Source organism: Apodemus sylvaticus, chromosome 14 (assembly GCF_947179515.1).
Source record: "Apodemus sylvaticus chromosome 14, mApoSyl1.1, whole genome shotgun sequence".
Taxonomy (NCBI): domain Eukaryota; kingdom Metazoa; phylum Chordata; class Mammalia; order Rodentia; family Muridae; genus Apodemus; species Apodemus sylvaticus.
In genome coordinates, this window is record NC_067485.1 from 3081167 (window position 1) to 3153255 (window position 72089).

The window sequence follows — 72089 nt, forward strand, 5'->3', positions numbered from 1 at the left end:
CTGTTAGTCTATGTCTTTTTTTTTTATTTTTATTTTTTTTATTCGATATAATTTATTTACATTTCAAATGATTTCCCCTTTTCTAGCCCCCCGCCCCCACTCCCCGAAAGTCCCGTAAGCCCTCTTCTCTTCCCCTGTCCTCCCTCCCACCCCTTCCCAGTTCCCCGTTCTGGTTTTGCCAAATACTGTTTCACTGAGTCTTTCCAGAACCAGGGACCACTCCTGCTTTCTTCTTGTATCTCATTTGATGTGTGGATTATGTTTTGGGTATTCCAGTTTTCTAGGTTAATAACCACTTATTGGTGAGTGCATACCATGATTCACCTTTTGAGTCTGGGTTACCTCACTTAGTATGATGTTCTCTAGCTCCATCCATTTGCCTAAGAATTTCATGAATTCATTGTTTCTAATGGCTGAATAGTACTCCATTGTGTAGATATACCACATTTTTTGCATCCACTCTTCTGTTGAGGGATACCTGGGTTCTTTCCAGCATCTGGCAATTATAAATAGGGCTGCTATGAACATAGTAGAGCATGTATCCTTATTACATGGTGGGGAATCCTCTGGGTATATGCCCAGGAGTGGTATAGCAGGATCTTCTGGAAGTGAGGTGCCCAGTTTTCGGAGGAACCGCCAGACTGCTTTCCAGAGTGGTTGTACCAATTTGCAACCCCACCAGCAGTGGAGGAGTGTTCCTCTTTCTCCGCACCCTCTCCAACACCTGCTGTCTCCTGAATTTTTAATCTTAGCCATTCTGACTGGTGTAAGATGAAATCTTAGGGTTGTTTTGATTTGCATTTCCCTAATGACTAATGAAGTTGAGCATTTTTTAAGATGCTTCTCCGCCATCCGAAGTTCTTCAGGTGAGAATTCTTTGTTTAACTCTGTACCCCATTTTTTAATAGGGTTGTTCGGTTTTCTGGAGTCTAACTTCTTGAATTCTTTATATATATTGGATATTAGCCCTCTATCTGATGTAGGATTGGTGAAGATCTTTTCCCAATTTGTTGGTTGCCGATCTGTCCTCTTGATGGTGTCCTTTGCCTTACAGAAACTCTGTAACCTTATGAGGTCCCATTTGTCAATTCTTGCTCTTAGAGCATACGCTATTGGTGTTCTGTTCAGAAACTTTCTCCCTGTACCGATGTCCTCAAGGGTCTTCCCCAGTTTCTTTTCTATTAGCTTCAGAGTGTCTGGCTTTATGTGGAGGTCCTTGATCCATTTGGATTTGAGCTTAGTACAAGGAGACAAGGATGGATCAATTCGCATTCTTCTGCATGCTGACCTCCAGTTGAACCAGCACCATTTGTTGAAAAGGCTATCTTTTTTCCATTGGATGTTTTCAGCCTCTTTGTCGAGGATCAAGTGGCCATAGGTGTGTGGGTTCATTTCTGGATCTTCAATCCTGTTCCATTGATCCTCCTGCCTGTCACTGTACCAATACCATGCAGTTTTTAACACTATTGCTCTGTAGTATTGCTTGAGGTCAGGGATACTGATTCCCCCAGATTTTCTTTTGTTGCTGAGAATAGTTTTAGCTATCCTGGGTTTTTTGTTGTTCCAGATGAATTTGATAATTGCTCTTTCTAACTCTGTGAAGAATTGAGTTGGGATTTTGATGGGTATTGCATTGAATCTGTATAGTGCTTTAGGCAGAATGGCCATTTTAACTATATTGATTCTACCGATCCATGAGCATGGGAGGTTTTCCCATTTTTTGAGGTCTTCTTCCATTTCCTTCTTCAGAGTCTTGAAGTTCTTGTCATACAGATCTTTCTCATGTTTGGTAAGAGTCACCCCAAGATACTTTATACTGTTTGTGGCTATTGCGAAGGGGGTCATTTCCCTAATTTCTTTCTCAGCCTGCTTATCCTTTGAGTATAGGAAGGCCACTGATTTGCTTGAGTTGATTTTATAACCTGCCACTTTGCTGAAGTTGTTTATCAGCTGTAGGAGCTCTCTAGTGGAGTTTTTTGGGTCACTTAGGTAGACTATCATGTCGTCTGCAAATAATGATAGTTTGACTTCCTCCTTTCCAATTTGTATCCCTTTGACCTCCTTATGTTGTCGAATTGCCCGAGCTAGTACCTCAAGTACAATATTGAAAAGATAAGGAGAAAGGGGGCAGCCTTGTCTGGTCCCTGATTTCAGTGGGATTGCTTCAAGTTTCTCTCCATTTAGTTTGATGCTGGCTACCGGTTTGCTGTATATTGCTTTTACTATGTTTAGGTATGGGCCTTGAATTCATGTTCTCTCCAAGACTTTAAGCATGAAAGGATGCTGAATTTTGTCAAATGCTTTTTCAGCATCCAATGAAATGACCATGTGGTTTTGTTCTTTGAGTTTGTTTATGTAGTGGATTGTATTGATGGATTTCCGTATATTGAACCAACCCTGCATTCCCGGGATAAAGCCTACTTGATCATGGTGGATGATCGTTTTGATGTGTTCTTGGATTCGGTTGGCAAGAATTTTATTGAGTATTTTTGCATCGATGTTCATAAGGGAAATTGGTCTGAAGTTCTCTTTCTTTGTTGGATCTTTGTGTGGCTTTGGTATCAGTGTAATTGTGGCTTCGTAGAAGGAATTGGGTAGTGTTCCTTCTGTTTCTATTGTGTGGAATAGTTTGAAGAGTATTGGTGTTAACTCTTCTTTGAAGGTCTGGTAGAATTCTGCACTGAAACCATCTGGTCCTGTGCTTTTTTTGGTTGGAAGACTTTCTATGACTCCTTCTATTTCTTTAGGCATTTTGGGACTGTTTAGATGGTCTAGTTGGTCCTGATTTAATTTTGGTATTTGGTATCTGTCAAGGAAATTGTCCATTTCCTCCGGATTCTCCAGTTGTGTTGAGTACAGGCTCTTGTAGTAGGATCTGATGATTTTTTGGATTTCCTCAGTTTCCGTTGTTATGTCTCCCTTTTCATTTCTAAGTTTGTTAATTTGGATACTTTCTCTGTGCCCTTTGGTCAATCTGGCTAAGGGTTTATCTATCTTGTTGATTTTCTCAAAGAACCAGCTCCTGGTTTTGTTGATTTTTTGTATGGTTCTCTTTGTTTCTACTTGATTGATTTCAGCCCTGAGTTTGATGATTTCCTGCCTTCTACTCCTCCTGGGTGAAATAGCTTCTTTTTGTTCTAGGGCTTTCAGGTGTGTCATTAAGTTGGTAATGTATGCTCTCTCCATTTTCTTTTTGGAGGCACTCAGGGCTATGAGTTTTCCTCTTAGCACTGCTTTCATTGTGTCCCATAGATTTGGGTATGTTGTGTTTTCATTTTCATTGTGTTCTAAAAAGTCTTTAATTTCTTTCTTTATTTCTTCTTTGACCAAGGTATCATTGAGTAGAGTATTGTTCAATTTCCACGTGTATGTGGGTTTTCTGTTGTTTCTGTTGCTATTGAAGACCACTTTTATTCCATAGTGATCAGATAGGAGGCATGGGATTAGTTCTATCTTCTTATATTTGTTGAGGTCTGTCTTGTGACCAATTATATGGTCGATTTTGGAGAAGGTACCATGAGGTGCTGAAAAAAAGGTATATTCTTTTGTTTTAGGATAGAATGTTCTATATATATCAGTTAAATCTAATTGGTCCAAAGCTTCAATTAGTTTCATTGTGTCCTTGTTTAGTTTCTGTTTTCCTGATCGGTCCATTGAGGAAAGTGCAGTGTTGAAGTCACCCACAATTATTGTGTTAGGTGCAATGTGTGCTTTGAGTTTTAATAAAGTTTCTTTTATGAAAGAGGGTGCCCTTGCATTTGGAGCATAGATGTTCAGGATTGAGATTTCTTCTTGTTGTATTTTTCCTTTGACCAGCAAGAAGTGTCCCTCAGAGTCTCTTTTGATGACTTTGGGTTGAAAGTCAATTTTATCTGATATTAAAATGGCTACTCCAGCTTGTTTCCTGAGACCATTTGCTTGTAAAATTGTCTTCCAGCCTTTTACTCTAGGTAGTGTTTGTCTTTGACCCTGAGGTGTGTTTCCTGTAAGCAGCAAAATGTAGGGTCCTGTTTACGTATCCAGTCAGTTAGTCTGTGTCTTTTTATTGGGGCATTGAGTCCATTGATGTTAAGAGATATTAAGGAATAGTGATTGTTACTTCCTATCATTTTTGACGTTATTTTTTAAATTTGATTGCTTAACTTCTTTTGAGTTTGATGAAAGGTTACTATCTTGCTTTTTTCAGGGTGAAGTTTCCCTCCTTGTATTGGTGTTGTCCTCCTATTATCCTTTTTAGGGCTGGGTTTGTGGATAGATATTGGGTAAACTTGGTTTTGTCGTGAAATATCTTAGTTTCTCCATCTATGGTGATTGAGAGTTTTGCTGGATATAGTAGTTTTGGTTGGCATTTGTGTTCTCTTAGAGTCTGCATGAGATTTGCCCAGGACCTTCTAGCCTTCATAGTCTCAGGTGAAAAGTCTGCTCTGATTCTGATAAGTCTTCCTTTATATGTTACTTGGCCTTTTTCTCTTACTGCCTTTAATATTCTTTCTTTGTTTAGAACATTTGGTGTTTTGATTATTATGTGACGGGAAGTATTTCTGTTCTGGTCCAGTCTGTTTGGAGTTCTGTAGGCTTCTTGTATATTCATGGGCATCTCTCTCTTTAGGTTAGGGAAGTTTTCTTCCATAATTTTATTGAAGATATTTGCTGGCCCTTTAAGTTGTAAATCTTCACTCTCATCTATGCCTATAATCCTTAGGTTTGGTCTTCTCATTGTGTCCTGGATTTCCTGGATATTTTGGGTTACAAGCTTTTTGCATTTTGCATTTTCTTTAACTGTTGAGTCCATGGTTTCTATGGTATCTTCAGCATCTGAGATTCTTTCTTCTATTTCTTGTATTCTGTTGTTGATATTTGCATCTCTGTCCCCTGATTTCTTCCCAAGGCTTTCTATCTCCAAAGTTGTCTCCTTTTGAGTTTTCTTAGTTGTTTCTACTTCTGTTTTTAGATCCTGGATGGTTTTGCTTAGCTCCTTCACTTGCTTGTTTGTGCTTTCCTGTAATTCTTTAAGAGATTTTTGTGTTTTTTCTTTCATGACCTCAGCCTGTTGACCAAAGTTCTCCTGTATTTCTTTAAGAGATTTTTGTGTTTCGTCTTTCATGACCTCAGCCTGTTGACCAAAGTTCTCCTGTATTTCTTTAAGTGTTTTTTGCATCTTCCTTGTTGGCTTTTGTATTCTCCTGGATTTCTTTCAATGATTTTTGTGTTTCCCTTGCAAGGGCTTCTAACTTTTGATCCATTTTCTCCTGAATGTCCTTCATGTGTTCCTGTACCAGCATCATGACCAGTGATTTTAAATCCAAATCTTGTTTTACTGGTGTGATGGGGTATCCACGACTTGCTGGTAGAGGAGAATTTGGTTCAGATGTTGCCATATTGCCTTGATTTCTGTTAGTGACGTTCCTGCGTTTGCCTTTTGCCATCTAGCTCTCACTGGTGTTACTTGGTCTTGTCAGTGCTGGACTCACCAGTGCAAGCTGCCCCTTCCCCGTTGGCCTCTGGTGCACAGCTTACACCCTGCACTGCCTGTAGACAGGGTGCTGTTGTCCAGGCTGTTCAGATCCCGAAGCAGGCACCTGAAGGCTCCCGCTGGGGCCCGCAGGATTTATTGGAGCACACTGACTTCTCCCAGCTGGCCGCCCGGAAGCCCCCACTAGCCTCTTGAGGGACCTGGAGATGTGGTGCGGCCACCCAGGCTGATCTGAAGGGGAGAGAGTTGACCTGAGGGCTTCTGCCTGAGGCCTTGCCCCAGATTGTGTCTGCGGACCAGATGGAACCCGTGTGCACCCCCCAGGGAGCTCCGAAGGTGTATGCTGCTGTGACCTCCCCTGTGTTCCACTCACTCCGCTGGGCAGCCGATTTCCCCAACCGTGCTGTCGCACACTAGGTTAGCCTTGTCGCCCAGGCCCTGAGTCCAGGCAAAAGCCTTGGAGGCCAAGGTCCTAGCAAAGTTCCCCTAGGGCTATGACTGTTATTTGGGTCCGCCAGGTGACCTGGATGGCGGGCGTGCGCGTCCGCGCTCCCCGAAAGCACCGGGAGAGTCTGTTGTGCTAATAACCTCCTGGGCGGGTTGACACACAGATGGCCCACCAAGCCGCCCAGTTCTTGGGGTCAGTCCTGTGTCTTTTGGGGCCTAGACCCCCGTTTTGTTAGTCTCAGGCTACGCTTGTTAGCCGTCTCTGCCCTCCAGAGCACTCTGGGTCCTGTAGGCAAAATGGCGGTGCGTGCGCTGGCCAGGGCAAAAAAAAACTCCTGGCTGGGTTGGCGCCCCGATGGCCACTCGAACAGCCCAGGGCCTGGGTGCAGGCCAACGCCCGTCAGGCTCAGACCCCTCCGGTGTTGGGCCTAGGATTATGTTTGTGTACCTCACTTTGTCCGATCTCTGGAGCCTGGAATCAAGATGGAGGTGAGTCTCTCCTGACTGGTGGGAAGCCGAGTTCTGAAGTGGCTTCCGTGCAGCGAAAGGCTCCGCAGAACCGCAGCTGCTTGCCGCCCGGGTGGTCAGCGAAGGTCAGTGGTCGTGGGCGCAGGGCCTAACTGGACCCTGTGTCGCCTTGGTTCCACCGCTGATGGCCCTTCAGCTGGACCAGCTACTGCTGCCGCCGCTGCCGCCGCCGCCGCCGCCGCCGCCGCCACTGTAAGGATCAGTCTATGTCTTTTTATAGGGGAGTTGAGTCCATTGACGTTAAGAGATATTAAGGAGTAGTGATTATTACTTCCTGTCATTTTCAATGTTATTTTTATATTTGAGTGGTTATCTTCTTTTGGGTTTGATGAAAGAAGGTAACTATCTTGCTTTTTCCAGGGTGTCGTTTCCCTCCTCGTATTGGAGTTTTCCTCCTATTATTCTTTGTAGAGCTGGGTTTGTAGAAAGATATTGTGTAAGTTTGGTTTTGTAATGGAATATCTTGGTTTCTCCATCTATTGTGATTGAGAGTTTTGCTGAGTATAGTAGTCTTGGCTGACATTTGTGTTCTCTTAGAGTCTGCATGAGATCTGCCCAGGACCTTCTAGCTTTCATGGTCTCTGGCGAGAAGTCTGGTGTGATTCTGATAGGTCTTCCTTTATATGTTACTTGGCCTTTTTTCTTACTGCCTTTAATATTCTTTCTTTGTTTAGTACATTTGGGATTTTGATTTTTATGTGATGAGAGGTATTTCTGCTCAGGTTCAGTCTGTTTGGAGTTCTGTAGGCTTCTTGTATATTCATGGGCATCTCTCTCTTTAAGTTGGAAAAGTTTTCTTCAATAATTTTGTTGAAGATATTTGCTGGCCCTTTCAGCTATAAATCTTCACTCTCATCTATACCTATAATCCTTAGGTTTGGTCTTCTCATTGTGTCCTGGATTTCCTGGATGTTCTGGGATACAAGCTTTTTGCATTTTGCATTTTCTTTGACTGTTGAGTCAATGGTTTCTATGGTATCTTTGGCATCTGAGATTCTTTCTTCCATCTCTTGTATTCTGTTGTTGATATTTACATCTATGGCCCCTGATTTCTTCTCAAGGTTTTGTGTCTCCTTGAGGTACAAGAAGTACAAAGGAGTGGCCCCTAGTTCTGGAAAGACTCAGTGTAGCAGTATAAGACAAAACCAGAACAGGGAAGTGGGAAGGAATGGGTGGTAGAACAGAGGGAGGGAAGGGGGCTTATGTGACTTTCAGGGAGTGGGGGACCAGAAAAAGGGAAATCATTTGAAATGTAAATAAAAAATATATCGAATAAAATTAAAAAAAAGAAACTTGAGTCACTGAAAAGTCACACTGTGATATGAATTCTGTGATGTGGTTACTCTAGTAAGACATAATGCTTACTGTAACTGATTCTCTGCACTGATTTGTATTTAATGAATATAATGATTTGAATTTATTTTTGACTGTGTCAATCATCCTCTTTTAACATAATGATTATATTAAAATATAATGTCCAGCTTTTTTTCTGTTTTGGTCCCTGTGATATTTTCTGGTCAAATACAGTATTTATTTTGAAGATAGAAGTGAGTGTGGTGGTGATGTTCTAGGTGAAGAGTGGGCAGTTCTCCTGTGATAGATGATCTATCCTTGGCTGTGGTTTATTTGTAGGATTCTGTGTATCTATGAGCAGCATTGATCTGAAGCAGTATATGACAAACTTCTGAATTTGACAATATTTTGCTGATGCAATTACATCTAGTTTCAATTCTTGTCCCTTTTGTGTAGTGTGATGCCTCTGTCAACTCCTCCACTGCTATGCCACCATGTCCTGTTCCATCACATCATGATGTCTCTCTGTTGTGGCTCAGGTACTTGGTAGTATCTTCCCTGCAATGGTGTCAGAGATAGTAATTTGACCATGTCTGTTATTATAAGATGGTTGGTTGTTCACGTCACACAGAATCTTCCTTGCCTAAACATGCAAGAGTGCTAACAAAGCCATTTCAGTATACTCTGCTGTAGTAACTGTCCTTTCCTGTTGTTGATTCATTTACTTAACAGTTTAGCTTACCTGCATTATGCTTACATACATATAGTAAAACATATATGGAATATAGTTTTATTCATTGGTTCAATAACTCCTGTCTTAATCAACCTTGGCAGTGTTTTCCATGTCGTGATGCATTTAGAATCATAATGTCTTTCAGCATCGTCTTCCAAGCTTCCATTTAGATGGCCTATGCATCAGGTGTTGAGGGAGCTATAGGAACATTTTTCTGTACAAATTGTCATCTTTCATACTTGTACTAGGTAGGAAGACTTTGTTTTATCTATGCACTTAATCCAGAGACAGCTTTCCTATGGAGCTGAAACACTGTGTCTTTGATATGGTTATTCCCCTGTCAACAACACAGGTTTACATTGAGATTTCACTCACTCAGGTAGTTTTTCTTCTTAAGACCCTAGTAAAGACAGAAGTGAAATCTCCTTTTGTGATTATATATTACAGCATGTCACATAGGAATACCTCCATGGAGCCCTTGGAGAAGCCATTGCATTAATCTATGAAAATGAATTTTATGGTATGTTGGAGAACCCAAGAAGTTGGAGACACAACCACAAGAAATCTACTAGACAGAGGTGCAAACGAGGAGAATAAATAATCTAGTTAGCAAAGCCAGAAAAGCAGAACCATTTACGTCTCTTGACATCAGACACAGAGCTATACGATCTCTTCATGACTTTCTTCATGGAGGGAAGCTGAATTTTTTCAAAGATTTTTCAGCACATACTGAGATGATCATATGGTATCTTTTTGTTTCAGCTTTCTTATATGGTGGGTTACATTGATGGATTTTGTTGTTGTTGTTGTACCATCCCTGTATCCCTGAAATGAACCCTACTTGATCATGGTGGATGATGTTCTTGATGTGTTCTTAGATTCAGTGTGCAAATGCTTTGTTGAGTATATTTTCATCAGTGTTCATAGGGAATATTTGTCTAAAATGCTCTTTCATTTTTGGATTTTTGTATGGTTTATATGAGACTAATTGTAGCCTCATATAATAAATTTGGCAGTGTTCTGTTTCTTTTTTCATGGAATATTGTGGAGTACTGGTATTAGTTTTTCTTTGAAAATCTATTAGAATTCTGTGGTATAACCATTTGGCCATAGGCTTTTTTTGGATGGGAGATTTTTATTTTTTAAATTGTCTTTTTGTTTCTAATTTCCTGATTTCAACCCTGAGTTTGAATATTTCCTGTTGTCTCCTCTTCTGTGATATTTTTGCTTCTTTTAATTCCAGAGCCTTTAAGTATGCTTTTAAGTTGCTGTATCAGGAGAATTTCTTTTGAAAGGTTCATTGTGTTATGGACTTTTCTCTTAGCACTGCTTTTATTGGCAGCACTAGAGGCAATATATGTCCCTGAAGGCTGGAGGGCTGGAGCAGAGGGACCCTCATCCTCTTCACTAAAAGGAACCTGTTTGACTGGAGAAAGATGAATGGGTCAGTACGGGAAAGATGAATAGTAGCATGATTGTGGATTTGTTTGTTATGGGCAGCTACCACTTTCTCTGGGGAAGAATTGTTAAGACTGGCAATCACTGCAAGGAGGATGGGGACAAAGAACAAGGGAGCAATAATCCCAGACTGTACCTCTGCTTTTAGGCAAGGAAGAGAACACACATCCAGAGGTCAAGTTCCCGCATGTTCTCCAGGGATATCCAGGCAACCAATATAGAAAAATTGGTTCAGAGCTTGAGTCTTCAACTTGAGACCACAAGTAACTAGAAGGGATTTCAGAGCCCTAATCTGGTGGTTTTTTTTTTTTTTTTTTTTTTTTTTTTTTTTTTTTTTTTTTGTCGGTAAAGGTGAAAGAACATTTGCAGACGATGAGCACAAGCGAAACAAATGTTCAAATATGACAAATATTATTGAAAAAGTGATGAAAGTCATGTTGTACTAAGCAAGGGACTACCTCAGGAGTAGCTCTAAGGCCTTATGCCTGTATACTGTTCACAGGAAGGAATAGACTTTCAGGAACTGATCCCTAGTATCCCAACCTGGGAAAGCAGCCCCTATGTTAGGTAACAGGACCAACCCAGACCAAAAGTGAAAATGAGTGGCCAAAGACAATGAAGACAGAAAAGATGGTTGTTGCACAATTATCACAGTATGATCATCCAAGGACAAGAGCAAAAATGGTCACTGTATGTTCTCCACACACTTGCCACAGCATGGTCACTCAAAGACAAAGAGAAAGGTAAAGATGGCCACTGCCTCCTCACTGCTCGCTTGCCTCTCATTTGCCTTACACTTGCTGCATGCTCAACCTCCAATTGAACTTAAACCAAAATCACAATTACCAGCATGGACAGACAGAAAAGACAAAGAGGACAGATATGAGATTCACACACTCACCTTTGCAGGATATAAAATACATTCAGGCATCAACTCAACAAAGAAGCAACTGAAGGAGGCACAACAGCAGCACTGGAAGAAGAAAAGCAGATCAGGTTGAACTGCAATCTTTGTCCTTGCAGTAACAAACAAAGACAAACCACCAGAAAAGGAGGTTCACAAGCAGCAACAAAATGAGGAAGATGAAGTAGTCCATCAACCACCTTGGGTGCCAGATATTGCCTGTGCCCTGGATAGCTCTCTGCCCAACCCTATCTGCTCTTGGGGGTTGGGAGTGAGTTGGCAGAGATGAACCACACAGACTCCAGGAGCTGGTGAGTAATATTTTAGTAAGCTCATCTGAGCATTGTTGAACCCACACCCCACATGGGATCCAAGAAAGCATTTCTTCTAAACAGCAGTTACTGATTGACTGGCATTACTTGCACTAGCAATTCTTGCTCTTTCAGGGAGTCCTCAACTAGGTCCTCTTGCAGGAGATGCTTTTGCAACTACATGTCACTGAGTGTTTACATGGGGGCAGCTGTGCTGTTCCTGGTCCATCCTACATTAAGATGTTAATTCTTTAATATTATATTTTGTGCACATAGGGTATTGTAGGTTCTTGGACAAATGAGATTCACATCTTTCCACCCAATCTTCCCAATAGAAAGAAAGTGTGACGATAAACTCATATAAAATTTGGTTTCTCCATATATAAAATATTATGTAATATGAAAAATTGGTTGAAATTATGATGGATTAATTTGTTTCTTAATCACTGCCTTTAAGTATTGGTGCAAATGTAATGACTTTTATAATGATGTTGTAAAGGGAAAGTACTCTACTCATGGAAGTAACCAAATTCCTATACAAAGAAAATGAATTGCTAAATACTGAATTTGGAGCAGATAGAGGAAATGATTACTGTCTGATGCATCCAGAATCAGAGTTTCAGTGAAGAGAATAGAGAGATTCTAGAGGTCCACTTGGTTTTGTTTGCATCACATATGGATGTGAACCTTACTTATAAAATGAGGAATTAAAATTTCTGTTTCTAGATTGAAGTATTTTGGCAAAAGTGCTTAGTCAGTTTGCTTTATGTATGCCCTGCCTACAAGGATTAGAGTGGCTCTAATGCTTATTTTTTTATTCGATATAATTTATTTACATTTCAAATGATTTCCCCTTTTCTAGCCCCCCCCCCACTCCCCGAAAGTCCCGTAAGCCCCCTTCTCTTCCCCTGTACTCCCTCCCACCCCTTCTCAGTTCCCCGTTCTGGTTTTGCCAAATACTGTTTCACTGAGTCTTTCCAGAACCAGGGACCACTCCTGCTTTCTTCTTGTATCTCATTTGATGTGTGGATTATGTTTTGGGTATTCCAGTTTTCTAGGTTAATAACCACTTATTACTGAGTGCATACCATGATTCACCTTTTGAGTCTGGGTTACCTCACTTAGTATGATGTTCTCTAGCTCCATCCATTTGCCTAAGAATTTCATGAATTCATTGTTTCTAATGGCTGAATAGTACTCCATTGTGTAGATATACCACATTTTTTTGTATCCACTCTTCTGTTGAGGGATACCTGGGTTCTTTCCAGCATCTGGCAATTATAAATAGGGCTGCTATGAACATAGTAGAGCATGTATCCTTATTACATGGTGGGGAATCCTCTGGGTATATGCCCAGGAGTGGTATAGCAGGATCTTCTGGAAGTGAGGTGCCCAGTTTTCAGAGGAACCGCCAGACTGCTTTCCAGAGTGGTTGTACCAATTTGCAACCCCACCAGCAGTGGAGGAGTGTTCCTCTTTCTCCGCACCCTCTCCAACACCTGCTGTCTCCTGAATTTTTAATCTTAGCCATTCTGACTGGTGTAAGATGAAATCTTAGGGTTGTTTTGATTTGCATTTCCCTAATGACTAATGAAGTTGAGCATTTTTTAAGATGCTTCTCCGCCATCCGAAGTTCTTCAGGTGAGAATTCTTTGTTTAACTCTGTACCCCATTTTTTAATAGGGTTGTTCGGTTTTCTGGAGTCTAACTTCTTGAGTTCTTTATATATATTGGATATTAGCCCTCTATCTGATGTAGGATTGGTGAAGATCTTTTCCCAATATGTTGGTTGCCGATCTGTCCTCTTGATGGTGTCCTTTGCCTTACAGAAACTCTGTAACCTTATGAGGTCCCATTTGTCAATTCTTGCTCTTAGAGCATACGCTATTGGTGTTCTGTTCAGAAACTTTCTCCCTGTACCGATGTCCTCAAGGGTCTTCCCCAGTTTCTTTTCTATTAGCTTCAGAGTGTCTGGCTTTATGTGGAGGTCCTTGATCCATTTGGATTTGAGCTTAGTACAAGGAGACAAGGATGGATCAATTCGCATTCTTCTGCATGCTGACCTCCAGTTGAACCAGCACCATTTGTTGAAAAGGCTATCTTTTTTCCATTGGATGTTTTCAGCCTCTTTGTCGAGGATCAAGTGGCCATAGGTGTGTGGGTTCATTTCTGGATCTTCAATCCTGTTCCATTGATCCTCCTGCCTGTCACTGTACCAATACCATGCAGTTTTTAACACTATTGCTCTGTAGTATTGCTTGAGGTCAGGGATACTGATTCCCCCAGATTTTCTTTTGTTGCTGAGAATAGTTTTAGCTATCCTGGGTTTTTTGTTGTTCCAGATGAATTTGATAATTGCTCTTTCTAACTCTGTGAAGAATTGAGTTGGGATTTTGATGGGTATTGCATTGAATCTGTATAGTGCTTTAGGCAGAATGGCCATTTTAACTATATTGATTCTACCGATCCATGAGCATGGGAGGTTTTCCCATTTTTTGAGGTCTTCTTCCATTTCCTTCTTCAGAGTCTTGAAGTTCTTGTCATACAGATCTTTCTCATGTTTGGTAAGAGTCACCCCAAGATACTTTATACTGTTTGTGGCTATTGCGAAGGGGGTCATTTCCCTAATTTCTTTCTCAGCCTGCTTATCCTTTGAGTATAGGAAGGCCACTGATTTGCTTGAGTTGATTTTATAACCTGCCACTTTGCTGAAGTTGTTTATCAGCTGTAGGAGCTCTCTAGTGGAGTTTTTTGGGTCACTTAGGTAGACTATCATGTCGTCTGCAAATAATGATAGTTTGACTTCCTCCTTTCCAATTTGTATCCCTTTGACCTCCTTATGTTGTCGAATTGCCCCTCTAATGCTTATTGTTGTGTGTGTGTAGTGGTGTCTGTGGGAGTGTATAATGGGAACCAGAAAAGGAAATAAAACCGGTTGTAGCTTGAGTTATAAGTTATTGTTAGTTGAGAGGCAGGCATGTTGGGGATGGAGCAAAGGTCTTATGGTAGGCAACCTAGTGTTCTTAAGCTCTGAACATTGTTTCCAACCTTTAAAATGGCTTTAACTATGATCTTGGCCTTAACCTATAAATTTTACCCTTGCACGGTCTATGTTTTATCCTCTGAGATCTCTTTATGGCTGGAACAGCAAACTCATAATATATGGTTACAATGTTTAGAACTTGGCCTGAGGCAGAGGCAGTGCTCCAGACACCCTCTCACACTCATAGACAGTTGACTTCCAGGTGCTCTGACAAAATCAGTCTCACAGGGTCCCAGGCACACAGTAGGGACAGGATCCAGTCAGAGACAGCAAGGCAGTTAACTTGTGTAGCGAGAGGCAAGCACAGGAACATATGCAAGAGAAACTAATGCCATGTGGCACCATCAGAAGGCAGTTTTCCCACTACAGAAAGCCCTGGATATCCTAACATACCTGAAAAGCAAGACTCCAACCTAAAATCCCATCTTATGAAGATAATAGAGGACCTTAAGGAGGACATCAATACCCCTCTTAAAGAAATGCAGGATAACATAGGTAACAGATAGAAGACCTTAAAGAGAAAATACATAAATCCCTTACAGAGCATAAGCGATTGGTGTTCTATTCGGGAACTTTTCACCTGTGCCCATGTCCTCAAGAGTCTTCCCCAGTTTCTTTTCTATTAGTTTCAGTGTGTCTGGTTTTATGTGGAGGTCCTTGATCCACTTGGAGTTGAGCTTGGTACAAGGAGATAAAAGTGGATCAATTCATATTCTTCTGAAAGCTGACATCCAGTTGAGCCAGCACCATTTGTTGAAAAGGCTATCTTTTTTCCACTGGATGTTTTCAGCTCCTTTGTCAAAGACCAAGTGACCATAGGTGTGTGGGTTCATTTCTGGGTCTTCAATCCTATTCCATCGGTCCACTTGTCTGTCAGTGTACCAATACCATGCAGTTTTTAACACTATTGCTCTGTAGTTTTCCTTGAGGTCTGGCATACTGATTCCCCCAGAAGTTCTTTTACTGTTGAGAACAGTTTTAGATCCATTCTAATAACTGCACTGTGATGATGATTTTGACTCTGGCCAATACCTTTAAGGTAATAGTCAGTGTTAAGGGCCAAGAAAAGGGCCATTCATATTCTTTGATTACTGTCATATAAGCTCCAGTTTCAATGAGCCCAGAAAATCTTTTTCCATTAATCCAGATATTTAATAGAGGCTTTTCCAATGCAATTTGAGTAACCAAATAAATATCTGAGGATACAACTCCTCCACAGCCTTGAGTGGGATTAACATGTTTATGTTCTGAAGGTAATAAAGGCAAGAGTAATAAATGTGCAACCCGTGGGCCAGCATTAATAGTTTTTATGTCTTTAGTATCAGTGGCAATATTTTTAATTTCCCCTTTATTGTCTTGCAATCCCTTCATGGTGGAGCTGCTTCTACCTAAGATAAGCCCCAAACCTCCTTCTTTTAAAGGGCCAAACACTCCAGTAGACAAAGCCTGAGATCCCATTTCTAGAGTTCGTACTGTGCAGGAGGAAGTCCAATCCTCTGTGCCTCTGCTTCCTGGGATTGTTCTTTTGAGGCCATGAGTGGATTCTTGTTCAGAGTGGCCCCTTCTGTTCTGCTTCCTTGCTAACAGCTATACCCTTGCAATGATCATATAATTCTTTAAGTAATGCCTGATTCTCCTTTTCTAATTGGATCTGCATAAGGAGCTGCTGGTTTTGTTGACAGAGTTCTTTATGAAATTCTCCTGCTCCCATCATCTGCCCATGGGGGCTATAAGGTGGTAGCTGATTAAAAGAAGGCCAATCTTCATTATGATATCTGAAAGCCTCTTCTTCTAACTCCTCTGCATATCCTTGGTCTAAATTACTTTCTTCTGAAGTTTCAGAGTCTTTAAAACTTCAGCAACTGTCGAGGATCAAGTGGCCATAGGTGTGTGGGTTCATTTCTGGATCTTCAATCCTGTTCCATTGATCCTCCTGCCTGTCACTGTACCAATACCATGCAGTTTTTAACACTATTGCTCTGTAGTATTGCTTGAGGTCAGGGATACTGATTCCCCCAGATTTTCTTTTGTTGCTGAGAATAGTTTTAGCTATCCTGGGTTTTTTGTTGTTCCAGATGAATTTGATAATTGCTCTTTCTAACTCTGTGAAGAATTGAGTTGGGATTTTGATGGGCATTGCATTGAATCTGTATAGTGCTTTAGGAAGAATGGCCATTTTAACTATATTGATTCTACCGATCCATGAGCATGGGAGGTTTTCCCATTTTTTGAGGTCTTCTTCCATTTCCTTCTTCAGAGTCTTGAAGTTCTTGTCATACAGATCTTTCTCATGTTTGGTAAGAGTCACCCCAAGATACTTTATACTGTTTGTGGCTATTGTGGAGGGGGTCATAAAGCTTCAGAGTGTCTGGCTTTATGTTGAGGTCCTTGATCCATTTGGATTTGAGCTTAGTACATTGGGGTGACTCTTACCAAACATGTGAAAGATCTGTATGACAAGAACTTCAAGACTCTGAAGAAGGAAATGGAAGAAGACCTCAAAAAATGGGAAAACCTCCCATGCTCATGGATCGGTAGAATCAATATAGTTAAAATGGCCATTCTGCCTAAAGCACTATACAGATTCAATGCAATACCCATCAAAATCCCAACTCAATTCTTCACAGAGTTAGAAAGAGCAATTATCAAATTCATCTGGAACAACAAAAATCCCAGGATAGCTAAAACTATTCTCAGCAACAAAAGAAAATCTGGGGGAATCAGTATCCCTGACCTCAAGCAATACTACAGAGCAATAGTGTTAAAAACTGCATGGTATTGGTACAGTGACAGACAGGAGGATCAATGGAACAGGATTGAAGATCCAGAAATGAACCCACACACCTATGGCCACTTGATCCTCGACAAAGAGGCTGAAAACATCCAATGGAAAAAAGATAGCCTTTTCAACAAATGGTGCTGGTTCAACTGGAGGTCAGCATGCAGAAGAATGCGAATTGATCCATCCTTGTCTCCTTGTACTAAAATTGACTTTCAACCTAAAGTCATCAAAAGAGACATGGAAGGTCACTACTTGCTGGTCAAAGGAAAAATCCAACAAGAAGCGTGAGAACTTCTTACTTATATTTCCCACGGTTCTTAACCGCTGGGAGTTTGCTCTTAGTTGATTACTATGCAAATCCTCTTTCCTTTTGTTCCACTGCGAACTTTTTCCAGCTCTGCCTTAATTTGCAGGGCAGAGCTAACTAGCCACAGTTTCCTTTGCCTGTGCTTCAGGCCAGAGACCCCGTGGCCTCTTTAATCTTTGCTTTACAACTTATGACTCGTCCCAAAAAACCGGGAACTTGATTTCCTCCCAATATACCGGGAATTTTAATTTAATTTACCCCCAACTACCGGGTACTCACCTGCATGCTGAAAACCCCCAACCAATAAAGGTTCTGAAGACTCCGGACAGGCGGGCCACCAATAATATCGTGTCCACCCTCGACAGCAAGGAGCACGCAACACCAAGGTGTTTCTTCCTTTAATGGTTTATTCAGGATAGCTTGAATTAAGCTTATTTCTTCTTTTGGTGGCCCCGGGCTCTCTGCCAGCCTGACCTTATAAAGCCTAGATAGCCTCATCTACCCAGGGAGATAACCAGCCGTTTTCTCATAGGTGAACTCAGTGAGTTCTTCATTAGCATATAAGTGAGATAAGGAATACAACACACTGCGCATGTACTCAAGTGATTTACCACCAGGGAGCTGCATGTGGCCAGCGCCATCTTGTAACAGAGAAGAACAAAGGGTGGCTCACTACAGGGCTGTACTTTGAGTATCAGATGCTCAAGCCATGCCTAGTTTGGTACTCTTTTCCTGTGGATCAAGATGTAGAACTCTGATCTTTCTCCAGCACCATATCTGCCTGCATGTAACCTTGAAGACAATAGACTAAAATGGACTCTGAAATTGGAAGCAAGTCCCAGGAAATGTTTTCCTGTATAAGAATGGCCATCATCATGTTGTTTCTGTATAGCTATAGAAACCCTAGCTAAGATACCATGTAATAGGACATAAAACCTTATTAAAGGATGATATTTTGACAGTATTTGCTGGGGTCTAATTTCTTTCCATGTGGTCCACTTTCAATGCTGACAAAAAGGAAACTACTTTCAATATGGTTATGGTAAGGAAATACCAACATGGTGATAGTAAGGCTAATTCCTAAATAGAAAAATTGAACGAGTACCATATTTGAAGATATGGGTTAAAGGATGATTGTTTAAGAAATCCAGAATTTCTCTAAAGAAACATATATCTTTCCAGAATTCTACTAGGTGATTCTGGTACAGCAATCTTTTTATCCTTAAGACTACTGAGATGAACATATCCACAGTAAAAGTGGGAACTTTCAGGTGAACTATGTGCTACCCAGTAAAAAGATTGACATTTTATAATTCTTGCCAATAGGTTCTTGTTGTGGACGTACTCATTGATGTTTGTATTTTCAGGCTGATTCTGCTCTCCTGGGATGGACTGGGGACAAGGAGGGAGTCATATTCAGGTGACTTCTTTTGAACCAACCCCCAAATGAATTAAGGAACCAATCACAGGGCAAGTAGATGGGACTTCCAAGTTGAACGGAGGAAGAGAGGAGGCAGGAGAGAGTGAGGTCCTTTTAGGTTGGGGATAGTGTGAGGACAAGATGTAGTCTTCTGGTTTCAATGACTGATCCATAAGTATTTGTCACCAGAGGATTTAGATTTTTTTCTTTTTTAATAGATATATTCTTTATTTACATTTCAAATGATTTTCTCTTTCCTGCCCCCTCCTTGAAAGTCCTGTAAGCCATTTCCCTTTCCCCTGTTCCCCAATCAACCCCTCCTGCATCCTCCAGGACAGCTGGTATTCCCCTATGCTGCTGCATTGAACCTTTCCAGGACCAGGTTGCCTGTCCTCCCTTTGATGTCCAACAAGGACATCCTTTGCTGCCTATGTGTCTAGAGCCATGGGTAACACCATGTGTACTATCTGGTTGATGTTTTTGTTCCTGTTACCTCTGTGGGTACTGGGTGTCTAATATCATTGTTTCTCCTATGGCACTGCAAACCCCTTCGGCTCCTTAGGCCCTTTCTCTAGCTTCCCCATTGGGGACCCTGTGCTCAGTTCAATGGCTGACTGAGTGTCCTCCTTTATATTTATCATGCACTAGCTGAGTCTCCCAGGTGACAACTATATCCAGCTCCAGTCAGCAAGTTCTTGTAGGCATCAATAATAGTGTCTGGGTTTTGTAACTATATGGGATGGATCACTAGGTAGGATAGTATCTGGATGGTCTTTCCCTCAGTCTCTGGTCCACATTTTGTCTCTGGGCAAATACCGAGAGGATTCCCCAGCATGTAATAAGGACACATGCTCCAGTATGTTCATAGCAACTCTATTTATAATACCCACAAGCTGGAAAGAACCCAGATGTTCCTCAACGGAGGAATGGATACAGAAAATGTGGTATATTGACACAATGGAATACTACTCAGCTATTTAAAACAACGAATTTATGAAATTCTTATGCAAATGGGTGTAACTGGAAAATAACATACTAAGTGAGGTAATCAAATCACAAAAGAATACACATGGTATGCACTCATTGATATGTGGATATCAGCCCAGAAGCTTGGAATACCCAAAACACAATTCACATATCAAAGGATGCTCAAGGAGAATGAAAAACAAAGTATGGATACTCTGGTCCTTAGAAGTGGGAACAAAATACCCACAGAAGGAGATATAGAGAATATACATTTGCTAAGGCTTACAAGATTAGGATTTTAGTTGCTTTGCCCAGTGATTAAATTACTACTATTTCTGAGCTAAGTTTGTGTTGTGTTTTCCTTCATGTGGAGGCTTGTCTGGCTTCAAGAGGAAAAAGCAAGGCAGCAAAAATTGGTTTGCTAAGGTGCACCAACAAGGCTCTGGGGGATTTGAAGCACTGGATTTGTGTCTTCATAGTGTTCTTCTAGTGGGAACCTAGGGTGGAAAGATTGTGGAGTTCTGAGTCAGAGTCTCCATGAGATAAAAGCAGGTTGGACATGGCCTGCCAGTGCTTGACTGAGGCAGAGTTGCAGGCACAAATGCAGGAATGAGATGGGTCTATATTTTTTAATATTTCCCACAACAGCTTCTCCATTTAATTTATAAAGAAAAGCTAGAGAGTTTCAGGGGACACTGAGAGCAAGGAAATTTACCTTGCCTCTTAGGTTTTAGACTTAAATGTTGTTGTCTTCTTTGAGGCTCAGTTTCTCCTAAATATTTCTATGAAAGTCATGTCTGTTACACTTCAGGGACAGGAAAAGTCATTCCCAGGTTTGTGTTCTCTTAGAATCTCATCCAAGTTGTAAATTAAACAGGTTATGTGGTACTCTTTTATGAAGAAAACCATTTTCCTTGAACCACTCACCAATCAAAATGTTATATATGAAGTGATTGACAGCCAGCCCTTCAGGACAAGTAGGATAAGATCTAGTTAGAGCTTATAGGTCTGCAGCCTGAATGCTAATCACATCACTGCATAACAAATCAGAAGGCCAAGGTCATGATTGACTTGCACCAGAGACTTGTCATTTAAAGCCTGCATAAAGTGTTGTTGGCCCATATCCTGGGAATCCAGTAACCTTCAGAAAACTGTGCAGTGGACTGAGGCAGCAACAGTCACCACAGGTGACATCCTGCATCCACCAGAGCAGAAAAGTAAGTGTCCATGGGAGAGAGCCTTGAGAGACTCCATGGATGCTCAGTCAGAATAATTGTTAACCACAGTAGCCCTGCTGTGTGAAGGTAGAGAAGGGTGGTGGACCTAGAGAGGAAACCTAACATCTCCTGGGTTCAGGTTTGTATAGGTTTCCATTATGTGAAAATCTGGTTCTGTCTGGAGATACTGACATCTGGCACCATGTAGAGTAGGAACATATTCATCCCATCCTGATCCTAGAGAGATAATTTTCTTGCATATTACCACTGGATAAAAGTTGCTTTTCACAGTTGGCATGAGCAGGTGGTGTGCCTCTAGACAAGAATTATAGAGGGAATGGCTTATGAGACCCAGCATATCTTGATCTGAAATGCCAGAAGTGGCTTTCTCTAGTACCTCCCCTTCACGGGTAGCCCTGTCTCACAATGGCTTTTCTGTGTAACTCCTTCCTCACTGAGTAATGTGCATTCTTTCAATGACCTAAGGGTGGGGCATATGGGCTAAGAGCAGTAGAACTTTCCCAATTGTATGAGGAGGTGTCAAGAGCTAATGTTCAAATAAGCATAGCTATTTATGTATGTTAGGCAGGAATATGATGACATGAGGCCCCAATTTATGAAGAAACCTTCTGCTATATAAGAGAAGGTTTGCTTTATTCCAATCCTAGTCACAATTCCATAGTTTCATGACTTTTGAACTTCATTACCTTGATAAATTTCTAGTCAATATGCAGTTTGCATTCCTAAGATTGTTGCCTTGTGCTGCATCTCTCTCTCTCTCTCTCTCTCTCTCTCTCTCTTCTCTCTCTCTCTCTCTCTCTCTCTCTCTCTCCTTCCTTTCTATTCATTCTTTATGTAACACCTCCCTATTTATCATCTATCATCTATTTATTTATATATTTATCTCTCATGTCTTTATCTAGTTGGAAGTTTCTCCTTTCTTTACTTATTCCAGGTGCTGTGCTTTTTTATGCACAAACTAAATGTCATTCATTGAGCCTTTAATCCAAATATATATTTAGCCATTTCCAAAATTTCTGGAAATATATTTGCAAGAGTGGTTCAAATAATCTTATCTACTATGGATTTTTTTCCTCAAGATGAAGTAAGAAGGCATTTTAGAAGTGTTGGTGTAATCATGCTTTCATTTCTCTTCCTTCTCTACATTCTTGAGATATGATTCCTGCTGTCTTCCTGGTCATCCTGTGCTTGGGAATGGCCTCATCATCACCTGAACCTGATCCTGTTTTGGATGGTGAATGGCAGATGTGGAAAATCAAATATGGAAAAACATATAGTCTGATTGGTAATTTTGGAACTGTCCAAAGGGAACCAAGTGAGCTGAGATGGCAGGTGGGTATGGGATTAAAAGAGTCTATAGAAACTGCCATTTTCTGAAGAATTACATAAACTCAGGTGAGCATAGGGTGGTCATGTTCTCTGTTCCTAGATATGTGGAAAATATTTTGTTTCAGTGTCTTGAGATCTCTCACCCTCTCTCTGGTTTGTCTTCACTTATTACAGCAACTACTTGGTCAGGTTCTTCAGTGGTTAAACAAAGTCATCCATTATTTCTATTTCCAGGAGGAAGAAGGAAAGAAGAGAGCAGTATGGAAAGAAAATATGAAGAAGATCAAACTGCACAATGGGGAGAATGGCCTGAGGAAGCATGGCTTCACCATGGAAATGAATGCCTTTGGTGACATGGTAACTGTGACATATGCAGCATCACAATGTGTTTTTATTTTCAATTCATTGATCTTTTGCATTTTGGTGATTTATGTATTTTTTCCTTAAAGACAAGTGAAGAATTCAGGAAAATGATGATTGACATCCAAATCCCAGCTGTCAAGAAAGGAAAAAGTGTCCAGAAGCGTCAGGCAGCTAATCTGCCCAAATTTATAAACTGGAAAAAGAGAGGCTATGTTACCCCTGTGCAGAGACAGGTATTACTATGTCACATGCCCATCTTCCTCAGCTATTGAGGAAATTGGGAAGGGGCATGTCTATATGGATTGAGTGAGTTCACTTTTATGAATATTTTATTTTTCTTGTTCTTTTATACAAGGCATATTAATAGTTTCCACCCACCATCACCTTAGTATTGCACCTCATAATGTCGTTAGACTTCATGCCATCTTTCATTAAAATTTATTACCTGCCCTTATGTGCACATATGTTGATGAACACTCTTTATCCTAGGCAAACCACCAGCAATCAAGTCTCCAAGGAAGACTAACCTTCTCTTAACAGGCATCTATCAGCTCCCAGTGGTTCATTTTATGACACAGTATTCAGCTTTCTGCTTTGAAGTTGCTATTTGTTTGTGAATGATTTTCTCTTATTCTCTGCGTAGGGAATATGTAACTCTTGTTGGGCTATTTCTGTGACTGGTGTCATAGAAGGACAAATTTTCCAGAAAACAGGCCAACTGATCACTCTGAGTGTACAGAACCTAGTGGACTGCTCTAGACCTCAAGGCAATGAAGGCTGTTATGTAGGCTCTACATACAGTGCATTGAAGTATGTGAAGGAAAATGGAGGTCTAGAGTCTGAGGCAACCTATCCATATGAAGGAAAGGTAAGTGGATTTTTGTCATGTCAGGGCTGTTATTGCAGTACTGTCTTTTCAGGTTTGCCTATTGGTATGATTTTTATTTGGCTGATGCTACTTCTACAAACATGGGGATCTTGTAAAACCTTTATATGAAATATACATTTCTTTACTATGAAAATTTCTTATTGAAATTGAGATTAAAACGTGTGTTATTGATAACATGATATTCAGTCTGCAATCTCTTGGTAGCGTTTTATTTCCTGGAATAATTTATAAAAGCCCAAATGTGGGGAGACTCAACTACAAAGACCAGAGTGTGGTTCTGACTCCTGTTCCACAGGGCCCAGAGAGAAGTAACCCTGTATTTTAATCATTTACATTTTCAAGGAAGGATCATGCAGGTACAATCCAGAAAATTCTACTGCTAGTATCACAGATTTTGAGCTTCTCCCAGCGAGTGAAGATGCCCTAATATATGCTGTGGCAACTATTGGGCCCATTTCTGTTGCAGTCGATGAATGGCATGAATATTTCCTGTTCTATAAAAGAGGTAAGCATATGCCCCTTTAGATATTACTTGAAAAAATTGTGATGTTCCATGGCATTTCTGTTCAACAGATCACTTTTCAAAATATAAAGCATGAAGTATTCATGAGGGTTTGCATATTTTATAGTTATCGATTCAATAATCTTGTCATTTGTGCTTGATATGAACCCCCTTGCATGTGAGCAATGCATAGTTCATAAAATTTACTGTTTAGCTTAATTTCACATTTTTCTATATGTAGTATGTCTTTAAGAACATAGACTTTGTGAAACAGCATCTCTAGAATAACTTAATGAGGGTCTTGAATTAAGTAACTTATGGTCAGGATTGCTTGCTTGCAAATGGGTTCTATCAGTGGAAGCACAAAATGTGAATGCATGTTCATGATGACTTGGATTTCTATGGATTCTAATGAGGACCTATATCAGGATTCCTGTCACTGTCCCATTCTATGGTTACTGGAGCTTCTGTCTCTTCAGTGGAATCAGAAAGCAGATCAATAATTGTTGGTGACCATTGTCCTTATCAGGCTCCTGGGCCTCTCACTGCTTTATGCATTTTATATTTCAGGTATATATTATGAGCCAAACTGCAAAAACACTACTCTCAATCATGCTATGTTACTGGTTGGCTATGGATTTTTAGGACAAGAATCAGATGGCAGGAAGTACTGGCTGGTCAAGAACAGGTATAAGCTGTCAAAGATATTTATATATGGAGATTGAAAAAGTTATTTTTTGGTTTTAGTGACAGTTTGTGGAAGTCCTGGAAAATATTGTTCTACTTAAGTTAAATAAAAATATATTCTTTTACTTTATTTTCTCTTATGTATATGAATGATGTGTGTGCATATGGACCCATGTGACTGTGTGGTTTTGTGACTCTATGTGTGTGTTTACATACATGTTTATGGACACTTGTCTGTGTGCTTGTTTATATTCACACCATAAATTCACATCAGTTGTCTTCTTCAGTTCTCCTACACTTATCAATAGAGCCAGGGCATCCTGATGAACGTAGGGTTTACTCCCTGGGTTAATGTATCTACCCTTTGTATGCCAGTTAGGTTCTGCCTCTGGAAATTCAGACATGATAGTAAAGCTATTTAGCATTTACATTTTATTGCTTTTATTTGCATATAAGTTTGTATGAGTGAATATTTTATGTAGGCAAATGTCTGAGGAGACCTAAAAATGTTATATCATATTACCAGATATTCCAGTAAGAGGAGGTGTGCTATGAATGGCATTGTTGCTGGGTAGGAGCACCTTGTCCTTAAATTCTTAGGCATTGAGGTATTTTCAACCCCATATATAGTCTTTCAATGGGATTCTACATTTGAATTGTAGTCTTTCCTTTTGTTTGGCATTGCATGAACCTCCTTGGTATCTTCACAATGAGATCAAACAACTCCTACTGCAAAGTCACAATTGTCATGCACTGTTTTTCTTGGGTGCTAATAGCATGCTTGTGCCATTGATTTTCTACAATATGACACAATCATTATTTCTGAACCACCCATTAGTGGAGATTCATCTTATAATTTACTTGCTGCGATTTTCATACTCATGTGTGAAAATTGTTGGTTCCAAGGAGTTCACCCTCTGCCTTTTCTCATGCTTTCTATTACATTGACTTCTGGCTCAATGCTCAAAGGAGGAGTTTATAATAATTCCCTGTGGTGTAATTTTCACTAAATAGGAAATATGATTTCTTTCAGCATTGGTATACAATGGGGCAATAGAGGATATATGAAGCTTGCCAAAGACCAGGAAAATCACTGTGGAATTGCTACATTTGCACTTTACCCCAGAGTGTGAACTGCTTGGTTCTGACACTGAAAGAATGGACAGAAGACATCACGTAGGGAAGAGGCACTTCCACTTCCACTGGACACTTCTGTGTATATAAGACACTGTAGTCATTGAAAAGCCAGTTGTGATGTGAATTTTGTGACCATTTCTGTAACTGATGCCATACACTGATTTTTATTTGTTTTCTATAACAATGTTATTTTTATTTTTCCTGTAACAAATTAAGGCTTTAAAAATAAAGATTTCTTTAAATGTTGGTCAGCCAATTGCATTTGCTCTATTGAGAGTTCTCTGTTTAGATCTGTACCCCATTTTTAACTTGGATGATTTTTGGTATTTAATTTCTTGAGTTCTTTATGTAATTTGGGTATTAGTACTCTATCAGACATGGAGTTGGTAAAAATCTTTTCTTATTCTGGTGGGATCCAGCTTGGCATCCAGTTTGTGTTTCAGGAAAAGGCAGGGAATGGTGGTATTGGTAAACAGGGACAAAAACTGATAACTTTTGGTGATTAACTCTCTTTAACTCTTTGCTATTCTAGGGTCAAATGTTACTGGCTTCTGGCAGTTAGCTCCTGCTTATAGCAGTAGGGAATATAGAAGAATCATTTAGTTGCTCTTTTCTCTTGAATTATGGGCCCCTCACTAAACTGAAGAAAGACTAAGAGTTGTTTAGTCTTTGTGATCCAGAGAGAAAGTAAAAGAAAGAAAGTAAGGTACACAGAAAAAACAAACACACTCTGGATGGCATAGAGGAAGAAAAGCTGCAAGAACCCTCTATTGCGGTTTTCACTTTTTATACTTTCTCTAAAAAATTACTTCATATAACTATTAGGTAAAACTCTTACAGCAGGACAATTGATTACCTGATTTTCTAAATACTTTTTATTTATAACTTCATCGTAAGTTTAAGGTAATATAGATTGATAAAGTTTAAGGAATTACAACAGAATTGTTTACATGTCTTTTCCTTAAACTATTATGTGACTAAATGTTCACTATCTGTTTTCTTGATCTGTCAGTTCATCATGAATTAGTTTGTTTATGTATGTATGCATGTATGTATGTATGTATGTATGTATGTATGTTTGTTTGTTTGTATATATGTCCACTCTAGCTGTCTTCAAAAACACCAGAAGAGGGCATTAGATAACATTATGCATTGTTCTTAGCCAACATGTGGTTGCTGGGAACGGAATTCAGGACCTCTGGAAGAGCATTAGTGGTTTTAACTGCTCATCCATCTCTCAAGACCCTCACTATAATCTTAAAGAAATATTTTTATATCAAAATTTAGCATTGTTTTGTCAAGAGACAAGTCATCTATCTGCCTTATGTCTTATTATTTTGAATTATGTATAGATAAACTAGTCAAAATTTTATTGTCAGTTCTTGTACCTGCTATGAATTGTCCATTTTCAGTAAATTATCATTAGTTACCAGATCATGGTCTCATACCTAACCTAGAAGGAATGATTCACTTGATTGTGAATTTTTTTCCAAGGGTGATATCTTTTTCTAGTGCAATTAGCCTGTGACACATGAAGGTTTACAAAAGTCTATTTGCATCTTTCATTCTATAGAGGGCTTAAAATTACTTGTTTAAGAGTTCTGTAAAATTGTTATTAGAAATAATGAAATCATCGATTCCTCTATACAGCATTACTGCATGAGAGTACATCTTCATGTCAATATGCAAAGAATTTGCCCAATACTGTGGGCTGATGCCCAGAAATAATTAAGCTATGTAATAGTGATAAGAAAGACATATCAGTAGCAGGAAGCAACCCTGGGATAAGTCTCTGAGGATACTGCATCTTAGAGATCACCCATTATTGGCATGCAAAATGGTGGGCCATCTTCAGAAAAGGTACTTGCTTGCCTAGCATTCCCTAGATGGCTTCTATCACCATGGTTTAGGTTGCTGCTGTGTCTGAATGATGGTATCATTGGCCTTACAGAATATTTTAAATTTGAGGACGTCCCATTTATTTAGCATTAATCTAAGTGCCTGTAGCATTGGTATTCTCTTTAGAAAGTATTTTTCAGTGCCATTAAGTTCAAGGTCATTCCCAACATTCTTGTCTATCAGGTCATTGTTTTCTATTTCATGTTGAGGTCATTGGTATTGTTAGACTTGAATTTTATGCAGGGCTGTAGAAATAGATCTACTTGTAATCTCCTTCATTCACCCATCAAGTTTGACCAGGACCATTTGTTGTAGATGTCCTCTTTTTTGCCAGTATGTATTTCTGGCTTCTTTATTAAAAACTGCTTGTCCACATGTATGGGTACTTATATCTAGATCTTCAATTTGATTCTACAATCATTATATCTGTCTATATGCCAGTGCCATTCATTTGTATTACTACAGTTATGTAGTATAATTTGAAATAAGGAAATGTGAGACTTATAGCAACTCATTAAGTACTCTTCTCGCTATCCTGATTTTTGTTTTTCCATATGAACTTGATAATTGCTCTTTAGTTTTTATTGGAATATTTTCATTATTTACATTTTAAATATTATCCTCTGTCCCAGTTACCCTATACCCCCTATTCACACCCTCACCCTGCTTCTATGTGGGTGTTCCCCCACTTATCCATCTACCCACTCCTGCCTCCCTGCCTTGGTATTCCTCTATATTGGAGCATTGAGCCTTCACAGGACCAAGGTCCTCTCCTCTCATTGATGCCTGACAAGGTCTTCCTCTGCTAAACATGCAGATGGATCCGTGGGTCCCTCTGTGTGTTTTCTTTGGTGGGTGGTTTAGTCCCTGTGAGCTCTGTGTGAGTTGGTTCCATATTGTTCTTTTTATGGTGTTGCAAAAACCCTTCAGCTCCTTCAATCCTATCTTTAATTCCTCCATTGGGGACACCATGCTCAGTTCAATGGTTATCTGTGAGCATCTGCCTCTGTGTTTGTCTTGCTCTGGCAGAGCCTCTCAGGGGAGAGTATATCAGGCTCCTCTTCAGCTTCCACTTCTTGGTCAGTGGCACGGGTTGCATCTGGTCTGAGTCTGTGCCCTGAGCAGACCTTGGGTGCGGCTCTGCATCTGGTCCCACAGCACCCAGAGGAAGCCAGACTCCAAGGTGCTCTCACAGGCTCAGAATCATAGGCTAGGAGGCTACAACATCTGCCCCAACACTGGGAGTAACTCGTACCACTGTTTCTAGGGACAGGAAAATTGTCCTTTCAGTGTCTGTGAAGAAATGTGTGGAATTTTGATGAGGAGTACACTAAAGCTCTAGTAAGTAAGGTAGCCATTTCTACTATGTTAATTTTATTGATCTATAAGCATGGAGGAGTTTTTCATCTTCTGATATCTTCTTCAATATATTTTGATTTTGTTATTCTTTTTTTTTAGTCCAATAATGCTTATCTATTTATTCTTTTTATTTATTTTATTTTATTTTCTAAATTCTTTGTTTACATTCCAAATGCTTTCCCCTTTCCTGGTTCCCCCCTCCCCATATGTCCCATAAGCCCTCTTCTCTCCACCCATTCTCCAATCACCTCCCTCCTTTTTCTCTGTCCTGGTACTTCCCATTCTTAATGATGTTACTTATATACTTTAGACAACAGTCACAGCTTTCCCACTATCCTCACATTCCAGTTTCTCCATTCCTCCACCTCACTCTTTCTCCTTTTTTCTCAGAAAAGGTGAAGACTCCCATGGATATCATTCAGACTTGGCATATCATCTTGCAGTAAGACTAGATGTGACATCTTCTATCAAGGTTACAGAAGACAGCCCAGTTAGGAGAAAGGTATTCAAAGGCAGCTAATGTAGTCAGAGACAGTGCCTGCTCCTGCTTTAGGAGTCACACATGAAGGCCCAGCTACAAATCTGTTATGTATGTGCAAAGGGCCTAGATCCATCCCATGCCTGCTCCCTGTTTGACACTTCAGTGTTCATGAGGCCCTGTTGGCCTAGGTTAGTTGACTTTGTATGTTTTCTTGGAGTGTCCTTGACCCGTCTGTTTTTTTCAGTTGTTTCTCTTCCTCTTCCCCACGATTCTTTGAACTTCACTGAATGTTTAACTGTGGGTCTCTGCTTCATTTTCCATCAGTTGCTGGCTAACACCTGTCTGATGACAGCTTTGCATGGGTCCTGTTTCCAAGTAGATCAGAATGTCATTAATATTGACAGGGTACCTCTCATGGCATGAGTCTAAAGCTGGGCCTGTCATTTGCTGGTCATTCTCTCCAAATGTGCTCTATCTTTTCCCCTGAACATCTTGAAGTCAGTTCAAATTGTGGATTTAAGTAAATTGTGGCTGAGTTGCTGTACCAATCCCTCCAGTCGAAGACTTGTCTGGTTACAGTAGATAGCTGTTTCTGGCTCCATATCTCTCATTGCTAGGAGTCATAGATGGGGCCAGTCTCATAGATTTCTAGGAGTTTCCATTTTCCTAGCCTTATAGCTTGTCCCAGAGTTATCTTGTACCCAATCCAATTGTCTCTCTGTACTCTTTCCCTCCACTCTCTCCACTCATCATACCTCCTTTTCTAATCCCCACACCTTTTTTCATCAAGTCTCCTCCCTCCATCCATTCCTTATGTCTAATCAATTTCCTCTTCTCAGTGAGATTCACACATTTGCCTTTGGGTTGTCTTTCTTTTATTATAATATTTTTTCTTAAATTTTTATTATTTGAATGCATTGTATACATCTCACATATTAATAATATTGACTGTTTTGAGAAACAAATAATACACAAATAATTGTTCAACTTTTATATTCCTATCATTTCATACCCTAAAAATATCACTATTGAATATTTAATACTATCCATAACTGAGGATCCTATATCTAATATTGAATACTAAATTTTTTGAAAGCATTCAAAATATTCTTTGGGAATTAAGTATAGTAAAAGAGCATAAACTATTACAAATGAATCATATTCAAAAGCCCTTATGTGATACCACTTGAAATAGTGAGAAAGTATTTAAATGCATTATATGTGTATGTGTGTACATTGTCTAACCATCAGTTCATTTAAAAATGATTATCAGTGTTTCAGGAGAGAAATTATTTTATCAGTAAGAATATTTTAAAAATTACAAAATACTTCAGAACTCGGCCTCCCGCCAGTCAGGAGAGACTCACCTCCATCTTGATTTTGGACTCCAGAGATCGGACAGACTGAGGTACACAAACATAACCCGAGGCCAACATCGCGGGGGTCTAAGCCCGACGGGCGTTGGCCTGCACCCAGGCCCTGGGCTGCTCGGGTGGCCATCGGGGTGCCAACCCAGCCAGGAGTTTTTTTTGCCCGGGCCTGCGTGCGCCGCCATTTTGCCTACAGGACCCAGAGTGCTCGGGAGGGCAGAGACGGCTAACAAGCATAGCCTGAGGCTAACAAAACGGGGGTCTAGGCCCCAAAAGGCACAGGACTGACCCCAAGAACTGGGCGGCTTGGTAGGCCATCTGTGTGTCAACCCGCCCAGGAGGTTGTTAGCACAGCAGACTCTCCCGGTGCTTTCGGAGAGCGCGGGCACACACACCGGCCATCCGGGTCACCTGGCGGACCCAATTAACAGTCATAGCCCTAGGGGAACCTTGCTCGGACCTTGGCCTCCAAGTCTTTTGCCTGGACTCAGGGCCTGGGCGACCAGGCTAACCTTGTGTGCGCCAGCCCGGTTGGGGAATCTACTGCCCAGCGGAGTGAGCGGAACACAGGGAAGGTCACAGCAGCATACACCGTCAGCGCTCCCTGGGGGTGCACACGGGCTCCATCTGGTCCACAGACACAATCTGGGGCAAGGCCTCAGGCAGAAGCCCTCAGCTCAACTCTCTCCGCTTCAGATCAGCCTGGGCGGCTGCACCACATCTCCAGGTCCCTCAAGAGGCTAGTGGGGGCTTCCGGGCGGCCAGCTGGGAGAAGTCGGTGTGCTCCGGTAAATCCTGTGGGCCCCAGCGGGAGCCTTCAGGTGCCTGCTTTGGGATCTGAACAGCCTGGACAGCAGCACCCTGTCTACAGGCAGTGCAGGGTGTAAGCTGTGCACCAGAGGCCAACCGGGAAGGGGCAGCGTGCACTGGTGAGTCCAGCACTGACAAGACCAAGTAACACCAGTGAGAACTAGATGGCAAAAGGCAAACACAGGAACGTCACTAACAGAAATCAAGGCAATATGGCAACATCTGAACCCAATTCTCCTCTACCAGCATGTCCTGGATACCCCATCACACCAGTAAAACAAGATTTGGATTTAAAATCACTGGTCATGATGCTGGTACAGGAACACATGAAGGACATACTTAAAGAAATTCAGGAGAAAATGGATCAAAAGTTAGAAGCCCTTGCTAGGGAAACACAAAAATCATTAAAAGAAATCCAAGAGAATATAAAAGCCAACAAGGAGGAAACACAAAAATCACTTAAAGAAATACAGGAGAACTTTGGTCAACAGGCTGAGGTCATGAAAGAGGAAACACAAAAATCCCTTAAAGAATTACAGGAAAGCACAAACAAGCAAGTGAAGGAGCTAAGCAAAACCATCCAGGATCTAAAATCAGAAGTAGAAACAACTAAGAAAACTCAAAGGGAGACAACTTTGGAGATAGAAAGCCTTGGGAAGAAATCAGGGGACAGAGATGCAAATATCAACAACAGAATACAAGAAATAGAAGAATCTCAGATGCTGAAGATTCCATAGAAACCATGGACTCAACAGTTAAAGAAAATGCAAAATGCAAAAAGCTTGTAACCCAAAATATCCAGGAAATCCAGGACACAATGAGAAGACCAAACCTAAGGATTATAGGCATAGATGAGAGTGAAGATTTACAACTTAAAGGGCCAGCAAATATCTTCAATAAAATTATGGAAGAAAACTTCCCTAACCTAAAGAGAGAGATGCCCATGAATATATAAGAAGCCTACAGAACTCCAAACAGACTGGACCAGAACAGAAATACTTCCCGTCACATAATAATCAAAACACCAAATGTTCTAAACAAAGAAAGAATATTAAAGGCAGTAAGAGAAAAAGGCCAAGTAACATATAAAGGAAGACCTATCAGAATCACAGCAGACTTTTCACCTGAGACTATGAAGGCTAGAGGTCCTGGGCAGATCTCATGCAGACTCTAAGAGAACACAAATGCCAACCAAAACTACTATATCCAGCAAAACTCTCAATCACCATAGATGGAGAAACTAAGATATTTCATGACAAAACCAAGTTTACCCAATATCTATCCACAAACCCAGCCCTAAAAAGGATAATAGGAGGACAACACCAATACAAGGAGGGAAACTTCACCCTGGAAAAAGCAAGATAGTAACCTTTCATCAAACCCAAAAGAAGTTAAGCAATCAAATTTAAAAAATAACGTCAAAAATGATAGGAAGTAACAATCACTATTCCTTAATATCTCTTAACATCAATGGACTTAATGCCCCAATAAAAAGACACAGACTAACTGACTGGATACGTAAATAGGACCCTACATTTTGCTGCTTACAGGAAACACACCTCAGGGTCAAAGACAAACACTACCTTAGAGTAAAAGGCTGGAAGACAATTTTACAAGCAAATGGTCTCAGGAAACAAGCTGGAGTAGCCATTTTAATATCAGATAAAATTGACTTTCAACCCAAAGTCATCAAAAGAGACTCTGAGGGACACTTCTTGCTGGTCAAAGGAAAAATACAACAAGAAGAACTCTCAATCCTGAACATCTATGCTCCAAATGCAAGGGCACCCTCTTTCATAAAAGAAACTTTATTAAAACTCAAAGCACACATTGCACCTAACACAATAATTGTGGGTGACTTCAACACTGCACTTTCCTCAATGGACAGATCAGGAAAACAGAAACTAAACAGGGACACAATGAAACTAATTGAAGCTTCGGACCAATTAGATTTAACAGATATATATAGAACATTCTATCCTAAAACAAAAGAATATACCTTTTTTTCAGCACCTCATGGCACCTTCTCCAAAATCGACCATATAATTGGTCACAAGACAGACCTCAACACATATAGGAAGATTGAACTAATCCCATGCCTCCTATCTGATCACTATGGAGTAAAAGCGGTCTTCAATAGCAACAGAAACAACAGAAAACCCAAATACACGTGGAAATTGAACAATACTCTACTCAATGATACCTTGGTCAAGGAAGAAATAAAGAAAGAAATTAAAGACTTTTTAGAACACAATGAAAATGAAAACACAACATACCCAAATCTATGGGACACAATGAAAGCAGTGCTAAGAGGAAACCTCGAAGCCCTGAGTGCCTCCAAAAAGAAAACGGAGAGAGCATACATTACCAGCTTAATGACACACCTGAAAGCCCTTGAACAAAAAGAAACTATTTCACCCAGGAGGAGTAGAAGGCAGGAAATCATCAAACTCAGGGCCGAAATCAATCAAGTAGAAACAAAGAGAACCATACAAAAAATCAACAAAACCAGGAGCTGGTTCTTTGAGAAAATCAACAAGATAGATAAACCCTTAGCCAGACTGACCAAAGGGCACAGAGAAAGTATCCAAATTAACAAACTTAGAAATGAAAAGGGAGATATAACAACGGAAACTGAGGAAATCCAAAAAATCATCAGATCCTACTACAAGAGCCTGTACTCAACACAACTGGAGAATCTGGAGGAAATGGACAATTTCCTTGACAGATACCAAATACCAAAATTAAATCAGGACCAACTAGACCATCTAAACAGTCCCATAAAGCCTAAAGAAATAGAAGGAGTCATAGAAAGTCTTCCAACCAAAAAAAGCACAGGACCAGATGGTTTCAGTGCAGAATTCTACCAGACCTTCAAAGAAGAGTTAACACCAATACTCTTCAAACTATTCCACACAATAGAAACAGAAGGAACACTACCCAATTCCTTCTACGAAGACACAATTACGCTGATACCAAAGCCACACAAAGATCCAACAAAGAAAGAGAAGTTCAGACCAATTTCCCTTATGAACATCGATGCAAAAATACTCAATAAAATTCTTGCCAACCGAATCCAAGAACACATCAAAACGATCATCCACCATGATCAAGTAGGCTTTATCCCGGGAATGCAGGGTTGGTTCAATATACGGAAATCCATCAATACAATCCACTACATAAACAAACTCAAAGAACAAAACCACATGGTCATTTCATTGGATGCTGAAAAAGCATTTGACAAAATTCAGCATCCTTTCATGCTTAAAGTCTTGGAGAGAACATGAATTCAAGGCCCATACCTAAACATAGTAAAAGCAATATACAGCAAACCGGTAGCCAGCATCAAACTAAATGGAGAGAAACTTGAAGCAATCCCACTGAAATCAGGGACCAGACAAGGCTGCCCCCTTTCTCCTTATCTTTTCAATATTGTACTTGAGGTACTAGCTCGGGCAATTCGACAACATAAGGAGGTCAAATGGATACAAATTGGAAAGGAAGAAGTCAAACTATCATTATTTGCAGATGACATGATAGTCTACCTAAGTGACCCAAAAAGCTCCACTAGAGAGCTCCTACAGCTGATAAACAACTTCAGCAAAGTGGCAGGTTAGAAAATCAACTCAAGCAAATCAGTGGCCTTCCTATACTCAAAGGATAAGCAGGCTGAGAAAGAAATTAGGGAAATGACCCCCTTCACAATATCCACAAACAGTATAAAGTATCTTGGGGTGACTCTTACCAAACATGTGAAAGATCTGTATGACAAGAATTTCAAGACTCTGAAGAAGGAAATGGAAGAAGACCTCAAAAAATGGGAAAACCTCCCATGCTCATGGATCGGTAGAATCAATATAGTTAAAATGGCCATTTTGCCAAAAGCAATGTACAGATTCAATGCAATACCCATCAAAATTCCAACTCAATTCTTCACAGAGTTAGAAAGAGCAGTTATCAAATTCATCTGGAACAACAAAAAACCCAGGATAGCTAAAACTATTCTCAGCAACAAAAGAAAATCTGGGGGAATCAGTATCCCTGACCTCAAGCAATACTACAGAGCAATAGTGTTAAAAACTGCATGGTATTGGTACAGTGACAGGCAGGAGGATCAATGGAACAGGATTGAAGATCCAGAAATGAACCCACACACCTATGGCCACCTGATTCTAGACAAAGAGGCTGAAAACATCCAATGGAAAAAAGATAGCCTTTTCAACAAATGGTGCTGGTTCAACTGGAGGTCAGCATGCAGAAGAATGCGAATTGATCCATCCTTGTCTTCTTGTACTAAGCTCAAATCCAAATGGATCAAGGACCTCAACATAAAGCCAGACACTCTGAAGCTAATAGAAAAGAAACTGGGGAAGACCCTTGAGGACATCGGTACAGGGAGAAAGTTTCTGAACAGAACACCAATAGCGTATGCTCTAAGAGCAAGAATTGACAAATGGGACCTCATAAGGTTACAGAGTTTCTGTAAGGCAAAGGACACCATCAAGAGGACAGATCGGCAACCAACAAATTGGGAAAAGATCTTCACCAATCCTACATCAGATAGAGGGCTAATATCCAATATATATAAAGAACTCAAGAAGTTAGACTCCAGAAAACCGAACAACCCTATTAAAAATGGGGTACAGAGTTAAACAAAGAATTCTCACCTGAAGAACTTTGGATGGCAGAGAAGCATCTTAAAAAATGCTCAACTTCATTAGTCATTAGGGAAATGCAAATCAAAACAACCCTAAGATTTCATCTTACACCAGTCAGAATGGCTAAGATTAAAAATTCAGGAGACAGCAGGTGTTGGAGAGGGTGTGGAGAAAGAGGAACACTCCTCCACTGCTGGTGGGGTTGCAAATTTGTACAACCACTCTGGAAATCAGTCTGGTGGTTCCTCCGAAAACTGGGCACCTCACTTCCAGAAGATCCTGCTATACCACTCCTGGGCATATATCCAGAGGATTCCCCACCATGTAATAAGGATACATGCTACTATGTTCATAGCAGCCCTATTTATAATTGCCAGATGCTGGAAAGAACCCAGGTATCCCTCAACAGAAGAGTGGATGCAAAAAATGTGGTATATCTACACAATGGAGTACTATTCAGCCATTAGAAACAATGAATTCATGAAATTCTTAGACAAATGGATGGAGCTAGAGAACATCATACTAAGTGAGGTAACCCAGACTCAAAAGGTGAATCATGGTATGCACTCAGTAATAAGTGGTTATTAACCTAGAAAACTGGAATACCCAAAACATAATCCACACATCAAATGAGATACAAGAAGAAAGGAGGAGTGGCCCCTGGTTCTGGAAAGACTCAGTGAAACAGTGTTCGGCAAAACCAGAACGGGGAAGTGGGAAGGGGTGGGAGGGAGGATAGGGGAAGAGAAGGGGGCTTACGGGACTTTCGGGGAGTGGGGGGGGCTAGAAAAGGGGAAATCATTTGAAATGTAAATAAATTATATCGAATAAAAAAATTACAAAATAGCGGAATCCTTTTGAAGTTAAACATTAAGAAAATGCTAATTTCAAGCACAGTGAGAAAAGTTATCAATAATATTTCCAGGTTGTTTGTAGAACATGATTTTAATATTTTCTTTTCTTTTTTTTATTCGATATATTTTTTATTTACATTTCAAATGATTTCCCCTTTCCTAGCCCCCCACTCCCTGAAAGTCCCGTAAGCCCCCTTCTCTCCCCCTGTCCTCCCACCCACCCCTTCCCACTTCCCCGTTCTGGTTTTGCTGAATACTGTTTCACTGAGTCTTTCCAGAACAAGGGGCCACTCTTCCTTTCTTCTTGTACCTCATTTGATGTGTAGATTATGTTTTGGGTATTCCAGGTTTCTAGGTTAATATCCACTTATTAGTGAGTGCATACCATGATTCACCTTTTGAATCTGGGTTACCTTACTTAGTATGATGTTCTCTAGCTCCATCCATTTAAGAAAATGCTAATTTCAAGCACAGTGAGAAAAATTATCAATAATATTTCCAGGTTGTTTGTAGAACATGATTTTAATATTTTCAACGGCTAATATTTATCAGAATAATTATTATAAGTTGTCTTTATTATATCTCCCTTTTCATTTCTGATTTTGTTAATTTGGATACTGTCTCTATGCCTTCTGCTTAATCTGGCTTAGGGTGTATCTATCATGTTGATTTTCTCCAACAACTAGCTCCTGGTTTTGCTGATTCTTTGTATAGCTCTTTTTGTTTCTACTTGGATGATTTCATCCCTGATTTTGATTTTTCCTGCTGTCTACTCTTCTTTGGTTTATTTGTTTCTTTTTGTTCTAGTGCTTTCAGGTGTGATGTCAAGTTGCTAGTGTAAGCTCTTCCCAGTTTCTTTCTGGAGGCATTTAGAGCTAAGAGTTTTCTTTTTACTACTGTTTTCATTGTGTCCCATAAATTTTGGTACGATGTGTATTCATTTTTAGTAAATGCTAAAAAGACATTAATTTCATTCTTTGTTATTTCCTTAACCAAGTTATCATTGAGTAGAACATTGTTCAGCTTCCATATGTATGTGTACTTTCTGTTGTTTTTGTTGTAATTGAAGACCAGCCTTAGTCCATGGTGATATGATAGGGTTCATGGGATTATTTCAATATTCTTGTATGTTGAGGCCTGTTATGTGACCAATTATATGATCAATTTTGGAGAACATACCATGAGCTGTTGATAAGAAGGTATATTCTTTTGCTTTAGGATGAAATGTTCTATGAATATCTGTTAGAACTATCTGGTTCATAACTTCTGTTAGTTTCTCTGTGTCTCTGTTTAAGTTCTGTTTCCATGATCTGTTCATTGCTGAGCGTGAGTTGTTGAAGTCTCCTACAATTATTGTATGAGGTACAATATGTGCTTTGAGCTTTAGTAAAGTTTCTTCAATGAATGTGAGTACCCTTGCATTTAGAGCAGAGATGCTCAGAATTGAGAGTTCAACTTGGTAGATTTTTCCTTTGATGAGAATAAAGCGTCCTTCCTTACCTTTTCTTTTTTTTTTAATAAAATTTGGTTGAAAGTTGATTTTATTTGTAATTAGAATGACTACTTTAGCTTTTTTCTCAGGACTATTTGCCTGAGAAATTGTTTTCCAACCTTTTACTCTGAGGTTGTCTTTGTCACTGAGGTGTATTTCTTGTATGCAGTAAAATTCTGGTTCCTGTTTACATATCCAGCTAGTTAGTGTATTAATTAAGGTTTTACTGCTGTGAACAGACACCATGACCAATGCAAGTTTTATAAAAGACACCATGTCCTCGGGGCTGGCCTACTGGTTTAGTCCATTGTCATCAAGGTAGAAGCATGACAGTATCAAGACTCTCATGATGCAGGAGGGGCTGAGGGTTCTACAACTATCCAAAGGAAGCCAGAAAGAGAATGGGTAACCTTAGGCATCTAGGAGGAAGATCTCTAAGTCCAACCCCACAGTGACACATTTCCTCCAACAAGGCCACATCTTCTAATAGTGGAACTTCCTGGGATGAGAATATACATACCATCACAGTGAGTCTATGTCTTTTTATTGGGGAATTGAGTCCATTGATGTTAAGAGATATTAGGAAAAAGTGATTGTTAATGCTGAATTTGGAGCATATAGAGGAAAGGATTATTGTCTGATGCATCCAGAGTCATAGTTATTCAGTGAACAGAATAAAGACATTGTAAAGGTATACTTGATTTTATTTGCATCACATATAGATGTGCTCTGTACTTATAAAATGAGGAATTAAATTTTCTACTTCTAGATTGAAGTATTTTTGCAAAAGTGCTTAGTCACTTTGTTTAATGTATGTCGTGCCTAAAAGGAATAAAGTTGTTCTAATGTTTATTGTTGTGTGAGTGGTGGTATCTGTGGGAGAGTATAGTTGGAACCAGAAAAGGAAATAAAATCTGCTGTAGCTTGAGTTGTAAGAGATTGTTAGTTGAAAGGCACATACTTTGGGGATGGAGCAAAGTTCTTATGGTAGGCAACCTAGTTCTCTTAAGCTCTGAACATTATTTCCAACCTCCAAAATGGCTTTAACTGTGTTCTTGGCCTTAACCTATAAATTTTACTCTTGCATGGTCTATGTCTGTCCTCTGATATCTCTTTATGGCTGGAACAGCCTACTCATCTCATATGGTCACAATGTTCAGAACTTGGCCTGAGGCAGAGCAAGTGCTCCAGACACCCTCCCACACTCATAGACAGATGATTCCCAGGTGCTATGACACAATCAGGCTCACAGGGTCTCATGCACACAGGAAGGACAGGATCCTGTCAATGACATCCAGGGCAGTTAGCACGTGCTGGGAGAGGCAAGCACAGGAACATATGCAATAGAAACCAATGCCATGTGGCAAGCCCTGGATATCCTAACACACCTGAAAAACAAGACTCCAACATAAAATCCAATCTCATAAAGATGATTGAGGACCTTAAGGAGAACATCAATGGCCCTCTTAAAGAAATGTAGGTGAACAAAGGAAAATGGTAGAAAACCTTAAACAAAAACACATAAATCCCTTAAAGAAATACATGCAATCCCAATCAAACAGGTGAAGGAATTGGAGAAAACTACCAAGGTTCTAAAAATGGAAATAGAAACCTTAAAGAAATCAGAAATGGAGACATCCCTGGAGATGGGAAAACCCAGGAAAGAGATTAGGACTTACAGATGCAAGCATGTACAGCAGAATACAAGAGATAGAAGAGAGAATCTCTCTGTAGATGGATCTGTAGAGGATAACATAGAAGATATTGAATTATAAATCTTACTCTTGCATGGTCTATGCTTTATACTCTCTGAGATCTCTTTATGACTGTAACAGCCAATTCATCACCAATGGTCACAATGGCCAGATTCTTTCCCAGGTTTCTGGAGTGTAAGTGGCATTTCTGCCATTGCTTTTATCAAATATGACAATTATTATTTTAGAACCACCTGCTCATGGAAAGATGTCCTGTCCCTTTTCTGCTGTGAAATAACTTGTTGTTTGGGAGATAAAACTTTTCCTCTTCTTGTCTTTTCTGCTAAGTTGTCTTTAGGCTCCGATTTAAAATGAGGCTTCCTTATGATAGGATTGCTGTGCTTTTTTTTTTTTTTTTTTTTTTTTGTTAAATAGACAACTTGGATCCTTTCATCTGTAGTAATATATCAGGCATGGTTAAGGCAACATTATGATTGCTGAAGACTGTAATAATCATTGTACAATTAATTCCTAAGTCAGCTTTCCAATGTTTGACCTTCCTAATGGTAATAAGAAAGGGAAGCAACATACATAGACATGAGACAGTATATACATAGAAGACATTTTCCCTACAAAATTACCAATGTATTAATATGAAATTTGAGACACTGAAGAGTCACATTGTGATGTGAATTATGTGATGTAGTTACTCTAGTAAGACATAATACTTACTGTTACTGATTCTCTGCACTGATTTGTATTTAATGAATGTAATGATTTGAATTTTATTTTTGACTGTGTAAAAGATCTTCTTTAAATATAATGATTAAATTAAAATACAATGCCCAGATTCTTTTTGGTTTTGATCACTGTGATATTTTCTGGTCAAATAAAATATTCTATTCATCTTGAAAATAAAAGTGAGTGTGGTGGTGATGTTCTAGGTGAAGAGTGGGCAGTTCTCTTGTGACAGATGATCTTCCATACTTGTTTGTGGTTGTTTGCAAGTTCTGTTTATCTACCAGCAGCATTGGTCTGATTCAGTATATGACAAACTTCTGAATTTGGCTTTTTTTTGCTAATGCAGATACACCCACTTTCTTTTTTTTTAAATATTTTTATTTTCTATATTCTTTGTTTACATTCCAAATGATTTCCCCTTTCTCAGATCCCCCCTCCCCATATGTCCCATAAACCTTCTTCTCTCCACCCATTCTCCAACCACCTCCCTCCTTTTTCTCTGTCTTTATATTCCCCTCCAACACTAGATCAATTCTTTCCAGGATCAGGACCCTCTCCGTACTTCTTCATGGGAGCCATTTGTTATGCGATTTGTGCCTTCGGTATTCAGAGCTTCTGGGCTAATTAATATCTACTTATCACAGAGTGCATTCCATGTGTATTCATTTGTGATTGGGTTACCTCACTTAGGATGATATTTTCCAGATCAAACCATTTGCCTAAAATTTTTGTGAATTCATTGTTTCTAATTGCTAAGTAGTATTCCATTGTGTAAATATACCACATTTTCTGTATCCATTCCTCCTTTGAGGGATATCTGGGTTTTTTCCAGGTTCTGGCTATTATAAATAAGGCTGCTATGAATATAATGGAGCATATGTCTTTATTGCATGCCGGGGAATCCTTTGGGTATATGCCCAGGAGAGGTATAGCACCGTCCTCTGGAATACACCCACTTTCAATTCTTGTCCCCTTTGTGTAGTGTGATGCCACTGTCAACTGCTCCACTTCTTTGTCACCATGTGCTGCTCCATTGCATTAGGATGTGTTGTGTCTCTCCATTGTCAGGCACAGCAAATCACTTGTATCTTCCCTGTAATGGTGTCAGAGACAATAATTTGACCATGTCTGTGATTATAAGATGGTTGGTTTTTCAGGTCACACAGGATCTTCCTTCCCTAAACATGCAAGGGTTTTGACAAAGTCATTCTAGTATACTCTGTTTGAGTAACTGTCCTTTTCTGTTGTTGATTACTTTTCTTAACACTGTAGCTTACTTGTAGGATGCATATATTCATATATTGAATATGAATATATGCATCTTATTCATGGGCACAATAACACCTGTTGGTAATCAACCTTGGCAGTGTTGTCGATGTGGTGATGCCTTTAGAATCATGATATTTCTCAGCATGGTCTTCCCAGCTTCTATTAGGATGGCCCATGCAATATGAGTTGGGTTAGTTAAAGATAAATTTTGACACACATTGTTATCTTTCACACTTGGTCTAAGTTTGAAGGCTTTTCTGTTTCCCTGAGCATAATTCAGAGACAGATTTCCTATGGAGTTGAAACATTGAGTCTTTGATATGTTTATTCCCATGTCAACAACACATGTTAACTTTGAGATTGTACTCACTCAGTTCATCTTCCCTTCTTAATACCCTAGAAAAGACAGAAGTGAAATCTTTTGTTGTTACATGGAGCTGCTAAAGCCAGAATGTGGCATAGGAGTCCCTGCATGGAGCACTTGGAAAAGCCTTGCATTAAGCTATGAAAATGAAGTTTCTGGTATGTTGGAGATCCCAAGAATTTGGAGACACAAGAACCATGAGTCATCTATTAGATGGAGGTACAGACAAGAAATATAAATAGCCTAGGCAACAAAGCTGGAAGAACAGACCAATTTTAGCATTTTGACATCAGACACAGAGCTATAGGATTTGGAATTGTCCTGTTGGGTTTCATTTTTCTTGGGCCACTATTTCTTCACTATTCTGAACATACCTGCGTATTCTCAAAGGGGTTCCTGAGGGGTGGAGTGAGAACCTAGGGGCAAGTGATTCGAGAAATTGAGACAAGACAGGATTCTGATTAAGTCTCATTAAATGCAGGTTCACATAGCTGTTATATGGTAAAGCATTTGACAGCAAAAACAAAACAAGATGTGGTAATCAACCAGCAAAGATAAACAACTTGACCTTTACATAGACTCTTTTCTAAAATATATGTCAGCACACTGTGTCTCATCAAGAGCTCAGGGTGTAGTCAGCAACAACAGTTCCAGACTGACCAAACCACTTCTTGTGATAATGCCCTCACCTTGACCCTGCTTAGGCCTGAGAAAGACATGTCTGACTCCAGCAGTCTCCTACATGTTCCCCTTCTATAAAATAAAATAAAAGCTAAAGAATGAGTGACTGTCTTAGGTTTCTTTATAAGCAACTTTAGGTCATGTTTACAGCCATCTCTGTCTTAGCTCAAAAACATGATGCCCCTGTAAAGTTGTCACCTTGAGGATTAACCATCATTGACTACTCATCAGCTAAGGCTAGTAACTGATAATGAATTTGTATAGGTTTAGATTGAATTTGTTCAATCTATTGTTTCAGAAAGTTCATCAGACTATTGAGTAAAACTGGACCAAGGCACAATAGGATGAGTAGACCTAACCATGGTCCAAGGAGAGAAGGTAGACCAGTAGTCAGCCATGGGGAAGTGCTAAGACAAGTTTGAAACCATCCTGCATCCTTTCCCCTCAACTTCTTATGAGCCTTTAACACTTCAAATATCTTGGGTAGAGAATCTTCCATTAATCTGGTGTGATCAGCATGAAAACAACATTCTTCCTTTAGGGCAGCACATAAACCTCCTTGTTACAAAAGTAATAAATCTAAACCCCTTCTATTTTAAAGAACTACTTCAGTTAAGGACCTTACAGAATCTCTCATAAGAGACATAGCTTCTTTTAAATTCTCTAAATCTTCATCTATGGCTACTTAAAGCTCATTATAATGTTTATTTTGCATAACAAGTGAGGAAATACCAGTGCCAGATCCAATAACTCCCAACCCCAGCAAAATAGCCATAATCACAGCAGAGACAGATTCTCTGGTATTTCTACTAAGGACCAGGGTGTCATGTGGGTCCCAGGCACCTAAAAAGGCCTGTCGAGAGAAAACAGTAACACATGGAAAAAGTTGCACTAGAATACAAAATCATAGTTTTCAAAAAAAAATCGAAAGAAACAGGGAGTAATGCTGCTGCTGCAAGCCCACCAGAAATTTTCTGGTGGCACCAAATTGTCAGTAGCATTGAATATCCTATGGATGGAACAAAACTGACCATAGTTTCTGGGTAACTGACCAATGCATAAACCAGTCCCCACTACAGAAAAAGGGTAACTCTTTCATGAGATTGACACCATCGACAAGCAGCCTGATCAGAAGCCAGCCTGGTAGTTCCATTAGAGGCTGCAGCTTCATAAAATGGGGGATTGGAGTAGAGGCAGAGCCAACAACCTTTTGTAAAGTTAGGTTGACTAAAATTCAACGCTGAAAAGGATCCACTGACAAGCTTAAACAATCCCTCATGGGAAGAGGCCAAGGGGAACTGAGGGGGCATGGGTGTAGGATGACTCACCCAAAAGGGCTTTGGTGTAACATAATTTGGATGCTGCTTAAAGGGACTTGTTCCAAAAGTTCATTTGGAACAAGGCCCTTTAAACAGCCTTCTTGACATATCTAATTCTGAAAGTATTACCAGCATCATAACCTCCTGACATGTAGACTCAAATACCCCACATAAAACCCTCTGACCAATTAACCCTCTTACTATTGTCTGTGAATGAAATACCTAAGGTTGGGATAGACAGTGTTGCTTCCTTTACAAGAATAGAGATTATCCATGAACACAAAGTTCTTATGTTTCATAAAGACACCTGAGTCTTATCCCCTGAGATCCATAGTAATCAAGTCTCTACCCTTAGCCCTCCTGTAGATGGGCCCAGAAGATTCACAACCCAAGATGTACCATAAAAAGAATCACTAGAGCCACAAGTTTTTTCCATCAGTATCATGAGCAGGACATATGTAAAAATATCCTTGGGGTGACTGAGTCCAAGTGGCACAGCTAAACAAGTCCTTCCCAGAAAGGGTGATTTCCAAAAACCAGGTTCCAGGGATTGTTGTTCTTGTCACTGATATAAGTTTTATTCCTTTTCCATCTTCTATGATCCATGTCAGCTCCATTGATTCATGCAGTGAAGGTAGGAGGGAAGCCTCCACAACCATCTGGATCACAACTATCAGCATGATGCTCTTCATCTGAAATTCATAAAAATACTTTCTCGGGGACTCAGCCCTGGATCCATCATTAATTTGTTTCACCAATCTTTCTGGTAGCCATCTTGCAGAGTTAGCTTGATGATAAAAAATACAAGCAGATCCTCATCCCCATATGAGGACAGGGAAAGGGTCCTTTCCAAACTCCAGACAATGGGTCCTTCCACATGACATTTGCATATGTGGATTTGGAATCTGCATGCCAAGAACGATCAGCTGCAGATTTACCATCGTTGTCCACATTTAAAAATTTAAAATAAAAGAGAATGGTGATGTATATTTTGAGGTCTTCTTCAGTGGTACCATTCCTCCCTTTTAATTTAATAAAAAGATGTTTTAGAATGCCATTGGCTCTTTCCACAATACCTTGACCTTGTGGGTTATAGGGTATGTCTGTTTTTAAAGTAGTCTGTAATTTGCTACAAAACCTTTTTACACTATGAGAGCAATAATCAGGTGCATTTACAGTTTAAGAAGGTAGACCAATTATGGAAAACAATATAAGAGATGTGCTATAACATTGTTCACTGCCTCTCCTGTATGTAGGGAGGCTAAAATATACCCACTAAATGTATGTACACAGACATGAAGAACTTTTATCGTCCAAATTCAAGAACATGAGTAACATCCATTTGCCATAAAGCTTTGGGTATCATTCCACAAGGGGTAACTCCAAAATGAGGGACAGGAAGCAATTTAGCACAATTTGTACATTACCAGCTTGATGACTCTGATCTCAAGTTAGCCTAAATTGAAGCCATAATGCTCTAGAATTTAAATGATGTAATTTATAAGGCTCTTTAGCTTTCTGAAATTTAACAAGGAAAGCATTTCTAGTGGCAGCATCAGCTTTGACATTACCAAGTTGATAAGGCACCTGGGAGATTAGTGTGGGCTCTAAGATGTCCCAAGAAAAACTTTTTGGTACATGCTCTAATAGCATCCACACACTGTAAAAATATAGGAGCAGCTGGGTTATCTGACTTAAAATTGCCTAAAATCTCCAAAAAGGGACAGAGTAAACTACATAATGAGAATCAGAAGAGATATTAACAGCAGCATTAGCAAATTATTCCAATACCTCCAACACTGCATAGAGTTCAGTTATTTGAGCAGAAGATGCAGGAACATATAAAATAACAGTATTATCTTTATAATGATATACAGCTTTGCCATTAGCAGAGCCATCAGTAAATATTGTCAAAGCATTTACAAAAGGAGAGAAAGAAGTAATAAGAGGAAATAAAAAGGAATGCTCATTAGCAACTTGAATTAATTTATGTGGAGGGTAATAATTATCAATATCTCCATTAAAACTGATACAAGATAACAACTTTGCTGATCATTAACTATAAACCATTTTACATGTTCTCTATTAAAGGGTCCAATGATTTTTGCTAGTTCTTTGCCAAAGTATTTTAAGCTCTCAGTTCTGCCTATAATAATAAGGTCAGCAACTGATAAGTAATAGGGATAAATGACTCTCTTAGGGGAGGAAGGGAGATGAAGCCACAATAAAGGCCCTTCCTGCCATAAGAGTCCTGTGAGTAAGATTTCTGTCTGGCAAATAATTAATATGATGGGAAGGTCATAATTGACATATTCAACTCATTTATTTTGAATAGTTGATTACTGACTCTAAAGGCTGCTTAGCTTCTGTAGTAAGGGTTCTAACAGATAAAGGATCAGAATCACCTTTCAAAATGTCAAATAAGGGCTGTAATTGTCCTGTAGGTCATTTAAAGTAACATGTCAACCAATCAATGGCCCCTAACAACTTTGAAAGTCATTTAGAGTATGTAAATGCTCAGTTCTAATCTTAATTTTAAGAGAATGTGTATCTTGAGTAAAAAGCTGAAAGCCTAAATATGAATAAGCATATTGAAATTGATTTTATTCTTGAGCAACTACTAACCCAAATTTGGCTAAATGAAATTGGAGGTCCTTAAAACATGTTTGTAGGTCATCATAATTAGGATGAGCTAGGAATATATTATCCATATAATGAATTGCATATGCATGTATCCATTTTTCACAAACTGGTTGAATAGGAGCAGCAACAATTTTTTGACAGAGGGTAGGACTGTTAGCCATCCCTTGAGGCAATACTTTCCATTGAAATCTATGCATGGTTCTTTAAAATTTATAGCAGGTAAAGGAAAGGCAAATCTCTTCTTACCTTCTTCAGTGAGAGGAATATTAAAAAAGCGATCTTTAAATCTATAATAATTTTGTGAAAAATTTCAGGAAGTGAAACAGATGTGGGTAACCATGGCTGTAAAGTACCACAGCTTGTAAATTATTCACTGCTTGAAGATCCTGAAAAAAATGTTCATTTACCAGAGTTTTTCTTTATGTCGAAAATTGGTGTATTCCAGGAGGAGTTACTGACTTCAAAACGACCAGCTGCCAATTGTTCCTGCATTAACACATGAGCAGCTTCTAGTTTTTCTTCAGTTAGGGGCCACTGATCAATCCACACTGCATCATTACTTTTACAAGTTATAGGATCAGCATGGAGTACAGGAATGTCAGCAGCCCCTAGAATGATTAAACAAGTCCTTTGGTATCAATTTGACCTGAGTGAAAAATAGGCTCAGTAATCCCTTTCTGAGTCCTTTTCCAGGAACAAATGCTGTTTTAAACAGCTGAGCTGTAACTACATCATTGGGACTTTTTATAATAATACCCAGATGAGATAAAAGATCTCTTCCCCAAAGATTAATTGGCAGTCCATCCAGCACATATGGTTGAATAGATCCATGTTTTCTCTCAGCACCCCGCACCCCTCCATTCTAGTAACTCTGAACTCTGATGAGGATTTTGACTCTGACAAATACCTTTAATGTGAGTAATAGTCAGTGATTTTTTTTTTGTTTTTTGTTTTGCTTTGTTTGGATTTGTTTTTTCTTTTTCTTTTTTTTTTTCTTTTTTTTTGTTTTTGTTTTTGTTTTTGTTTTTTTTTTTTTGTTTTTTTTTTTTTTTTTTTTTTTTTGGATTTGCTTTTTCGAGACAGGGTTTCTCTGTATGTCCCTGGCTGTCCTGGAACTCACTCTGTAGACCAGGCTGGCCTTGAACTCAGAAATCTGCCTGCCTCTGCCTCCCAGAGTGCTGGGATTCCAGGCATGTGCCACCACCGCCTGACTTTGTTTTTGTTGTTGTTGTTGCTGCTGTTGTTGTTTTTTGAATACTCAGTATTAAAGGCTAAGAAGTGGGATATTCTGATTCTTTATTACTGTCATATCAGCTCCAGTTTCAATGAGCCCAGAAAATCTTTTTCTATTAATCCAGATATTTAATAGAGGCTTTTCCAATGCAGTTTGAGTAACCCAATAAATATCTGAGGAACCAATTCCTCCACAGTCTCAAGTGAGATTAACATTTTTGTGTTCTGAGGGTAGTAAAGGCAACAGTAATAATTGAGCAACCTACTGGCCAACATCAATAGGTATTATGTCTTTAGTAACAGTGACCATAATTTTAATTTCCCCTTTATAGGCTTAGTTAATAACTGCAGGAAACACCTGAAGTCTCTTCATGGTGGATCTACTTCTACCTAAGACCAAAAACTTTTTTTAAAGGGCCAAAGACTCCATTAGAGAAAGGCTCAGGTCCCATTCCTGGGGTTAGTTAGAGGTCCAAGCCTGCGCTTCCTGGGGTTGCTGTTTTGAGACCATGAATGGATTCTTGTTCAGAGTGGTCCTTTCTGTTCTGATTCTTTGCTAACAGCATTACCCTTGCAAAGATCATATAATTCTTTAAGTAATGCCCGATTTTCCTTTTCTAATCAGATCTGCATATGGAGCTGCTGATTTTATGACGGAGTTCTTTATGAAAATCTACCACTCCCACTACCTGCCCATGAGGGCTATAGGATGGTGGCCAATTAAAAGGAGGCCAATATTCTTTATGATATCTTAAAGCCTCTTCTTCTAACTTCTCTGCATTTCCTGTTTCTAAATCACTTTCTTATGAAGTTGCCGAGTCTTTAATGACCTCAGAAAGTATCTTCTTTTTTTATTGATGATGGAAACTTTCTGCTTGCCTTCCCTGGTGCCAACATTCTTCTTAACATTATCCTCATTTCTACACTTTGAAGTTTGTGAGAGCTCTTCCTTAAGACTAATTTCCAATTCTTTTAAATCAGGGTAAATATTTTCTTTTAATTTCTTTTTCTCAATCCCTTTGTGATTTCGCAGACTTAGATTGGCTCTTAATGAAAGCCTATTCTTCACTATCTAAACTAATTAAACTAAAACTTTTTTTTAATTTAGAAATTGACTTCATTTTCTGCAATAACTTTTCTGACCCTCTGTTACAGCTGCCGAGACTGAAACAGATGGGTTTTTTAAAAAGTCATTAATTAGGCTCCAATAGGAAAAGACTGTTACAGGAACTTTATCAAGTCTCATAATTCTATAATAATCTTGAAAAGCATCTCCTACTCACTTCCAATGTTTTGAATCAATTGTAACTTCATTGGGAACCAAGGACGTGTTTCCTCAGTAATATCAAAACATTTTCTTAAATCCTTAATTTTAATCTTTACTCCTTACCTCTGAAGCATCTGCTTTAACTGTCCCATGTACTTTTCATCCTGACTTATGTCCTGCCCCATTATTTATGACACAAAAGAAATTGCCATGTTAGCAATCACTTACTTTCACTTTACTCCACAATGCTGTGTTTTCTCAGAAAGTCCTTCATTCAATGTATCATACTTCTGGTCCCTCATTTGGGTGCCAAGGAAACCCATCTGTGGATTCTCAAAGAGGTTCCTGAGGGGTAGAGTGAAGACCTAGGGCCAAGAGACAAGAGAAATGGGGACAAGACAGGATTCTAATCAAGTTTCATTTAATGCAGGTAACATATATTGCTTTCCTGATCTAAGGAAGCAGATAATGCCAGAGTCAATGTACAAACAGTATGAAACTGCTATGTGTGCTGGTTTCAAATAAAATGACCCTCATAGACCCATAGAGAATTGAATTATTAGGATGTGTAGCCTCATAGAAACAGGTGTTGCTTTTTTGAGATGTTGTATAACTAGGGGTTGTGCTTTGAGGTCTCAGATGCTCAAGTCATTACTAGTGAGGCACTCATTTCTTTTGGATCAAGATGTGGAACTCTGATCTTTCTCAAGCACCATATCTGCTTGCATGTAGCCTTAAGAGCAATAGACTAAAAAGGACTCTGAATTTGGAAGCAAGTCCCAGTTAAATGTTTTCCTGTATAAGAATGACCATGGTCATGTTGTTTCTTTAAGTAGCATATAATAGGACATTATAAAACCTTAGTAAAGGATGGTATTTTGGCAGTATTTGCTGGGTTCTAATTTCTTTTCAAGTGGTCCACTTTCAATGCTGGTACAGAGGAAACTACTTTCAATATGATGATGGTAAGGAAAACCAAACATGGTGATGGTCAGACAAATTCCTAAATAGAAAATTGAAGTGAGGGGTACTGTAGTTGAGGACATGGGTTAGAAGATTATTGTTTTAGAAATCTAGAGGTTCTCTAAAGAAAAGTAAATCTTTCCAGAGATCAATAAGGTAGTACTTGCACATCAATGTTTTTATCTCTAAGGCTACTGAGATGGACTTATCTTTCGAAAAAGTGGGAACTATGAGGTTATCTATGTGCTTGCTATCCAGTGAACAGATTGACAGTTTATAGTTCTTGACAATAGGTTGTTGCTGTTGATGGGCCTGGTGCTGTTTGTATTCAAAGGCTAATTCTGCTCTCCTGGCAATGACTCAGGGCAAGGAGTGAGTAATACTCAGGTGACTTCTTGTAAACCAATCCCCAAATGAATAAAGAAGCAAATCACAAGACAAGTAGGGAGAACTTCCAGGTTGGACAGAAGAAGAGAGGAGGCAGGAGAGTGAGTTTTTTTTTTTTTTTTTTTTTTTTTTTTGTAGGGGGGGCGGATAATGTGAGGACAAAATGTCGCTACTAGTGTCTCCCGGTTTCAATGGTGGATCCATAAGGATTTGTCACCAGAGAATTTAGATTTAATAAGGCTTACAAGATTAGGATTTTAGTTGTTTTGCCCAGAGATTGAGTTACCATAATCTCTGAAATAAGTTTGAGTTGTGTTTTCCTTCATGTGGTGGCTCGTGTGGGTTCAAGAAAGAAAGGTAAGACAGAAAAGTGTTTTTTTCCCTGAGGTGAATCACAAAGGCCTTGGGAGATTTGAAGCACAGGGTTGGTGTCTTCATAGTGATTTGCCAGTGGGAACCTATGGAGCTGGGCAGAGAGATTGTGGAGCTCTGAGTCAGTCACCAAAAGATGAAAACAGGTTGGACATTGCCTTCCAGTTCTTGACTGAGGCAGAGAGTTGCAGGCACAAATGTAGGAATGAGATGGCTCTATATTTTAAAATATTTCCCACAACAGCTTCTCCATTTAAATTGTAAAGAAAAGCCAGACAGTTTCAGGGTACACTGAGAGCAAGGAAATTTACCTTGCCTCTTAGGGTTTAGACTTGAATGTTGTTGTCTTCTTTGAGGATCAATTTACCCTAAATATTCTTATGAATGCCATGCCTGATACAATTCGGGGGCAGGAAAGTGTCATTCTCAGGTTTGTGTTCTCATAGGATACCATCCAAGTTGTAAATGAAACAGGAAATGTGATACTCTTTTATGAAGAAAACCATTTTCCTTGAGCTACTCATGAGGCAAAATGTTATATATGAAGTGATTGACATCTAGCCCTGCAGGACAAGTAGGATAAGATCTAGTTAGAGTCTGTAAGTCTGAAGCCTGAAGTTTAATTGCATCACTGCATAACAAAGTAGAAGAAGGCCAAAGTTGAAGGGCAGGATTGACTTGCACCAGAGACTTGGGATTTAAAGCCTGAATAAAGTGTTGTTGGCCCAGATTCCGGGAATCCAGTAACCTTCAGAAAACTGTGCAGTGGACTGAAGCAGCAGCAGTCACCACAGGTGACGTCTTGCATCCACCAGAGCAGAAAAGTAAGTGTCCATGGGAGAGACCCTTGAGAGACTCCATGGATACTCAGTCAGTGGCCCAGAAATGAGAATATTCTCTTATCCTCAGTAGCCACGCTGTATGAACTTAGAGAAGGGTGAAGAAGCTGATATCTCCTGGGTTCAGGTTTTTATAGGTTCTCATTACGTGAAAGTTTGGTTCTCTCTGGCATACTGACATCTGGTACTATATAGAGTAGGGACATATTCATCTAATCCTGATCCTACAGAGATAATTTTTGTGCACATCACCACAGGATATAAATTACTTTCATGGTTGTAATGAACAGGTATAGTAGCAGGTGATGTGTCTCTAGACAAAAGCTATTGAGGGAATGGCTTATGAGACCCAGCATATCTTAATCTGAATTTCAAGTAGTGACTTTCTCTAGTACCTCCCCTTCATTGATGGTCCTGTCTCATAATGGCTTTTCTTTGTAACTTTTTCCTCACTAGGGTAATATGTGTTCTTTGAAAGACCTAAGGTTGGGACAGATGGATTAAGAGCAGTAGAACATTCCTAATTTTGTGAGGAGGTGTTAAGAATTAATATTAAAATAAGCATATCTATTTATGTATGTTAGGCAGAAATATGATGTCACGTGGCTCCCCAATAATAAGGAAACCTTGTGCTATGTAAGAGAAGCTTTGCTTTATTCAAATTCTTGGTTACCTATATCACAATTCCATAGTTTTATATGTTTTGAGCATTGTTATCTTGATAAATTTCTACTTAATATGCAGTGTGCATTCCTTGAATTGTTGTCATATGCTGCATTTCTCACCTTATCTATCTATCTATCTATCTATCTATCTATCTATCTATCTATCTATCTACCATATCTATCATCTACCTATCACATATTTATCACATTTATCTATCTTTCTATCATTTATCTATCTCTCTATCATTTATCTATCTATCTATCTATCATCTACTTATCATATATTTATCACATCTATCTATCTATCATCTGTCTTGTACAGAGCCATATTTGGGAGTCATACCTTGACATTGATCAAGGACAATCCCTGCCATTGGGCTGGAATCTGCTATTAGGGCATAATAGGGAAGTAGGTTAAGGCAGGGATTTTTATCCTTGGGTGGAGTGCTCGGAGTGAAGGTTAAGCTCCTTGTTCCTCCACATCTCTGAATTCCTGAATTAAGCAGGCGACCCACCCAGCTGCTGGAGCAGTCGAGACAAGAACCTCTAGGAGAAGCTAGACAACTTCCACCGGCAGAGTCTGGGGGGGAAGGGTTTGCCCAAATTGTTAAAAGATCTGACAGCCATTAAAACTTCAGCCTTGATCAGTGAGACATTGTCCTGGCCCTCCTTCCTTTCACCCCTCTCCCATTCATCACTTAGCTTCTGTTCCAGCAACCCAGTTCATAATAGCTGCAGGCAGCTATGGAATACAACACTATCTATCTATCTATCTATCTATCTATCTATCTATCTATCTATCTATCTATCTATCATCTATCATCTATCTAACATTGACCTATCTATCATCTATTATCTATTTATTTATATATTTATCTTTCATATATTATATCTGGTTGGATGTTTCTTCAATTATTCCACATGCTGTGCTTTTTTGGATAAACTAAATATCACTCATTAAGCCTTTAGTCTATATATATATATATATATATATATATATATATATATATATATATATATATATATATATATATATATATATATTTAATGATTTCCAAAATCTCTGGATAAATATTTGGAAGAATGGTTTAAATAATTTTATCTAACATGGATGTTTTTGTTTCTCAGGAAGGAGTAAGAAGGCATTTCAGAAGTATTGGTGTAGTCACATCTTCATTCTCTTCCCTCTTTACATTCTTGAGATATGATTCGTGCTGTCTTCCTGGTTATCCTGTGCTTAGGAACGGCCTCATCATCACCAGCACCTGATCCTGTTTTGGATGCTGAATGGCAGAAGTGGAAAATAAAATATGAAAAAACATACAGTCTGGTTGGTAATTTTGCAATTGTCCAGAGGGAACCCAGAGAGCTTGTTGATAGAATATGAGCATAACAGAGTCCATAGAAACTGCCTTTTCCTGAAGAATTATATAAATCCAGGTGAGCATAGGGTGGTCAGATCTCTGTTCTTAGATATGTGGCAAATGGTTTGCTTTAGCGTATTGAGATCTCTCTCTCTGGTTTGTCTTCACCCATTGCAGCAAGTACTTGGCCAGGTTCTGCAGTGATTAAAAACAAGCCATCCATTATTTTCATTTCCAGGAGGAAGAAGAGCAGAAGAGAGTAGTATGGGAAGAAAATATGAAGAAGATCAAACTGCATAATGGGGAGAATGGCCTGGGGAAGCATGGTTTCACCATGGAAATGAATGCCTTTGGTGACATGGTAACTGTGACATATGCAGCATCACAATGTGTTTTTATCTTCAATTCATTGGTGTCTTTTGTTTTTCAGTGATGTATGTATTTTTTTCCTTAAAGACAGGTGAAGAATTCAAGAAAATGATGATTGAAATCCCAATCCCAACTGTCAAGAAAGGAAAAAGTGTCCAGAAACGTCTGTCTGCTAGCTTGCCCAAATTTATAAACTGGAAAAAGAGAGGTTATGTTACCCCTGTGCGGAGACAGGTATTACTATGTCACTTGCCCATCTTCCTCATTCACTGAGGAAATTGGGAAGGGGCATGTCTGTGTGGAATAAGTGAGTTCATTTTTATGAAGTTTTTATTCTTCTTGTGCTTTTTAAAAAAGGCATAACAATCATCTCAACCCACCATTCCCTCAGTATTGCATCTCCACATAGTGTCTCCCATCATGTCATTAGACTTCATATCATCTTTCATTACAATTTATAACCTTCCCATGTGTGCATGTATGTTGATGAGCACTATTTGTCCTGAGCAAACCACCAGCAATCAAGTTTCCCAAAAGACTAACCTTCTTTCAATAGGCCTTTATCAAATGCTAGTGCTTAATTTTCTGACATAGTATTCAGCTTTCTGATTTGGAGTTGCTATGTGTGTGAGTTATTGTCTCTTGTTCTCTGCTTAGGGCAGTTGTAACTCTTGTTGGGCTATTTCTGTGACTGGTGCCATAGAAGGACAGATGTTCCGGAAAACAGGCCAACTGATCCCTCTGAGTGAACAGAACCTAGTGGACTGCTCTAGACCTCAAGGCAACAGGGGGTGTTATTTAGGCAATACATACCTTGCATTGCAGTATGTAAAGGAAAATGGAGGTCTAGAGTCTGACGCAACCTATCCATATGAAGAAAAGGTACGTGGATTTTTTTATGCTATTGTCATATCAGGGTTGTTTTTGCAGTACTGTTTTTTCAGTTTTGCCTATTGGTTTGGTTTCTATTTAGTTGATGCTACTTCTACAAACACTGAGAACATGTAAAACCTTCATATGAAATATACATACCTTCACTATGGAAATCTCTTATTGACAGTGAGATCGAAATGGGTGTTACTGTTAACATGAATTTCAGTTCCTAATCCCTCAGTAATATTTTATTTCCTGGCATAATTTATAAAAGCACAGATGTGGGGAGACTCTACTGCAAAGACAAGAGTGTGGTACTGTCTCTTGCTCCACAGGGCCCAGAGAGAAGTAATCTGTTAATGTAACTCTTTATATTTTCAAGGAAGGATTATGCAGGTACAATCCAGAAAATTCTACTGCTAGTATCAGAGGCATTGAGTTTGTCCCAAAGAATGAGGATGCCCTTATGAATGCTGTGGCAACTGTAGGGCCCATTTCTGTTGCAGTCGATGCAAGGCATGAATCTTTCCTGTTCTATAAAAGAGGTAAGAATGTGGCCTTTTAGATATTACTTGAAAAAAATCTGTGGTGTTCCATGGCATTTCTGTTCAACATTCCATGTGGGTTTGCATATTTTACAGCTATCCATTCAATAATCTTGTGCATCACTTGTACTTGATATGACCTCCCACTAGCATGTGAGCAATGCATAGTCCATAAAATTTACTGTTTAGCTTAATTTGCCACCTTTTCCTATGACTCTAAGTCCATAGTCTTAGTGAAAAGGAATTTCTAGAATAACTTAATGAGAGTTTTGAATTAAGGAACTTACGGTCTGGGGTGCCTGCTTGCAAAGGAGTTCTCTCAGTAAAAACACAAAATGTGAATGAATCATCTTCTATGCATGTTGGTGATCACATGGATTTCTCTGGATTCCAGTGAGAACTTATATCATGATTCCGGTCAGTGTCCCATCCTATGGTTACTTGGGTTTCCGTCACTTCAGTGAAATCAGAAAACAGCTCAATTATTGTTGGTGATCACTGTCCTTATCAGGTTCCTGGGCCTTTCACTGCTTTATGAATTTTATATTTCAGGTATATATCACGAACCAAACTGCAGTAGCTCTGTTGTCACACATGCTATGTTACTGGTTGGCTATGGCTTTTTAGGAATTGAATCAGATGGCAGGAAGTACTGGCTGGTCAAGAACAGGTATAAACTGCCAAAATTATTTATATTTGGATTTGGAAGGAGATATTTTCCAGTTTTAGTGACAGTTTCCAGAAGTCCTAGAAAATAGTGTTCCACTGAAGTTAAACAAAAACGTTGTCTTTTACTTTATTTTCTCTTATGTATGTGAATGGTGTGTGTGCATATTGCCCTATGTGACTGTGTGCTTATGTGTATGTGTGTGAATATCTGTGTGTACACACATGTTTATGGACACTTGTCTGTGTGCTTGCTTATATACAGACCATAAATTCACATGGGTTTTCTTCTTCACTTGTCCTCCACTTATCAGTAAAGGTAGAGAATCCTGCTGATCCTAGAGTTCATTCTCTGGGTTAGTGTGTCCACCCTGTGAATCCCAATTATGTCCTGCCTATTGGAATTCAAACTTGGTATTACAGTTACCTGGCATTTAAGTTTTATTATTTTTATTTATATATAAGCTTGTATGATTAAATGCTTTATGTTAGCAAATGTCTCTTGAAACCTAAAATATAGTATCACATTACCTGAAACTCCAGGAAGAGGGGTGTGTGTTCTGAATGACACTGTTGTTGGGTGGGAACCCTTGACCTCATTTTCTCACTGAGCCATCTTCAGCTCCTCTCCCCTCATCTTGGCTTTCAATTAGATCCTGAATTTGAATGTCAATCTTTTATTTTGCATGTCAGGACATGACCCTCTTTTGTATCTTGACAGCTGGATGAACCAATTCCTACTACCAGGTCACAATGTTAATCTGCTGGTTTCTTTAGGTGCTAATATCATGCTTGTGACATTGATTTTCTACAATATAACACAATCATTTCTGAACCACCAATGAGAGGAGATTTGTCATATCATTTCCTTGCTGAAATTTTCTTATTCATGTTTGAGAAAATTCTTGGTTCCAAGAAGTTCACCCTCTGCTTTTTCTTGTGCTTTCTATTACATTGTCTTCTGGCTCAATGCTCAAAGAAGGAGTTTATAATAATTCAATGTGGTGTAATTTTCAGTAAATGGAAAATATGATTTCTTTCAGCATGGGTATACAATGGGGCAATAGAGGCTATATGAAGCTTGCCAAAGACCAGGGAAACCACTGTGGAATTGCTACATATGCACTTTACCCCAGAGTGTGAACTGCCTGGTGGTGACAAGGAAGGAATGGACAGAAGACAACATGAAGGGAAGAAGCACTTTCATTTCAAAATAACTGGCTACTGTTGTGAATAAAAGAGTGCAGTCTTTGAAAATCCAGTTGTGATGTCAATTTTGTGACATAGTCTTGTAACATATGACAATTACTCTAACTGATGGCATACACTGGTTTTTATTTGTTTTATATAACATTGTTATTTTTATTTTTCAAGTAACATATTAAGGCTTTAAAAATAAATGTTTCTTTAAATGCTGCTCAGCCAATTGGAATTCTTCTATTGAGAGTTCCCTGTTTAGATCTATACACCATTTTTAACTTGGATGATTTTTGGTATTTAATTTCTTGAGTTCTTTATGTATTTTGGATATTAGTCCTCTATCAGTTATGGAGTTAGTAAAATTCTTTTTCTGTTCTGGTGGGATCCAGCCTGGCATCCAGTTTGGGTATCAGGGGAAGGCAGTGAAGGGTGGCATTGGTGAACAGGGACAAAGTTGATGACTTTTGGTGATTAACTCTATTTAACTCTTTAATATTCTGTGGCCAAATGCTGAGGCTCCTGGAAATTAGATCCTTCTTATAGCAGTAAGGGATTAAGAAGGGCAATTTAGTTGCTAGGACAGTTTTCTCTTTGACTCCTGGGTCCATCACTAATCAGGCAAGTGGCTCAGAGTTTGTTAACTCTTTGTGAACTAGAGAGAAAATAAAAGAAAGAAAGTAAGTGGGCGGTGGTGACACACGCCTTTCGCCCCAGCACTTGGGAGGCAGAGGCAGGCAGATTTCTGAGTTCGAGGTAGCCAGTTCTACAGAGTGAGTTCCAGGGCAGCCAGGTCTACACAGAGAAACCCTGCATCAAAACAACAGCAACAGCAACAACAGAACAAAAAATCAAAAAAAAAAAAAAGAAAAGAAAGAAAGAAAGAAAGAAAGTAAGCCAAACAGAAAAAACAAGCACTCTGTATGAAGTTGGAGGAAGAAAAGCTACAATTGTCCTGTATTGCTGTTTTCACTTTTATACTTTCTCTAAAGATTACTCCCTATAACTATCAGGTAGAACTGATACAGCAGGACAATTGTTTACATGATTTTCTAAACACTTTATCATTTCATAAGTTCACAGTAAGTTTAAGGTAATAGCTCATGTCATAGATTGATAAGTTGTTACAGCAGAATTGTTGACATTTCTTCATTAAACTATTATCTGACTAAACATTATCTGTTTTCTAGATCCATCAGTTCATCATGAGTTAGTTTATGTATCTATGTATGTGTGTACATACATAAGTAATTATGTGTGTGTATGTATATATGTATGTATGTATGTATGTATGTATGTATGTATGTATGTATATGAGTACACAGTATCTGTCTTCAGACACACCAGAAGAGGGCATCAGATACTGTTACATATTTTTCTTAGCCTCCATGTGGTTGCTGGGATTTGAAAACAAGACCTCTGGAAAAGCAGTCAGTGCTATTAACTGCTGAGCCATCTCTCCTGCCCCTCACTAGAACTTTAAAGAAATAATTTTTACATCACAAGGTAGCACTGCTTTGTCCTGAGACAAGTCATCTACCTTGTCTTATTATTTTGAATTCATGTATAGATAAACTAGTCAATATTTATTTTCAGTCCTTATACTGCTATGAATTGTCGATTTCCAGTATATGACCTTCAGTTACCAGATCACAGTCTCATATCTAACCTAGGAGCAACGTTTTACTTGATTGTGAATTTGTTCCAAGTCTTTTCCTAGTGCGATTAGCCTGTGACAGTGAAGGCTTACAGAGCTCTATTTGTAGCTTTCATTCTATAGAGGGCTTGAAATTTCCTATATCAGTTTAAGAGTCCTGAAAAATTATTATCAGAATTTATGAAATCATCAATTCACCTATACAGCATTGCTACAAGAGAGTACATCTTCATGTTGATCTGCAAGGAATTTGCCCAATAGTGTGTGCAGATACCCAGGAATCATTAAACTATGTAATAGTCATAAGAACAACATATTAATAGCAAGACACAATCTTGGGATGAAATCTCTGAGGTACCCTGGATATCAGAGCTCACTCATTGCTGCCATGCAAAATGGTGGGCCATCTTCAGAAAATTCACTTGTTTTCCTAGCCTTTCCAAGATGGCTCTGTCACCATATTGTAGGTTGCTGCCTTGTCTGAATGGTAGTATCTTTTGCCTTACAGAATATTTTCAGTTTAATGAGGTCCCATTTATTTATCATTAATCTAAATGCCTGTTGTATTGGTAGAAAGCCTTTTTCATTTTCTTTTTTTTTTTGTCTTTTTTTTTATTCGATATATTTTTTATTTACATTTCAAATGATTTCCCCTTTTCTAGCCCCCCCACTCCCCGAAAGTCCCATAAGCCCCCTTTTCTCCCCCTGTCCTCCCACCCACCCCTTCCCACTTCCCCGTTCTGGTTTTGCCCTATACTTCTTCACTGCGTTTTTCTAGAACAAGGTGCCACTCCTCCTTTCTTCTTGTACCTCATTTGATGTGTGGATTATGTTTGGGGTATTCCAGTTTTCTAGGTTAATATCCACTTATTAGTGAGTGCATACCATGATTCACCTTTTGAGTCTGGGTTACCTCACTTAGTATGATGTTTTCTAGCTCCATCCATTTGCCTAAGAATTTCATGAATTCATTGTTTCTAATGGCTGAATAGTACTCCATTGTGTAGATATACCACATTTTTTTGCATCCACTCTTCTGTTGAGGGATACCTGGGTTCTTTCCAGCATCTGGCAATTATAAATAGGGCTGCTATGAACATAGTAGAGCATGTATCCTTATTACATGGTGGGGAATCCTCTGGGTATATGCCCAGGAGTGGTATAGCAGTATCTTCTGGAAGCGAGGTGCCCAGTTTTCGGAGGAACCGCCAGACTGATTTCCAGAGTGGTTGTACCAATTTGCAACCCCACCAGCAGTGGAGGAGTGTTCCTCTTTCTCCACACCCTCTCCAACACCTGCTGTCTCCTGAATTTTTAATCTTAGCCATTCTGACTGGTGTAAGGTGAAATCTCAGGGTTGTTTTGATTTGCATTTCCCTAATGACTAATAAAGTTGAGCATTTTTAAGATGCTTCTCTGCCATCCGAAGTTCTTCAGGTGAGAATTCCCTGTTTAACTCTGTACCCCATTTTTTAATAGGGTTGTTTGGTTTTCTGGAGTCTAACTTCTTAAGTTCTTTATATATATTGGATATTAGCCCTCTATCTGATGTAGGATTGGTGAAGATCTTTTCCCAATTTGTTGGTTGCCGATTTGTCCTTTTGATGGTGTCCTTTGCCGTACAGAAACTTTGTAATTTTATGAGGTCCCATTTGTCAATTCTTGATCTTAGAGCATACGCTATTGGTGTTCTGTTCAGAAATTTTCTCCCTGTACCAATGTCCTCAAGGGTCTTCCCCAGTTTCTTTTCTATTAGCTTCAGAGTGTCTGGCTTCATGTGGAGGTCCTTGATCCATTTGGATTTGAGCTTAGTACAAGGCGATAAAGATGGATCAATTCGCATTCTTCTGCATGCTGACCTCCAGTTGAACCTGCACCATTTGTTGAAAAGGCTATCTTTTTTCCATTGAATGTTTTCAGCCCCTTTGTCGAGGATCAAGTGGCCATAGGTGTGTGGGTTCATTTCTGGATCTTCAATCCTGTTCCATTGATCTGCCTGCCTGTCACTGTACCAATACCATGCAGTTTTTAACACTATTGCTCTGTAGTATTGCTTGAGGTCAGGGATACTGATTCCCCCAGAATTTCTTTTGTTGCTGAGAATAGTTTTAGCTATCCTGGGTTTTTTGTTATTCCAGATGAATTTGTTAATTGCTTTTTCTAACTCTGTGAAGAATTGAGTTGGGATTTTGATGGGTATTGCATTGAATCTGTATATTGCTTTTGGCAAAATGGCCATTTTAACTATATTGATTCTGGCGATCCAGAACCAGAGCATGGGAGGTTTTCCCATTTTTTGAGGTCTTCTTCCATTTCCTTCTTCAGAGTCTTGAAGTTCTCGTTGTAAAGATCTTTCACATGTTTGGTAAGAGTCACCCCAAGATACTTTATACTGTTTGTGGCTATTGTAAAGGGGGTCATTTCCCTAATTTCTTTCTCAGCCTGCTTATCCTTTGAGAATAGGAAGGCCACTGATTTGCTTGAGTTGATTTTATAACCTGCCATTTGCTGAAGTTGTTTATCAGCTGTAGGAGTTCTCTAGTGGAGTTTATTGGGTCACTTAGGTAGACTATCATGTCATCTGCAAATAATGATAGTTTGACTTCTTCCTTTCCAATTTGTATCCCTTTGACCTCCTTATGTTGTCGAATTGCCCGAGCTAGTACCTCAAGTACAATATTGAAAAGATAAGGAGAGAGGGGGCAGCCCTGTCTAGTCCCTGATTTTAGTGGGATTGTTTCAAGTTTCTCTCCATTTAGTTTGATGCTGGCTACCGGTTTGCTGTATATTGCTTTTACTATGTTTAGGTATGGGCCTTGAATTCCCGTTCTTTCCAAGACTTTAAGCATGAAAGGATGCTGAATTTTGTCGAATGCTTTTTCAGCATCCAATGAAATGACCATGTGGTGTTTTTCTTTGAGTTTGTTTATGTAGTGGATTGCACTGATGGATTTCCGTATATTAAATCAACCCTGCATTCCCGGGATAAAGCCTACTTGATCATGGTGGATTATCGTTTTGATGTGTTCTTGGATTCGGTTGGCAAGAATTTTATTGAGTATTTTTGCATCGATGTTCATAAGGGAAATTGGTCTGAAGTTCTCTTTCTTTGTTGGATCTTTTTGTGGCTTTGGTATCAGCGTAATTGTGGCTTCATAGAAGGAATTGGGTAGTGTTCCTTCTGTTTCTATTTTGTGGAATAGTTTGAAGAGTATTGGTGTTAACTCTTCTTTGAAGGTCTGATAGAATTCTGCATTGAAACCATCTGGTCCTGTGCTTTTTTTGGTTGGAAGACTTTCTATGACTCCTTCTATTTCTTTAGGCATTATGGGACTGTTTAGATGATCTGTTTGGTCCTGATTAAATTTTGGTATTTGGTATCTGTCAAGGAAATTGTCCATTTCCTCTAGATTCTCCAGTTGTGTTGAGTACAGGCTCTTGTAGTAGGATCTGATGATTTTTTGGATTTCCTCAGTTTCTGTTGTTATATCTCCCTTTTCATTTCTAAGTTTGTTAATTTGGATACTTTCTCTGTGCCCTTTGGTCAGTCTGGCTAAGGGTTTATCTATCTTGTTGATTTTCTCAAAGAACCAGCTCCTGGATTCGTTAATTCTTTGTATGGTTCGCTTTGTTTCCAATTGATTGATTTCAGCCCTGAGTTTGATGATTTCCTGCCTTCTACTCCTCCTGGGTGAATTGGCTTCTTTTTGTTCCAGGACTTTCAGGTGTGTCATTAAGCTGCTAGTGTATGCTCTCTCCATTTTCTTTTTGTAGGCCCTCACGGCTATGAGTTTACCTCTTAACACTGCTTTCATTGTGTCCCAAAGATTTGGGTATGTTGTGCCTTCATTTTCATTAAATTCTAAAAAGTCTCTGATTTCTTTCTTTATTTCTTCTTTGGTCAAGGTGTCATTGAGTAGAGTATTATTCAGCCTCCATGTGTATGTTGGCTTTCTGTTGTTTTTGTTGCTATTGAAAATCACTCTTACACCATAGTGATCTGATAAGAGGCATGGGATTAGTTCGGTCATCTTATATTTGTTGAGGTCTGCCTTGTGTCCAATTATATGGTCGATTTTGGAGAAGGTACCATGAGGTGCTGAGAAAAAGGTATATTCTTTTGCTTTAGGGTGAAATGTTCTATAAATATCAGTCAAATCCAATTGGTCCAAAGCTTCAATTAGTTTTACTGTGTCTCTGTTTAGTTTCTGTTTTCCCGATCGGTCCATTGAGGAAAGTGGAGTGTTGAAGTCCCCCACAATTATTGTGTTAGGTGCAATGTGTGCTTTGAGCTTTAGTAAAGTTTCTTTTACGAATGAGGGTGCCTTTGCATTTGGCGCATAGATGATCAGAATTGAAAGTTCTTCTTGGTGGATTTTTCCTTTGATCAGCAAGAAGTGTCCTTCTGTGTCTCTTTTGATGACTTTAGGTTGAAAGTCAATTTTATCTGATATTAGAATGGCTACTCCTGCTCGTTTCCTGTGACCATTGGCTTGTAAGATTGTCTTCCAGCCTTTTACTCTAAGGTAGCTTTTATCTTTGACACTGAGGTGTGTCTCCTGTATACAGCAAATTGTAGGATCCTGTTTCCTTATCCAGTCTGTTAGTCTATGTCTTTTTATTGGGGAATTGAGACCATTGATGTTAAGAGATATTAGGGAATAGTGATTATTCCTTCCTGTCATTTTTGATGTTCTTTTTATATTTGAGTGGTTATCTTCTTTTGGGTTTGATGAAGGAAAGTAACTATCTTGCTTTTTCCACGGTGTAGTTTCCCTCCTTGTATTGGAGTTTTCCTCCTATTATTCTTTGTAGAGCTGGGTTTGTGGAAAGATATTGTGTAAATTTGGTTTTGTCATGGAATATCTTGGTTTCTCCATCTATGGTGAATGAGAGTTTTGCTGGGTATAGTAGTCTTGGCTGACATTTGTGTTCTCTTAGAGTCTGCATGAGATCTGCCCAGGATCTTCTAGCTTTCATGGTCTCTGGTGAGACGTCTGCTGTGATTCTGATAGGTCTTCCTTTATATGTTACTTAGCCTTTCTCTCTTACTGCCTTTAATATTCTTTCTTTGTTTAGTGCATTTGGGGTTTTGATTATTATGTGACGGGAGGTATTTCTGCTCAGGTCCAGTCTGTTTGGAGTTCTGTAGGCTTCTTGTATATTCATAGGCATCTCTCTCTTTAAATTAGGAAAGTTTTCTTCCATAATTTTGTTGAAGATATTTGCTGGCCCTTTCTGTTGTAAATCTTCACTCTCATCTATACCTATAATCCTTAGGTTTGGTCTTCTCATTGTATCCTGGATTTCCTGGATGTTCTGGGATACAAGCTTTTTGCATTTTGTATTTTCTTTGACAGTTGAGTCAATGGTTTCTATGGTATCTTCGGCATCTGAGATTCTTTCTTCCATCTCTTGTATTCTGTTGTTTATATTTGCATCTATGGCCCCTGATTTCTTCTCAAGGTTTTCTATCTCCAAAGTTGTCTCCCTTTGTGATTTCTTAGTTGTTTCTACTTTTGTTTTTAGGTCCAGGATGGTTTCGCTCAGTTCCATCATTTTTTTGTCTGTGTTTTCCTGTAATTCTTTAAGAGATTTTTGTGTCTCCTCTTTCATGACTTCTGCCTGTTGACTCAAGTTCTCCTGCATTTCTTTAAGTTTTTTTTTTTACCTTTCTTCTTTATTGTCTTCTATCTCTTGGGCCTTATTCTCCTTCATTTCTCTAAGTGTTTTTTGTGTTTCCATTATACGGGTTTCTAGCTTATTCATGTTCCTCTGCATTTCTTTAAGAGATTCATTCATGTCCTTTTTGTGTTCTTCTAGCAGCATCATGAACAGTGATTTTAAATCCAAATCTTGTTTCTCTGGTGTGCTGGCATAACCAGGACCTGCTGATGTTGGAGAGTTTGGTTCAAATGCTGCCATATTGCCTAGATTTCTGTTAGTAGCGTTCCTGCGTTTGTCCTTTGCCATCTTGTTCTCTGGAGCTAATTGGTCTTGTCTCTGGCTGGTGTTTCAGCCCCCTGAGAGGCTCTAGGGCTATTTCTGCACCACTGGAGGGTAGGGTTTCCCCTGTTGCAGATTGCTAATGTGCTTTCCTCCTCTTGGGTGCCCTTGCAGCCCTAGTGTTCTTTGCCCCAGATTGTGTCTGTGAGCCAGAAGGTGCCCGTTTGTTCCTTCAGGGAGTGCTGAGGCTGTATCCTGTAGGGACCTTTTCTGCGTGCTGATCTCTCTGCTGGGCAGCAGAACTCCCAACCAGGTTGGTGCACACAAGGCTAGCCTAGCTGCTCAGGCCCTGAGTCTAGGCAAAAGCCTGGCAGGCCAATGTCTGAGCAAAGTTCCCCTCAGCTGTGAGTGTTAATTGGGTCTGTCAGGTGGCTAGGATGGTGGCGTGTGCGCGCTCCCTGAGAGTGCTGGGAGAGTCTACTGGGCTAACAACCTCCTGGCCGGGTCAGCACACAGATGGCCCACCGAGCAGCCCAGGGCCTGGGGGCTGTCCAGGGCCTGGCCGTCTGAGACCCCTGCTATGTCCGCCTCGGGCTATGCCTGTTAGCTGGTTTGGTTTTGCCTGCTAGGTCTCTCTGGCTTCCCGTAGGCAAAATGGCGGTGGTGGGCAAACAGGCCCGGATAAACAACCTCCTGGCCGGGTCGGCACACAGGTGGCCCACCGAGTAGCCCAGGGCCTGGGGGCAGTCCAGGGCCTGACCGTCTGAGACCCCTGCTATGTCCGCCTCAGGCTATGCCTGTTAGCTGGTTTGGTTTTGTCTGCTGGGTCCCTCTGGCTTCCCTTAGGCAAAATGGCAGCGGTGCACGCTGGCCCGGGCAAACAAGCTCCTGGCTGGGTCGGCACACAGATGGCCCACCGAGCAACCCAGGACCTGGGGGCAGTCCAGGGCCTGACCGTCTGAGACCCCTGCTATGTCCGCCTCGGGCTATGCCTGTTAGCCTGTTTGGTTTTGCCTGCTAGGTCTCTCTGGCTTCCCTTAGGCAAAATGGCGGTGGTGTGGGCGTGCTGGCGGGGGGAGGGGAGGAACCTCCTGGCCGGGTTTGCACCCTGGTGGCCCCCCGATCAGCCCAGGGCCTGGATGCAGGCCAATGCCCGTTGGGCTTAGACCCCCGCGATGTTGGTCTCGGGTTATATTTGCGTACCTCAGTCTGATTTCTCTGGCGACCGAGAACCAATATGGAGGCCTCGTATCTGACTGGCAGGAGGCAGAGTTCTGGTGTGGCTTCTGTGTGGTGAAAGGCGCTGTAAATCCTCTGCTGCTCGCAGCCTGGATGGCCAGCGATGGCCAGTGGTCATGGGCGCAGGGTCTGCCTGGACCCTGTCCGCTTGGTTCTACTGCTGATGGCCCTTCCTCTGGACCAGCCGCTGCTGCTGCTGCCGCTGCTGCCGCTGCTCTTGTCCCAGAAAGCCTTTTTCTATTCCAATAAGTTCAAGGTCATTCCCAACTTTCTTGTTTATCAAGTCAATGTTTCTGATTTTATATTGAGATCTTTGATATTATTAGACTTTTGTGCAGGGTGATAGAAATAGATCTACTTGCACTCAGTTTGACCAGGACCATGTGTTGAAGAAGCCCTCCTTTTGCCAGTATGTAATTCTGGCTTCTTTATCAAAAACTGCTTGTCCATATGTATGGGTATTTATACCCAGATCTTCAATTATATTTGACAATTATTATATCTGTCTTTATGCCAATACCATTCATTGTTATTACTATACTGTAGTAAAAGAATTGTCCTTTCTTTTTGTAATTGAATATTTTATTTACAATTCAAATAATATCTCCTTTCCCAATTACTCCCCCAGAACCCTTATCGCATTTCCCCTTCCCCTACTTCAATGAGCATATTCCTCCACTCACTCACCCACCCACTCCTGCCTCCCCACCCTGGTATTCCTCTATAATGTGGCATTGAGCCTTCACAGGACCGAAGGTCTCTCCTTCCATTGATGCTTGACAAGGTCTTCCTCTGCTAAACATGCAGCTGGAGCCATGGGTCCCTCTATGTGTTCTCTTTGGTTTGTGGTTTAGTCCCTGGGAGCTCTGGGGGAGTTGGTTGGTTGATATTGTTGTTCTTGCTATGAGGTTGCAAAGCTCTTCTGCTTCTTCAGTTCTCTCTCTAATTCCTCCATTGGGGACACTGTGCTTAGTCCTTGGTTGGCTATAGTCATCTGCCTCTGTATTTGTCAGGCTGACAGAGCCTCTCATGAGACAGTTATATCAGGCTCCTGTTCAGCATGCACTTCTTGTCCAGTGGCATGGGTTCCTTCTGGTCTGAGCCTGTGCCCTGAGCAGACCTTGGGTGCTGGCTCAGCACACAGTCCCACAGCACCCAGAGGAAGCTTGACTCCCATGTGCTCTAGCACACCCAGGATCATAGGTTAGGAGTCCACAACATCTGCTCCAAAACTAATAGTAACTGGTACACTTGGATCCATGAATGCAGGAGAATTGCCCTTTCAATGTTCTGTGAGGAATTGTGTGGAATTTTGAAGAGGAGTGCACTAAAGCTCTAGTAAGTATGGTAGCCATTTTTACTATGTGAATTCTATTGATCTATAAGCATGGAAGATTTTTTTCATCTTCTGACATCTTTAATTTATTTTTATTTTACACCTCAGTCACAGCTTTCACTCCATCCTCTCCCCCCATTCCCATTGCTCTCCTCCACCACTTTTTCTCCCTTTTCTCAGAAAAGGTGCAGACTCCCATGGATATCATCCAGACTTGGCATATCATACTTCAGTAAGACTAGATCCATTGCCTTCTATTAAAGTCACAGAAGACAGCCCAGTTAGGAGAAAGGTACCTAAAGGCAGCTAATGTAGTCAGAGACAGCCAATGCTCCTGTTTTAGGAGACATACATGAAGACCCAGGTACACATGTGTTACATATGTGCAAAGGGCCTATGTCCATCTCATGCTTGTTCCCTGTTTGACACCTCAGTGTTCAGGAGCCCCTATTGGCCTAGGTTCCTTCATTCTGTAGGTTTTCTTCGAGTGTCCTTGACCCCTCTGGCTCCTTCTATTGTTTCTCTCCCTCTTCCACAAGATTCCCTGAGCTCCAATGAATGTTTAGCTGTGGTTCTCTACTTCAGTTTTTATCAGTTGCTGGGTAACACCTCTCTGATGACAGTTATGCCAGGCTCCTATATGCAATTGTAGCAGAATATCATTAATAGTGTCATAGCATGAGCTGCAACCTGGGCCAGTCATTTGTTCTAAAACTGTTCTATCTTTTACCCTGCACATCTTGTATTCAGGGCAAATTGTGGATTTAAGGTATGTGGCTGAGATGCTGTTCCAATTCCTCAGTGGACGACTTGCCTGGTTACAGTAGATGGCTGTTTCAGGCTCCATATCTGCCATTGCTAGGAGTCTTTTTTGTATCTTATTCATTTACATTCCAAATGCTTTCCCCTTTCCCTGTCTCCCCTCCCCATATGTCCTATAAGCCCTCTTCTCTCCACCCATTCTCCAATCACACCCCTCCCATTTCTCTGTCCTGGTACTCCCCTACAATTCTGGATCAAGCCTTTCCAGGACCAGGGTTCTCTCCTTCCTTCTTCATGGGAATCATTTGATATGCTAATTGTGTCTTGAGCATTCAGAGCTTCTGGGCTAATTAATATCCTCTTATCAGTGATTGCATTCCATATGTATTCATTTGTGATTGGGTTACCTCACTTAGCATGATACTTTCCAGTTCCAACCATTTGCCTAAAAATTTCATGAATTCATTATTTTTAATTGCAGAGTAGTATTCCATTGTGTAAATATACCACATTTTCTGTATCCATTCCTACATTGAGGGACATCTGGGTTCTTTCCAGCTTCTGGCTATTATAAATAGCACTGCTATGAACATAGTGGAGTATGTATCCTTATTAATTCTGGGGAATCCTCTGGGTATATGCCCAGGAGTGGTACAGCAGGGTCCTCAGGAAGTGTCATGTCGCGTTTTCTGAGGATTTCCAGAGTGGTTGTACCATCTTACAATCCCAACAGCAGTGGAGGAGTTTTCCTCTTTGTCAGCATCCTCCCCAACACCTGCTGTCTCCTGACTTTTTTTTTAATTTGATAGATTAATTATTTACATTTCAAGTGAGTTTCCCTTTCCTGGATCCCCCCTCCCCAAAAGTCCCAAAGACCTCTTCCCTCCATCTGTTTTCCAATCCACCCCTTCCCACTTCCCTGTTCTTGTATTCCCAGCAGTGCTGCACTGATCTTTTCCAGGACCGGGGGTCACTCCATCCTTCTTCTTGGGCATCAATTGATATGTGCACTGTGTCTTGGGTATTCCAAGCTTCTAGGCTAATATCCATTTATCAGTGAGTGCATACCATGAATCTTCTTTTGAGACTAGGTTACCTCACTTAGGATGATGTTCTCCAGTTCCATCCATTTGTCTAAGAATAGACCGACTTCCAGAATGGTAGTACCAGCTCGCAACCCCACAAGCAGTGGAGGAGTGCAACCCCACAAGCAGTGGAGGAGTTCCTCTCCCTCCACAACCTTGCCAGCACCTGTTTTTTCCTGATGTTTTGATCTTAGCCATTCTGACTGGTGTGAGGTGAAATCTCAGGGTTACTTTGATTTCCATTTCCCTGATGAATAAGGATGTTGAAAATTTCTTTAGGTGCTTCTCAGCCATTTGATATTCCTCAGGTGAAATTAGTTTGTTTAGCTCTGTACCCCATTTTTAAGGGGGATATTTGGCTCTCTGGAGTCTACCTTCTTGAGTTCTTTGTATATCTTGGATATAAGCCTTCTGTTGGATGGAGTGTTGGTAAAAATCTTTTCCAAATTTGTTGGTTGCCATTTTGTCCTTTGGACAATGTCCTTTGCCTTACAGAAATTTTGTATGAAGTCCCATTTGTCATTTCTTGATCTTAGAGCATAAGCTATTGGTGTTCTGTTGAGGAAATTTTCCCCTGTGCTCATATCCTTAAGGGTCTTCCCCAGTTTCTTTTCTATTAGTTTCAGTGCATCTGGTTTTATGTGGATGTTCTTGATCCACTTGGAGTTGAGCTTAGTACACGGAGATAAGAATGGATCAATTTGCATTCTTTTGCATGCTGACCTCCAGTTGAACCAGCACCATTTGTTGAAGAGGCTATCTTTTTTCCGCTGGATGGTTGTAGCTCCTTTATCAAAGATCTTTATCAAAGGAACCCATAATTCTGTGGGTTCATTTCGAGATCAATTCTATTCCATTGAACGACTTGCCTGTCACTGTTAAACTCAGGGGCAAAATCAACCAAGATGAAACAAAAAGAACTACACAAAGAGTCAACAAAATGATGAGCTGGTTCGTTGAGAAAATCAGCAAGATAGATAAACCTTTAGCCAGACTAACCAGAGGGCACAGAAACAGTATATAAATTAACAAAATCAGAAATGAAAAGGGCGATATAACAAGAGAAACTGAGGAAATCCAAAAAAGTATCACATCCTGCTACAAAAGCCTATACTCAACAAAACTGGAAAATCTGGAGGAAATGGCCAATTTCCTAGACAGATAGCAATTACCAAAATTTAATCAGGATTGGATAGACCATCTAAATGGACCTATAACCCCTAAAGGAATAGAAGCGGTCATTGACAGTCTCCCAACTAAAAAACGCACAGGACCAGATGGCTTTAGTGCAGAATTCTATCAGCAATTCAAAGGAGACCTAATGCCAATACTCTTCAAACTATTCCACAAAATAGAAACAGAAGGAACATTACCCAACTAATTCTATGAAGCCACAATTTTGCTGATACCAAAACCACACAAAGATCCAACAAAAAGGAGAACCTTAGACCAATTTCCCTTATGAATATCGATGCAAAACTACTCAATAAAATTCTTGCCAACCGAATCCAAGGACACATCAAAACAATCATTCATCATGATCAAGTAGGCTTCATCCCAGGAATACAGGGATGGTCCAATATATGGAAATTCATCAATGTAATCCACTACATAAACGAACTCAGAAAAAAAAAACCCACATGGTTATTTCGTTAGATGCTGAAAAGGCATTTGATAAAATTCAGCATCCTTTCATGTTAAAGGTCTTGGAAAGAATAGGAATCCAAGACCCATACCTAAACATGATAAAAGCAATATACAGCAAACCAGTAGCCAACATCAAACTAAATGGAGAGAAACTTGAAGCAATCCCACTAAAATCAGGGACTAGACAAGGCTGCCCCCTCTCTGCATATCTTTTCAATATCAAAGAATATATT

At 39.8% G+C, this 72089-nt stretch overlaps 2 protein-coding genes across 3 annotated transcripts; both read left to right on the forward strand.

Annotated features, from left to right (window-relative positions):
* The first annotated feature begins 22058 nt into the window (after nt 1-22058).
* Nucleotides 22059-25806, forward strand: LOC127664846 (cathepsin M-like). 2 transcript variants are annotated; one of them, XM_052157061.1, is made up of 7 exons: nt 22059-22202; nt 22467-22589; nt 22682-22828; nt 23239-23463; nt 23827-23989; nt 24557-24674; nt 25707-25806. In XM_052157061.1, the coding sequence occupies exons 1-7, from the start codon at nt 22059-22061 to the stop codon at nt 25804-25806; spliced, it is 1020 nt and encodes a 339-aa protein (XP_052013021.1). The 2 variants fall into 2 exon arrangements, with proteins under 2 accessions (XP_052013021.1, XP_052013022.1); XM_052157062.1 differs by having other exon boundaries at nt 22059-22188; nt 22474-22589.
* A 28568-nt stretch (nt 25807-54374) lies between these two features.
* On the forward strand, nt 54375-58130 carry LOC127664819 (cathepsin M). Its single transcript, XM_052157004.1, has 7 exons — nt 54375-54500; nt 54773-54895; nt 54991-55137; nt 55561-55785; nt 56159-56321; nt 56874-56991; nt 58031-58130. Exons 1-7 carry the CDS (start codon nt 54375-54377, stop codon nt 58128-58130), a joined length of 1002 nt encoding a protein of 333 aa, XP_052012964.1.
* Nucleotides 58131-72089: the final 13959 nt, after the last annotated feature.

Excerpts from the sequence above, each read along its gene's own strand:
- LOC127664846 (XM_052157061.1), top strand. The coding sequence starts at position 22,059 with ATGATTCCTGCTGTCTTCCTGGTCATCCTGTGCTTGGGAATGGCCTCA. Across the intron at positions 22,590-22,681 it reads TGAATGCCTTTGGTGACATG|ACAAGTGAAGAATTCAGGAA; the intron begins GTAACTGTGACA and ends TTTTCCTTAAAG. Across the intron at positions 23,990-24,556 it reads TTTCCTGTTCTATAAAAGAG|GTATATATTATGAGCCAAAC; the intron begins GTAAGCATATGC and ends TTTATATTTCAG.
- LOC127664819 (XM_052157004.1), top strand. The coding sequence starts at position 54,375 with ATGATTCGTGCTGTCTTCCTGGTTATCCTGTGCTTAGGAACGGCCTCA. Across the intron at positions 54,501-54,772 it reads ATGAAAAAACATACAGTCTG|GAGGAAGAAGAGCAGAAGAG; the intron begins GTTGGTAATTTT and ends TTTCATTTCCAG. Across the intron at positions 55,138-55,560 it reads TTACCCCTGTGCGGAGACAG|GGCAGTTGTAACTCTTGTTG; the intron begins GTATTACTATGT and ends TTCTCTGCTTAG.